Genomic DNA, 71,919 nt, shown 5'->3' with positions numbered 1-71,919 from the left:
CCCAAATAATGCCATCTTCCGAAAATCATTCACGAAAATAAATTATAGTGTAGGGTATTATATAGTCGAGCTTGGCCGAACTTACTTCCTTACTTGTTTTTATCTGCTGATAACTTTTTTAATAAGTATAGCTGATTCAAAAAACAAAAAATTTGCATTTTCATACTAAATGCTATACAAAAATTAAAAGTTCAACTTTAACCTTAAATTGCGCAAAACTGCTGAACCGATTTTAATGAAATTAAAACTGGAGAAAAATTCAAGAAATTATCTGTCCACCAAAAAATTTCTAAAATATCTCTATCGGTTCAAAAGTTACAGAGTTTTGGCCGATGAAAAACGAAAATGAGCCACTGTGCATCGCGACGCTTCCTTCTGCGTCAAACAGTGGCGCCATTTGAGTTTTTTCGTTGCAAAAATCATAACTTTTGAACCAAATGAGATAACCAAAAAATGTAAAAGTCATATGATAGATAATGGATCAGCCTACGAAATGACTGTTTGAAAATAGTTCTACGCCTTTCAGGTGCCTACTTATGGGTTAGCAAAGTTGAAATTTGTGGAAAAATCAATTTTATGGGATATAAAATAAAATATTTTTTATGTTTCTTTTTAAGGCTTTTATGATTTAAAATTATTCCAGAAAATTGAAAAAAAAAAATTATTTTTGCTTTTTCACGGATATACAGTCAGTGTATGTCAGTTTTGGAACTATGTTTTTTCAAAATTTTACCAATAGCAAAAATGGTATGTTTTTTTGAAAACTGAAAATCAGTCCACTTTGAAGTGCTATATCTTCTGTTGGACAATTTACTGTAAAACAGGTTTATTCATTATTATTTAGGGGCACATGAAATTTTTGATTTTTGCAAACTCACTTGTTCTACGGGCGCCACTGTGCGTCGTTAGTCCTTCGATTTGCTTCGGTTTGGTTTCAGTTTGCGTCGTTAATATGAAAATGTTTGTATCGAAAATCTATTTTTTCAGCTAAAATTATGAATCTCGGAACCAATCAAATGAAAACCCATACAAATGTATGAAATATCTTGCTTCGATCTGTGTCTTTTCGATTTGCGTGGTGTTTCTCCAGTCCCAATTAGCGACGCAAACCGAGGTGTTACTTAAACGATCATTTGCTGCCGCTGGTGGCTGTAAATGCCGATCACTGCTTAAGATGAAAAGGTTCTTTGATTGTTACAAAACCCAGCAAAAACCTAAAAATACCGTTTATCCCTACACAGGCGTTTAAATAACAAGCATATATTTAAGGCCAACTTAAAATGGTAGCAAAACAGTGTTGAAAGCTACATGATATTTTGTGTTGTATTCTCTCTCTTTTTAGTTTTTTTTTTTTTGGTGCAGTTTTTGCCATTTTGTTGTATAAATAATAAAAACATATCTGTTTTACTTTTGCTTTTTTATAGCTGGCCATTTAACAAAGATCTTATGCATGATTTTGTGTAAAAAAAGAAAAAAATAAACACACAACAGATCTATAAAGAATGACTAACAAAAAAGTTTTCATTTGTTAACGACAGACACTTGACGGATTTGAGCACAATTCGAACGTGATTATTTGTGGCAGCCATCACCATCGTCTTCATCAACAGGCTCCTCATCATTGTCGTCATCGTTCATTTGTTCGTTTCTGTTTTTTTTGTTTTAACTCTACTACCACAGTTAAGACACAACTAATTTTACAATCATCACGCATAATTTTGAGCGAAAAAATATGAAAAAAGTTGTATTCAGAATTAAAACCAGCAACTGAAAATCATGTTCGAAACACAGACACATAAAAATATCGGTAGATCGGTGATAAGAAAAAAGCTAAAAATGCAACACAATGATTTCATTTCAAAATTTATAGTAAAGAATGCAAACAAAAAAATTGTTGCAAAAATTTGTCTTCTGTCATAATTCAATAAAGTTTTTAACCAACATTGACATTTGTTAAAAATGCCAGAAACAATGTTTTTTTGTTCATTGGTATTTTGCAACAAAAAAAACTGCTTCAATTATGATCATTTAATTTTCCATGGCACCATCAACCAACCAACCAACTAACAAGCCAAATCAACTATCAGAGTTTGAATTGTAATACAAAAAAATTATTATGCCAAACACATGCCTGCCTGGGTTATTGTACCATAACGCCATTTAGGAGCCCTCCTTGAAATTTTCAAAAACTCTTGTTTTTTTCTCGTTTGCTTATTTTATTGTTTATTTATTGTATCCTTGTTATTACGAGTATTATTAATTTTTTATGTTTGTTTTTCGGTTTTTTGATGAAATGCCTTCTGCCTCATGCTCTGAAATTTAAATGATGGCTGTTTTATATTTTTTTTAAAGTTTGCGTGTGGTTTCTTGATTTCTGTTTTTTTAGTTTTTACTCCAACTTAATTTGCTGCTGTGTATTTTGCCCTGTAATTTGTTTCATATTATTTCTGGTTTTGTTTCATAATTGTTCGTTTTTAAAATGTTCAATATAAAAAAGGGTTATTTTTTTGAAGGCAATTTACTTTAATTATGCCTGTAATAATCATCGCATTAGTATTAAGTGTCAACATTTTTATAATGTTCGAATAATTGCTGGGTATTTATGACAAGTGTTATGAAAAAGGGTTGTCTGTGATAAAAAAAATGTCTGCAAAATATGTAATTATGAAATTATATGTCGTGTCCACAATTGCTTAATCACCTAAATGTGAAAAATATTCGTATTCACACTTTATCAAATCTCTCTTTTATTATATTTTTGGAGATTCTTTCAGTTTTAAAAGAAGTTTGATGGCTTTAGTTTATAAGAGAGGCTTTAGTTGTGTTCGCGTTCTTGATTATTTGTAATAATTTGTACAAATTATCACTGGAAGTTACGGAATTCCGTTTGTTTACTTTTAAAAACTTGTAACTAGATAGCAAGAGAGTGTTAAAAGTGACAGTTCGTAGATATGATATTTTTTACTAGACATTTTTTGTCCAGTAAAAAATATCAACATAAAAAATATGTTTAAAACCTATTGTTGAAAAAAAAGTGGAAAATTAACACAATTCACTAGTCTTGCAAAGAAAAGAAGTAAAATAACACAAAACAAACGTTTTAAATTGATTTATAATAAACAGGGAAACCGGAAATATGCTCTAAAAAAGCGTTTTAAGCGCTTTAAATATGCAGTAAAAACTTTGAAATATGCTCTAGAAATTTAAAAAATATGCTTTTAAAAAAACATACTTTTACATAATTTTTAACCAAAAAATATACTTTTATTTAAAACAAATTTAAAAAAAGGCACAGTTGGTAAAAAGTAGTAAACAAAACGGCGGATATTTTTTTCGTACTAGCCTTGACAGTAAATAGTCAACATTTCACATATAAAAGCAAGAAGCTATTGTTTTATTGACTACAGCTTATTAAATTTATCAAATTACATTGAACACAATATTCGCAATGGAAGTTATAATTTTAATGTGAATATTGCTGTCTTTGTTTCTCATATTATATTTAATATATTGTGCTATTGTACATTCTCTTAATATTAACCCTCCGTTAGTCGCAATCATTTTAAATCGAGACTAGTCGCAATGTATCAAATTGATATCAATAAGAGAAAGGCCCGTTTGAAAATAATCTCTTCACTTTTTATTTTGAAAACATAAAAACAATATTAAAAATATTAAAATTAAATAAAAAAAATGTTGCCTGTTGCGAGTAACGAAGGGTTAAAGAACGGTTAAGTTTGAATTAGAACTAAAATTTAATATTTAGATGGCGCCATTATATAAAAAAAGCCATATATTTTTGAATTTTGAAAGGCAGTAATAACCTGTAACACAACAGCGAAAAAAAGTAAGACAAAATTTGTTTTTGATAAAGTCAAAATATGCTATTAAACAGTAAAATATGCTCTAAAAACGCAAAAATATTACATAAATATGCTCTTAAATCAAATATATGCAAAAATATGCATTTAAGGGCAAAATATGCAAAAATATGCACTAACAAATTGATGCCAAAATTCTTAAATAGTTCTGAAACGTGTAAATATCTTATCCATGTGCCCATTAGACTCACCAGAAAAAACATGTATTTGCATATTTTGGTTTCCCTGATAATAAAATACAACTTATTTTTACAAATTGTTGTTCGCGTACTTTTCTGGATATTCTTTTAGATTGAGAGTAAATTTATTTTTACGCTCTAAATTAAAGTTACTGGATAATTTTTACTGGGAAGTACGCGAACACATTTATATTTAGATCAGTGATCGACATTAAGTAAATGGATCTTGGATTATAATAATATAGTATAATGCACTTTCTTTCTCTGTTGTAATCTGATCAGCAATTGATTGTTATTTTTAACATATATCTTTTGATAATGGTTATGAACTTCCTTGACATTTGTTTTGTTTATGGAAAAATAACGGAGCAAACAATTTGAAATTCGCTTTGGTTTGTCTTTTATCAATGGTGTAAAATCGTTCAGTTTCAATTGTAGATAACTTGTTAACCACCCATCCAATATTTTTATTGGGTGTATGACTCAAAATCTGGGTTTTTCTAAAATGTTTAGCTTTTATTTTAAATTAAAGAAGTAAAGCGAAACTTCCCGAATGACGCTTACAAAATTCGACATTTTCGAAGCAACGTTTTTCCAATTATTTTTATCCCTTCCAAAATATAAGATTTGTCGAGGTCAACAAATTAGGTATTTTTTTGTGAGATGATTTCATCGTTGGAGTTAAATCTCTTTCCATCGAGCCATTTCTTCAGGTATGGAAACATATATCCCTAAATTTCAATGGTCCGATTCTGAATTTTATAAGTGTTTTTAATCGAGCAATGGCTCGTGTTTAATAAAAAAATTTTTGATGAAAAGCGAATTTTTTTTTAAAAAAAAAGTTCAAATCTTCGATTTAATACCTTTAACATGAACGCTTCTATTATCATTGTTTATAAGTACTTAAGACAACATTATCTGAGAGCAGCTTTAAAAGCTCTAGGTGATCACTGTAGAAATAGGTAATGCCAGAATTTTCGAGAAGATGATGCTGTGTGCTCTGTTATAGTTAACATCAACCGTTTTACCAGCGTGTTTTTAAATTGTGTGTATAAAAGAGAGTGACTATTTTTTGTGTAGAATTTAATAAATAATGAGTTGTTACAAATGTTTCAAATACTGGTCGCTTTAAGTTATTTGCAATAAAAAAATTCGGTTTATTTAATGGAAATAAATCACCGTTTTTAAAAGGTAACAATATGTATGATATCTTTCATACGTTTCAAGACAGTTTGTTTTATGAAATCCTTAACATGTAAAAGTAAAATTAATTTTTGACGTATATGTACCTTCAAACTGACGCACAGAGGGTTGAAATGTACCAAAATTGGCAATTAATTCAAAAGCATAACTTTATCTGTTTCAGTCATGTTTGGTATTGGGTTAAAGTGCATTAAATAATACATTACAAACTGCTAAAATTACAGTTGTGAGTAACTTACTTTATTGGCAGTGAGCGGTCAAAGTCAAATAATTTTTACAAATTTTGCGTGCTGTGGTTAAAATTGAAAATTGTGATATTTCGAGAGCTTATATTTTTTGTTAAATCTGTTAAAAGTAGAAATATTAAAATGGAACCATCAACTTCAGGTATTTGAGAACATAAATAAATAATTTTTGTTTAGATAAATGTTTTGAAAATATTTTTTAAGATTTTTTTTTAAGTTCTCCATTATTGGGGTTTTTTCAATATATAGATTGAGTTTAAAAAAAATCAGGGCAAGATCGGGTATATTCCATTAAATGCTATTAAAATATGAACTTTCAGCTTCTATATACAGAAAAAAAAATCGTGCGGGTTTATTGAGGTTTTTTACTTATTTAAGTTATAGTGAAAGAACTCCTCTTGCTAAAAAACATATTCTGATACAAAATAGGTTAAAACATTTTTTTCTTACATTTTTTTTAAAGTTGTGTTTTTATGTATTTATGATTGTTCATTATAAAAATGCATAATATTGTCTTTTGTGTTTTTTTTTTTAAAAAATTTGTACATTTATAAAATTTTGTGTAAAACAAAAATTGGATTTTAAATTAAATTTATACTAATATAAATACATATAATAAATTTATAATTTTATTTTTTTAGTAGCACATGAAGTATGCTTTAATTTCCAATTTTATTCATTAATTTATCGCTTTCCATTCCAAAGTTATAGTATAAATTGTGAGCTAAGGTCTTTTTTTCCAAAAAACAATAATGCATTTAACGGGTTAAAAAAAAAATTTTTTTAAACTTTTTTTTTTTATAAAGTGCTGTGTTTTTATGGATTTATGATTATTCAGTACTAAGAAATTATAATATTCTCTTTTATGACTTTTTTGAAAAAATTTTTAAATTTATACAATTTTGTGTAAAACAAAAATTGGATTTTAAATTAAATTTATACTAATATAAATACATACAATAAATTTATATTTTGAATTTATTAATAGCACATTAAGTATGCTTTAATTTCCAATTTTATTCAATAATTTATCGCTTTCCATTCCAAAGTTACAGCATAAATTGTGAAAAAAAATGTATTTTTTTCCAAAAAACAATAATGCGCTTAAAGGGTTAAACAAATTTTTTTTTTAACCTTTTGTTTTTTCTAAAATGCTGTGTTTTTATGTGCTTATAATAACTCATCAATAAAAAAATATAATATTTTAAAGCTACGGCTTCTATGAATTAATCGCCACTTTGGGTACCATTCAACCCATTGTGTGACGTTACAAGTCATCTATAAATCCCTTTTAAATACTGAAGGTTAAGGGGCAAACATTCGACTTTTTGTTGTACAAAATTTGTAATTACTTTTAAATGCTTGAATCGCATAATAAGCTAGATAAATAAATGTAGCCTTTGACCTTAAATATATCAAGTTCGTACTTTTTTGCAGTAATTTTATTAAATTTAATTTCGAAATTTTTTACAAAAAAAAAAATTTAAATCAAAGCTCATCAATACTGCTTTTCCCAAATTTCCCAAAACAAGTCTTTTTACATTATTAAACTGGGAACTTATTTAGTATAACCTCAAATTACCAAAAAAATTATGTAAATTTCAAACATTTATTTTCCAATTAAAAACAATTTGTTAGACTTCAAATCATGCGCAATACTTACTTTTTTTCTATCTTATCAAAATCTTGATCTAACTCTCACATAACTCGAACCTACAAATTCCCAGTGAATTTAAAATTCCTCTAATAAGAAAATATGCATATTTCTTAGGAATTTCATATATGAAAACCAGGCCTTACATGCATATTTCTAATAAATATTTAAATTTTTGAACTTACATCACGTTTTTTAGTTTTAAATTCTGGATAAAACCCACCAAAATTTTGGTTCGTAGTCTAAAATAATCAAAGAAAACTAAAAATAACTGTCAAACTACATAATTTAACTAAATACCTTTTTGTGTGTTTCTTAAAAATTAAAAACAAAATAGTAGAACACCGATTTCTATTCCAAGAATTGTGCACCTTCAATGAAATGCGTTGCACTGAGTAAGTGTAAGCGTTCATGAACGATTTGGGTTTTTTTAAAAAAATTTTTTTTTTTTGAAAAATAAAAGGGTCTGGTTTTAAACGTATAAATCACCATAAATGGACACACGTTTAGGTTTTATGGAAATCTTTGTCTTGTTGAAAATGTAATAAAATTAAATTTTATCATTATAATTTTAATATAACGATCATTTTACACGCATGCTTCAATTTACAAATGATATTTATTGAATGTAATTGAATGAAATGTGAAACCAAGTGACAGCAATTTAATGATGGGTATGAAACGATGGTCAGATGAGCTACAAATATAAGTATTTACAAACAAAACTGCTCAAGTTATATTTTTATCATCGTAGTTGAAATAAAAATTGGAGGGGATCAGAATAGTGGGCGTGGCACGTACCATACAAAATAAATATTATCTAGAGAATATCTAGAGAACTATTAAAGTGACTGTATCAACACATTTCAGGATTTAATTTATTATCGTACGTAATTGAGTTAAAAAAGGTGGGAAGAGATTAGTAGGCGTGGCATCTTGCAGAAAATAAATCGGGATAAGTCAAAAGTTAAGAAATAATTTATTTTCTTAAATACTTTGATTTGTCTAAACACTTTAAAATTGATTTGTTTTAATTGCCACAGGTAGGGTATCTGACACAAAGTGCAGGAATGCAACGATCTTGCACACGCACTCAATTACTAATTAAACATTTTCAACACGTTTGAACAACGAAACTGAAACGAAAAGAAAAATAAGACTTATATCGATCATTGAAGATCTATACAAAAACTACAATAACAACTAAAACAACAACGACAAGAAAAAGACAGGCAGGCAGGCAGGCAAGTCAGGCCATCAGAAAGACAGACAGATGGATGGTTCGTTTCAGGGACAGACGACAGCTGAGGCAGTGTCTCAATAGCAAACAAGTGTTAGTTACAATGTGACTCTTTGACTACTGCAATGCAGAGAAAACGGAATAAAAAGAAAAAGCCAGAATGGAGAAAAACCCACAAAGTTTTTACAACGAGAGTGGACACTTAAAATAAGTGATCAATGATCATGTCTAATTGATTTTGAAAAAAGCGATTTTTTAAAAAGGGATATTCCTCTGTTTTAAAAGTTTTTGTTAAAAAATGTTTGTTGTTTTTAAAAGAAAAAAAAGTTTATTATCTTGATTAATTTTTTATATTTTTTGATGGCATTTTTCTAAAACTTGTTTGAAGACTTTTTTTGGAACAAAAAAAAAAATAATATTGTTGGACTTAATGTCTGTCGCTGGATGTGGAGGAAACTTTAGTCGGCTGTTTAGGTTTTTTCCTTTATCATGCCTTTTTCGTTGACATTTTTCTTTATGTCTGCCATATAAATTGAGTTTTTTTTTTCGTCTTGTGTTTCATGTGTTTTAATGTTTGGTTTGTTTTTAGCATTATTTTGTTGGAGTAAGTATTTATGGTTTTGGACTCCTTTGGAGTTCTTGGTTGCTTGGTTTGGACGTCAGTGCACACATCACAACAAGCTGGCTTGGCAGACTTTTCTGCTTGCAGTCAGCCAGCCAGCTAGCCCTGTTGACAGGAGGTTTCTTGTTTGTATGTGATTGATTTAATTTTTGGCTGTTGCTTTCGTTCGTTCGTCTTTCCATTCATCCATCCATTGTTTTTTAAGTAGTTTCAACTTGTGCCTCTCTTGAATGTTGCATGAATGGCCTTTTATAACGTGCCGCTTATAAGGTTGTTTTTTTTTCTGTTTTTGTTTTTATTATTGAAGTTTCATGTTAATTGAAATTGATGATTTTAGTTTGAAAAGCACAAGATACCTTTGTGTTCTTGTTTTTTTTAACTATATTTTTGGTTGTTATTCCAACCAAAAAATTGTTGGAGGAAAAAAAAAGAACGAAATCATTTTTATAGTCATTATAATTTACAGATGACATTGTTTATAGGTGTGGTGGCCTTTAAAGTGTGTTTTGAATTTAAAAATAATTTTTTATCAGAAATTCATCGAAGAGTTAAGGATAATGAGGTTTCATTTCGAGAAACAGATAATGACAGCCAATGATCAGCAGGTTAATGAAGAATATAGAGAGTCAGTCAGTGGTTGCAAACATAAAAACGATTTTATTAATATCAATTTCCAAATTTCAGTTCTGATGATCCTGATGTTATATATAAACGATTATTCTAATTGTTAACAGTACACATTTTTAGAGGAAAAGCGACAATTGTAGAAATAGTACATACAAAATTCGGAATATGTATTACTTATGTTTGGATCACTTTAATATTTGTACTATTTAAATTTTTCGTATCAATTTTTAAATTTAATAATTGAATATGAATCTATTTATACATTAAAAAACATTTATAAAATAAAAAAAAAATTTCCCATACCGGGAATCGAACCCGGGCCTTCTGGGTGAAAGCCAGATATCCTAGCCACTAGACCATATGGGATATGTAATTTGCTACCATTAAAACTCAAACATAAATTCATTTTATTTATAAAGAGATGAACATAAATAAATTTTGTCTTATTTTGAGTGTGCACAAATATATTTTTGATTATATTTTTCTTAATGAATGCTTTTTAATGAATATTTGATATTCTTTCATGTCTAAAATTATAAAAATAAAAACAAGTTTATCTGATATGAAATTATAATTGTTCAACATAAACTTATTATTTTTTGAGATCTCTTTAGTACGATTTGTCAAACTCTTCAAAATATACTTCCTTTTTATACCCACCATCAAAAAAGATTGACCCACATTTTTGTGCTGTTATTGTAAATACTAGACTTCATGTTAAATTTTTCTTAAGTTTCATCAAATCCGCCCAAAAATATATAACATTTCGCTATCTTTCCATTAGAAATTCCAAATATTGAAAAATTTTATCTTTGACCTTCACGATTTAAGGGTTAACGTTTTTCGATTTTAGGAAAACTTTCAGACTATATTTAAAATTACCTGAACTATAATATTCTGAACAGATTTCACTTAAAATTAATAACAGTAAGGCTCATTAGCCAAAATATGGCCAAAAAAATATTTTTTCCCGAAAATCGCAAAATTTATATGGCAGGTACGGAAAAACTATAGGAGGTATTGACATACTTTTTTCACATTTGTATTCCCTATTATGTTGTAAATAAATACTTTTTTCATGATCAAAAAATTCTGAAATTTGTTTAACAACATTTTTAAAAATTTGAAACTGCCGTTAAAAAAAAATATTTTATTTTGGTTATATGTACCTGCAAATAGCTTAGTTGTATCCTATGAAGATAAAAACTCATAAACAAGTAAATATGGATATTTTTTAAGTAAGAATAAACTTTTGTTTTAATATTTCTCAAAATATGTTAATTTTGTTATTACATTTCTTGTTCTATTGGCATGAGATACGTTAATGGCCTGGCAATTTTTTAATAACTTTAACATTTTTTAACCAATTTTTATCTTTTATGTCTTATTAGAATGACAATACACATTTCGATTCTTTTAAATTAAATTGAAAAAGTAATCATTTAATGGGAAAAATTTAAAAAAAAACTAAAAAAATGCATTTTTCGCCCTTGTAAATGCACCTCAAAAATAAATCGAAAGTCGGCACGGGTTACCCTTCTTAGAACAAGCTAAACATTTTTTTGGTGGTATTTTAGTTCATTACGAAAGTAAGCAGCGGGTACCGTTTCAACATTTCAAAAAATTTTATTCTAAGGGACACTCTAGTATACAAGATTCGGTATATCCTATTATAACACTCTTACTTGTTTGATATTCTTGGATCTAAAGATCTGGATGGCAAACCATGCTTGCTCATCCAATAGATAGCCTTTGAATTTCTTGTATTGAAAAAATATATCAGTCTGTGATCACCCAAAAGACTGGTTAATATCCTAACTCCAGGCAAACATCTTAAAACAAGGTCATGGTAACCGCCTTAAATGACGTTGTCAGTACTGTCAAGGAAACACTTGACAGGATTGAGGTCCTATTTTCTGGGTATAGATAGTCCCTTTAACTTTGCAAATATATTCTTAATAGTCAAGCCCTTATTTGATTTAAGGGTACAGAAAAGCAAGGTCATTAATTCTAGTTTGGGCATGTTTAAAGCAATCAAGGTTATGACAAGTTTCAACAGCAAGAACGGGTTATATCATTTTTTGTGGAGCCTTGTAATGAATAAAACACTTTTCAGACTCAGGAGAACTGTATCATTCTGGTATTTTCAGGGGAAGTCAAATTTTTTGGTGTAATCAAGACTCTAATAGAGTTAGGCATGATCGTTCATTTTAATGATTTGTAATTTTTGTTCACAAAAAATAATTTAAAAAGTTTGTTTTCCTGTTGTTCAATTTTATTAGGAAGTTTTGTCTTAACTATTGGGATTTTTAAAATTTTTAGCTTTTGAAACATTTGTACAATATAAATTTATCTTTCTGACAACAAATGGTTTCCGAGCCAAAAGAACTGCTCATCTTTTGATCGAAACAACTAATAGTAGGATCGGGCCAGGTCTGGACTATAAAGCGGGTGAGGCAAAACTTCCCAACCACTTCAGTCTAAATAGTTTTTAACAGGTATTGATTGCAACATGTGGCCGAGCGTTTTCATGATGGAATATTACCGACCGTATATTTTGGCGATTTTTCGGCCAATGCTCGCTTCAAACGAATCAGATGCGTTCGGTACAGGTTCCCGGTGATGTTCTGGTCAGATTTCAGCAGCTCATAATAGATAGGATACTTTTGGTCTCACCAAATAAGGAGCATTACCTTAGCGCCATGGATAATTCGGTGCAAAAATTAATTTGTTTTATAGCGTTCAAGTATTATTTCGTACATGCAAAATCGTCTTTCAAGGTTTCAATTCGTATGGTATCCAATTTCCCTGCTTTTGGATAAATACTGATGCTCGCAAACGTTTTGAAATTGCTGCTTGAGTAACTCCCAATGATATTCAAACTTGGTATTCAAACTTTTTTGGCTGGGCTGGGCGATCTTTATCTTCCGTGTCAAAATCTCCACAAACTTAATTGAACAAACCATCTCTCGCAATCTGACAAAAATTATAAATTTCTCAAAATTGCATATTTAATAACAAATCTTCAAGAATTTGTAATAAAAGAACGAAAATTGTAGAAGTTGTTAAGATCAATCACAATTGAAATTGTTAGTTTAAATCTTTATATCTTTATATATATAATTCTTCTGTACGTGTGTTAGTAACTGAACTCCTCCTTAACGGCTGGGCCGATTTCGATGAAATTTGTTGTGTGTGTTTGAGTGGGTCCCTGGATGGTTTAGACTAACAATTGACCTATATAAGTACAATGGGCATGGCACCTCTCATACAAAGTTAAAATTTATTATTGCATATCTGGAGTACTATTATAGTGGGAGTCTTCAAACATTGTGTGAGCTATGGCAGAACAACGTTTGCCGGGAGAGCTAGTATAAATGTAAATATTATATTATTAACTATTTATTACTTTAATCACTCTTATACATTTTCTATCAATAAAAAACTACATCGTTTACCTTCAAATATTTTTCCAAAATTCCCTTAAACAAAAAAACCCTTTTACAAACTCCAACTACATACATTGTTGGAATGAATTCGTGAACCCCGTAATTATGTCTACAGTTCAGAAAATAATTTCTTTTCAAAATTTAGCTCTTTTTCTGCTATACAATTATGTTTGTGGTGAAAATAATAAACAAAGACCTTCTTCTTCCATCATCTACTTGTTCTTTAGCCTGGAGAGCTTTGAAAAAACAAAGTAAAGGAGTGTGTACAAAAACACACAGAATAAATAGCCTTCGGGGCATATTTAGTATCAAACGTGTAGTTTAAGATGCAGAAAACGCAATATAACACAAAATAGTTGTTGGTGTAGCCAGAATTGGTGGTACTCAAAAGAACCTGTTAACTTGGCCCGGCTCCTTTCTTTGGTTAATATGGGTGTGTGATAGTAGTTGTGGAAGATTACATCAAGAAATTAAATTAATATTTACTTTATTCTTGACAACAACAACAACAACAACCACAACCAGCTACATCAATAAGTACCCTATAATCAAGTACGCTGGTGATGACAGCATAAAAAGCACCTAATTACACCCTGTTCATTTAAACTCATCATGTGCCACGGCCACACAGGATGAGGTTCACTTTTATTTGTTTTCTTTTTCTTCTTTTTTTTTGTGCACATTTGAACGTTTTTATGGGCCACTAAAAGTTTCATGTTGGAAATTACAGTCAGAATTTATAGAAGAAGATCTCTTTTTCTGCGTCCGTTTGAAGTTGTGGAAAAGTAAACAGAACGTATTATGCCATGATTTAAGCGCCATTTACAAATTGATATTTAACTACAAGAAAATTACGTATAAATAGTTATAAATTGTTTAAACGAATATTTATTATTTAAGTTTTGAACTGGCAAAATTAACAGAGATAAATTGTAATAAAATGGAGACTTTTAAATTAGTTTAATTTACAAATTAAACTGAAAATTGCGCTTAATAACTTTAATGATAAAATTTTCAAAATAAAAATAAACAAGTTAGAAAACTAAGTGTACTTTCAAATAAAGATTGAACAAAATTTTGGTGAAAGAAATTAATTATTACAATACACAGTGGGGTAGAATCAAAATTTTTTGGAAATAAATCTGGTATTCGGGATAAAATTTGACGTGGGCGTAGCCAAGGAGAATTCGAGTTTAAGATATTAAAATGGGTCATACAAATGATCCAGGGGCGGCGCTATGGGGCTCTAAGTTGGGTACCTTCGAGATGTAAAATTTTTAAACATGTACAATTTTTTTGTTTCCTATCCGATTTCAAATTAGATTCAAAAATATGCCACTTTAAAACTCCGTCCCTCAAAAATATTGCACTTTTTCACACTAAAAAATTTGTGTAAAGTTTCTTAATGTGACTGAGTCAGAACCAATGACTTGTGTTGAATTAAATATTAAGAAAGTTTATACATATTTTTTAGTATGAAAAAGTGTAATATTTTTGAAGGACGCAGTTTTAAAGTGGCATATTTTTGAATCTAATTGAGATATTGACTTGAATTTTTCTTGGTAATACCAAAAATTAACTTATCTAAACAAACCAATATAGCTCGGAATAAATGTGGATCAAATAGTTCCTAACAGGACAACACATGATTTTAGGACTCAATTCTGACAATTGCACGTGAAAGTAGCCCCAAAAATAAGAACTTCTGCATCATTAGTTTTGTCAAGTTGGCTGCCGTAATAATTTAATGACCATATGGTTAGGTATGTTCCGTACTTTTTTTCTATTATTCAATATCTACAACTTTGCTTCAGCCACAAAAGAGATATTCCGTACGGTATACGAGATATAACCGTGCTAAAATATAGAAAAAGTGATAAAAATAGACCTTGAGGAAAAAAATCGTATGGCCATTAAATTATTACGGCAGCCAACTTGACAAAAATAATGATGCAGAAGTTCCTTTTTTTGGGGCTACTTTCACGTGCAATTGTCAAAATTGAGTCCCAAAGCAATGAACTGAAAAATGTTGTACTGTGTAATATTTGCAATCCTATTAAAATTTTGATATAAATTTTAGTTTTAGAAACTCAATGAATATGAAATATGTAATAAAATCTTTATTTATTAACGAAACTCAATGATATTTTTAACGTTTTTTACGTTTGTCATTCTAAATAACTAGGTGTAAAAAAACTTGTCAAAACGTCAATGGCAATCCCTCAATTCCTAAAAATTGGAGCGAAAATTCCAAAAATGGTATTTTTTACAATTTTGCCTATAGGGTCCACATTTCCTTGGGGGCAGGGAAAATACATTGGAGATAAATAGGGAACATATCAAGGTTTCCAAGGCTGCTTTTTGTTTTCTGATCCCAGCTTTGGGATTTTAGAACATGTGGCCCAAAGTTGAATTTTTGATAAAAAATAGGTCAAATTCCAAAGGACGTAGGGGCGACATATTCGAAGAATATGTCATGTTTTTTATATCTCCGTAAAGATATATTTCAGATAAATATAAAATTGTTATATGTTCTTAAAAAAAGTTTTTTTTTTAATTTTTGGAGCAGTTAAAAATACGCTCTAAAATCAAATTTTACATAATTATTTAAGCCAAAACGTTATTTTAATAAAAAAAATCGATACAATTCCAAAATAACAAAATTTTCGTCTCGAAAAACTAAGAAAAACTTTGAAAATTGTTCAAGAATTGAAATGATTTTTTTTTTTATTTTCCACTTATTGAAATATGTTTTTGCATTTTCGTTAAATTACTGAAAAAGTACATTATCCAAAGAACTGTTGAATTTTTAAAAAAAAACCAATAAAACTTCTCTCAAAACGTTTCGTGCCTAATTCATGTATGCAGATGAGGATACCTTCATTCAAAACTGTTTATTAAATATTTATTCATATTTTTGTTAACAAATTAAAACAAAAGCCAATGAAAATAACAGTGTGTTTATTTAAATTATTATTCTAGAGTTTAATTAGGACTTCATTAAATTGACGTAGACACAAGCATGTCGTAGATTATTGGCAAAATAGAAATATTTATGTAAATTTTCAATTTTACCAGGAGGTCTGGTCTCTGGGTTGGTTAAGAGTTGTCTAAAATCACTTGATTAGACAAACCGACTCCATAATTTATATTTGTTTTTATTTTATCTTTAAAATCTGTTAGTCTTTATGGCAGCAACAAAAACGGGTACATGTAGGTATAACCAAAAATATAAAACAAGATTTTAATAAACATATTTTAAAAAAATTAAAAAATATATATTAAAAATTAGGAAAAATTATAACAACAAATCAAAGCGACATGTTAACAGTTTGTGTTTTTTTAGAAATTTTTAATTTTTTCCTCCATAAAAAAATGTCAAAACAAAAATCATTAAATGTTAAACCGAAAAAAAATTAAACAAATATTTAAACAGTGCTCATAAAAATACAGAAATTAATGACTGAACAATGAAATGCAAATTAAGGAAAATAAATTTTAATTTTTTCTTCTTTTTATTATTAAATATTTTTGGAAGATTTCACATGTGATTTGAGTGACTGACCTCGGTTAATAAAATGTAATAAATTTTAAGACAAAAAGAAATCGTTTTCTGTTTTTAATATATATTTTAGTTAATTATGTATGAAATTAACACATTTTTATGGATTTTAAAAAATCAATAACAATAATTAACAATTTAAACAGGGACAAAAGCAAATGTTTAAAAAATTAACAAAATAAAAACTAGGTAGGAAATGCAACAGAACGTTGATCGTGCTAATGATTGAACAAAGTGATCATATTTTTATAAGCTTCGCAATGAGTAAGGTAAGGGATATGCATATGTATATAAGTTTGTCATTCCGTGTACCATCTAGATCATTAAGATATCATAATTACTTTTTTATTGGTTTACATAAAACTAACTATTCATTGAATGAACCATTCATTTGTTTAATAATTTAAATGAAAATTCCGTTTTAGATTTTAGTTTTTCTAAAGAAAAATTTAAACATTATTTAAAAAATTTATTGTAATTATATTTTGTAAATCCAAAGACTTTTTATAAATAAAATGAAGAAAAAAAAATATGAAATTTCAAAATTTTTTATTTGCGAACACATAAAGTATATATATTCTGGATCGTTATAGATAGCGGTATCGATAAAGCCATTTACGTCTTTATGTTGCAATCAACTTTCCGCAGCCTCCGAATAATGTAATTTATTTGGATACATCAATATATTCGCTATAGTCCCGGGATATAAGAAAAAAACCACGACTTTTTTTACCTATTTTTAATTACTAAGTAAATAATATATAGATACTAGGGTATTCAATCGATTAACCGTTAATAGGTTAACCGATTAATTTTGGACGGTTAACTGTTCGAATAATTTGAAATTGCCGACTTTCAAATAACAAATAAACCGACTAATTTGTGTCGATTAACCGATTAACCGAAATTCTTTTTTTTGCACTTTAAATTTTTTTTTGTATGTATTTTTCTATTTCAATTCAAATACAAATTTCAAATTAAAATTAGATATTTTTTGAACATCCAATAAACATGTTTAGTGTGTATGTATAACAACTGACATATTTAATTTACATGTATTTGAAACTTTGTTTGTATTTACATGTATAGACGAAACTTTTTTTTTGAAATGAGTCTTTTATCATAACTGAACGAAACTATTAAATTAATCAATATCTAAAACAATCCAAAAAGGAATATTCTTGATTTCTCCAAAATGTACAATCAGTGAGAAAGTTTTTTCCAAAGTTTTATTAAATCTAAAGAAAAAAATCGTTTAAATTATATTCTTTTTATAAAAGATTATTTCAGAAGATCTCACTAAAACTATAAAAAACTCACACATCGCTCCTTTGCTGCAACAACGTCATAATTCAAAAAAAGTCGTTTCGAGAAAAACATCTTTGAATATTTTATGACATTTTACTATTTCTTAAATAAATTTTCAACAAGTCATGCGATTTCAGAAATTTAAATAGGAGATTTTAATATCTTTCTAACCTGTATTTAACCCAAATTTTTACTTATCAAATATACGAGAAAACATGAATTTTTACAATGTTTACTACAAAAAAACACCCTCACACAAAAAATAATTTGTTTTTTTGAAAACTGATAAAACTATATGAAAGATTATAGAACAGCGCATATTTTGTATTACTCAGTTCAATAAACACGGATTTTGAGTAATGATGTTGTTGCAGCAAATAGGCGATATGTTTAAAAAAATTATCTCAAATACCTTATTTGCAATTTTTTATGTTTTTGTATACAAAATTCGTTGTTGTATTTTCAATTTGAAGTGAAAAATATAAATTATTCGGTTTATCGAATAATTTTAAATTATCCGATTATTAACCGATTAAATCTAAACCTCGATTAATTATTTGAAACCCGATTAATTGAATACCCTAATAGATACCTAATGATAGACCTATCCAATGGCATATATAACGCCATAGTAACTCAACCGACAATGTTGCACAAATTATTTCTAAGTACTCTGAAATAATACTGTAAAGTATGGCGAAAAAGTAAGACATTCAAGACATAGTCTCTAAGACATAGTCTCCATTCAAGGTTGCCCACAGAAAGTTACCTGAAACTTCATAATTGTCTTATAATAATTAAAATTTATGAAATTGGACATAAACTAGTTTTATATGAACCTAAATATTTGTACCTACTTTTGTAAGGATCGGTACATAATTGACCCTACCCCCATATAACCCCTATATCAGAAAAATATTTTATTGTCACATATTGATAATGGGTATTATTTTTCGATTTTTCTCTTGTTCGAATAAAACGAATAATTCGAATAAGAGCTTTTAACTTGTTCGAATAATTCGATCACACCTTTAAAATTAATCGAATTATTCGAATAATTAAAATTTGTTTAAAAATGTAAATAATGAAGTTTTGATGTTGGTTTTTTAATATTTTATTGTTAAAACAAAAATTAATTTTAAAGTTAACAATTCAAGTATTAATAATGTTAAAAAACATTCGAAAACAAAGTCCATCATTAAATTTTCAACAGAAATATTCTGATCAGATTAACTCCCGAACTATCTACAAAACAATTGACTAGCAAACCCTTTAGTTTCCGTTTTGGAGCTATGCTTTAAAAACTTTGAGCTAGTTGGACATGATCCTGAATTCAAATACAATATAAACGTATTAAGAACCTTTTTATGTCGATCATTAATTCGGGTTTTAAATTGAGTAACTAATTCTTTAGTAAATTAATTATTCACTATTTCTAAACTATTTATAACAAATTGTATTATACATCAAGCTCTATCAACGTTGCCGAATCTTTGCTTAATAAAGTGGTCTTGGGGAATTACACAGTAAAGGGAATCCGTCCGAATTTTGATATCATTGTCAGTGAACGTGGCTAATTTGAAGTCAGGCAGTGCATAATTGACACATTTACAAATACGCAAAAAGTTTATTACCATGTTAACAAATATGTTCAACCATGTTCAAAATCATGTATAAGACGAACTCCATACTTTTCTTGCAACAAAACGTTAGTTTGCAATATTTGTGTTTATCATTCGATTTATTAAATATTTTGTAACACTTACGTACGCGGTTAATAACATCACTTATATACATATATTTTAAGATCATGGCCTTCATCTACTTCAATGTAATCATTATAAATGTCATCCTCAATATCACTTTCGACAACCCTTTCAAAATCACATTATCCAGCACATTCAACTCCACTTTAATCTAAGTTAATATTTTGATTATTAATTGCGATTCTTCTAATATTTCGCCAGCTAAATAACAAATATTTTATTCCTTTTTATTTATTTTTATTGGTACAAGTCCTAAGTTAAAAATTTTGGAAGATTTGTTTTTAGAATTGTAACTTTATGTAGTAATATTTATAGAAGGAGCTATCGGAAAACTCATCTACAGTGCTCGAAAGTCCTTTTGTCTTTAGTTATTTGCCGAATTTCAGAAACAATAAAATTTTTGTGAGTCATTGTTACTTACTTATTTAAATTTGAAATTATGAAAAATGTTAAGCAATTTAATAAATTTAAATATATGTATATGAACATTTATTCGTTTTATTCGATTATTCTACATAAAATTGTTCGAATTATTCGTTATTCGAAAATGGCCATTTTTAAATTGTTCGAATAATTATTCGTAAGAAATAATTCGATTAATCGAGCAATCATTAGTCGAATGAATACCCTAGTGGGAATTGAGCTTTTTGCTTTGTGTTTGTCCGGGTAAATCAATAATTACCAACAATGTATTTTTTCAATATTTCACAACTTTGATGGAAAATAAAAAAAACTATCAATTTTCACTTATTTAGATTATTCCCTTACCTAATGCAAAAATGTTCAACTGCCCGTCCTTGTCTCCATTTTAGCTAGAGGTAAAATTTTTAAAAAAGACATGGTTCCAAAAATGTGTTGCATGCATTTTTGGGCAATTACATGCATTTTTGGGCAATTACATAAAACCGTGGAAACCCATTAGATAAACCTTATTTTACAGATTGTGAGCAATATTTTACAATATATTTAAAAACATATTAAACAAAAACATTTTTTTTAATTTTTTTTCTGAACAATTTTACAAAAAATTCAAAAAAAAAAAGTTTTTAAATATTTTCTTAAATTATTTTAAATCATAAAAGCCCTTAAAAAACATAAAAAATCAAAAATTTAAAAAAAAATATTTTATTTTACTTTTCTAAATTTGAATATTCCACAAATTTAAACTTTGCTAACCCTAAAAGGCACTAAAAAGCGTGGAACCCTATTCCAACACTCATTTCATAGGCTGATCAATTATCTGTCATATGCCTTTTAAATTTTTTGATTATCTCATTTAGTTTAAAAGTTATGATTTTTGCAACGACAAAACTCAAATGGTTCCACTGTGCGACGCTACGTATTGTTAATAAAATTATAATTTTTTTCGGTTTAAATTTTATTACAATAAACCTAAATATTGAATTTCTGGAATATTTTTATTTTAATAATTTTTATGTATTTCTACTACGGCGCCATACGTAACTCAAAAGTGACCCATTTACAAAACCTGAAGATTTTCTTAAAATCATTTGAAGTTAAAATTTATTACAACTGAAGACACATAAATTTCATAAAATAATTGTATTAAAAACAATACACAACAATTGAGTCATTTTCCCCATAAATAAACATACATATAAGTAAAAAAAAATAAATTTAAATTAATAATAAATAATAATGGCCTAAAAATACATTATTAAGGCAGCTAAGAATTAAAAATTAATTTTCAACAAATGTTTCAATTGTTGTTAAAATTGTTTAAACTACTTTATGACCATTGTTAAGTGTCTTTCAAATGGCTTGTTATTGACTCATTTAAATGCCAAACATGACAGACAACTGAATACGAAAATGAAATTATTGTGTTGGAAGACCCAACCAACTCCACAAACAACTGTGAATAAAATTATGCACAATGGCTGTAAATACATACAAAAGCGAGTACATATGCATGTAGGAGTTACAAGTGAAATGAGACAGTAGCAGTTAAGGGTTAAGGTGATGATTTTTTCACTGTTTACTGTTGTGTATAACATATCCTTTGGGTTTAAATAAAAAATTAATGCTATATGCAGAGTTAGGTTTTCTAAATATGAGTTTGGAAAAAATATATTTCATTACGCGGCTGAGCTATAGAGTGATTTTGTACTTTATTGCTGAATGTAGGGCCTACTCCACCTTAAATTATAAATTAAAATCAATCACGTACTGTGTATAAACAGAAATACTGAAAAAAACACGCATTATTTTTAATTTCTTTTTCTATATTGTATTTGTTTGTCACAATACCATTAATAATAAATTGTGTAGAGTAGTGTTTTGTTGTTTAATATTTCTTTTATTATTTATTTAACGTTAATTAATTTAGTTTTTAATAAAAAATTAAATTCAAAATTAATTTCAATTACTTTTCAGTATTTATTTGCTTAACATTTGTTGTTTTTTCTTTGTTTTATAATGTACATTTAAATAATAAATACAACTAATTAAGTAAATATATGTATATTATTAGGAATATTATTATTAAATTAAATAGATGTTTATATGTTTAAGCATTTATTTCTTTATAATTAATATATTAAATAATAATTTTGATTTGAATTTTTTTTAGTTTTTTTCCAAAAAAAAAATAGTCGTATACTTGTTTATAATTTTTATATTTTCTTTTAGCAAAAAAATAATTTCTCTTTGTTTTAAAAGCACCTTAAACTTAGTTATATTTTTTTAGATTTAAGTAATTCTAATATTTTATTTTACAAAATTAATAGTTTATCAAAATTTTCTAAATATAATTTTTGGATTTTTGTGTTTAAAATTTACATGTTTTTTTTTTTAATTATTTTAAATGTATGAAAAAGGAATCATGATTTTGGCATAAAACTTAAACAAAAATGCTGGCTAAAATAATTCTTTTAAACTCACTGGTTGTCTTGTCTTTAATATTATTGTTTTTTTAGTGTGTTCGTGTGGCAATTTGGCAGAAAATTTTGCTTGAAATTCTAAACTGTTTTACTGAAATAAATGTTAGAGCTTGAAAAATCATTGGGAGCTACTCAAGGAGCAATTTCAAAACGTTTGCGAGTAGCTGGATTAATCCAAAAGTAGGAAAATTGGGTACCATACGAATGAAGTCGAGAGACCTTGAAAGACGATTTTGCTTGTCGTAAATGATGCTTGAACGCTATAAAACAAAATAATTTTTGCACATTACTTGCGTAAGCGTAATAGATCGTATGTTAAGCCCGGCCAACCAGCCGAATCGACACCAAAGCAAAATATCCATAGCGCTAAGGTAATTTTAGGTATTTGGTGGAACCTAAAGGATCCTATCTATTATGCGGCCAGACATGAAACTGTAATATTCCATCATTACAACGCTCAGCCAGATGTTACAATACCTGTTAAAATGTATTTAAAATGAATAAGTTCGAATGTTTTGCTTCACCCTCTGTATAATCCAGACCGTGCCCCGTCTGACTTCTATTTGTTTCGATCGATGCAGAAGACTTTCTCTGGGAAACGCTTCACTTCAAAACAGAATATCCGAAATTGGCTGGATTCGTTTTTGGCCTCAAAACATGAGCAGTTATTTTATAACGGAATCCATTGATATGTTGCCAGTAAGATATGAAAAGGTCATAGCTAATGGCCATTACTTTGAATAAACCATCTCGACTTTTGCGATCGATTATTATTTGTATAGTATTTTCTATAGAAAACTTTTTTATGGCAAAGAAAAATGTGTGTATAACAGTTCTATACATAAACAAATTGTGTATACCAGTTTTTTCTATAGAAAAATTTGAGTATAACAGTTTTTTCTATAAAAAAATGTCTGTATAACAGTTTCTTTTACAAAAAATTAATTTTACTGAACAATTTCAGTATAACAGTTTTTACTATAGCAAATTTTGTGTAAAAAAATTTTGTGGAAAAAATAGTTTTTCCATACAAAAATTTCTGTATAACAGGTTTTCTATAGAACAAAATTGCGTATAACATTTTATTCTATATAAAAATGTGTGTACAACAGCTTTTTCTGTTTTTTGTTATTAAAAAAAATCTTGATTACAATTTATTCTATAGAAAAATATTTATATAATGGTTTTTTCTATAGTAAATTTAGTGTATGAAAATTTTTTCTATACAAAATTTCAGTATAACAGTTTTTTCTATAGAATATATTGTTTATAATATTTTTTTCTATAAAAAATTTCAATATAAAAGTTTTCTCTACAGAAAAATTTCAGTATAACAGTTTTTGCTATAGACAGTTTAGTGTATAACAATTTTTTTTTCATATAAAAATTTCAGTATTACAGCTTTCCTATAGAACAAAATTCAGTATAATATTTTATTCTATAGAATCATTTGTGTATAACAGTTTTTTTTTAGAAAAATTTCAGTAAAAAAAGGTTTTTATTAATCGAATTCTGTATAACAATTTTGTCTATAGAAATATTTCAGTATAACAGTTTTTTATAGAAACATTTCCGTATAACAATTTTGTGTAAAACAGTTTAATCTATAAAACTATTGTGTATAAATACACATTTTTTCTATACAAAAATTTCAGTATAACAGTTTTAACTATAGAAATATTTCACTGTAATAGTTTCATCTAATAGTTTTTTCTATAGAAAAATTTCAGTATAACAGGTTTTTATAGACAATTTTCTGTATAACAGTTTATCTATAGAAACATTTGTGTAAAACTGTTTTATCAATAAAAAGTATTGTATATAAAAATTTGTTATACAAAAAATTTCAGTATAACATTTTTTTGTATTGAAATATTTCAGTGTAATAGTTTTATCTAAAGACAAATTTCAGTATAACAGTTTTTTCTAAAAATAATGTTTTCTATAGAAAATGTAGTGTATACTTTTTGCTTCTATAGAAAAATTATTTTAAATCTCTCAGAAAATCACAAATTTTCTATTCAACAACCAAACACCCTTCGCTCGAACACACTCAATAATTTACCTACAAACTAAAACTAAAAGTTACAAACTAAAAAAATCTAATAAATTAAATAAGCAAAAATTTGTTGTTTAACTATTATACAATTAAGTTTTTTCTTTTCTTTTGTTAACAATATCTTTGAGTTTGTTGTTTGTTTAGAGTGCCCCAAAAGGGGCTTTTGAGTACTCTAATTATGTATGAATCTAGTAAATACAATTTGTGCACAACTGTTTTTCTTCTATTGAGCTTACAATTCCTCTAGACATCGTGCATTTGTTAACATTATGCGTGTTAGGCGCCAAACTTGTTTGGCGGCATTTTCTAAAGCACCCGGCGATTTGCCTTTAAATAAATCCATATTGGGCAAAAAATAATGTGGACAACGGCGGCACTGTAAGCATGAGATTAATTGCAAAAATATGCCATTGATACGGTCGGCAATACAATTCTCCTCCCACTCCATTTCCCGGGGATGTTTTTCGCATTCGTACAGCAGCAATGTTTTCAAATGGTACGAAGTCACTGGATTGCCGGGCAGGTCTAAATGACGATCACGCAGGGTTTTTAAAATACTTAAACATCTACGGCGGCTGGCACCTGAAATGAGCAGAGAAAATAATAAAAATAAATAAATTGGTTTATTAACAAAAGTATAGCAACAAAAAACAAACAAAAACAATGTGTTTATTAATAAAAAACAAAACAAAAACAAACAATAAAAATCAAAATTGTTTTGTTTGTGTTTACTACTCTTTTGTTATTACAGTTAGTCAAAAGAGTGAGAGAGATATTTTTGGGTTATTTTAAGAATAATTCTTTTGTCTCTTTCATTTTCTGTGTTTCTTTTAGCAGTTGTTTTTATTAACATTTTGTTGTGGATTAAAAATAAGACTCCGTGGCGCAACGGTAGCGCGTCTGACTCCAGATCAGAAGGTTGCGTGTTCAAATCACGTCGGGGTCAATTTTGAAATTTATTTTTTTTATATATTTTTCTTGGTAATTATTTTTTTGTTGTTTTTAATTGGATTTATTTATGTATTTATTAATTTGTTTTGGTTATTTCTGTCATTACCGCTTTAATAATTAATAATCAACAACCACTTGTTTGATGTTTTTTTTTATTTTAATCGAAATTTGCTTGTACTAGTTGAAGTCGTTTAAAAGTCAAGAGTTGGTGTTGTTTTATATTTTTAAAATAAATCATAATCCGTTTAATAAAAATAGATTTTGTAAACTACCGCGTGGAATTTTAACACACAGTTTGGCCAATCGTAAAATAATACAAATGGAGCGATTGAAAATTATTACTAGAAAATTATTGCCTGGTTAAGAATTCATTGTCCATATTTTTGGGCGGATGAAAACACTTAGATGGAAAATTGTTTAAAACTATCAAGGGCTTATAATCAATAAGGGCTATCTGTAGTATAGATAGACCTACAGATAAATCTTTTTGAATATAAGCCCTCAAATGCGACAAAGTTGACTTTCTATTTCCTAAATTGAAAATTTTGGATTATTCAATTCTTTATTTCGCCTACATTATCTTTAGTTTTTATATTGAATACTAATTCTACACCACTGTGTCATGGTTTCTTGGGATTGTCCCATATAGTTAATACGTTTAGTCACACGATTTGTGTTCTAATCTCTTCAATATGAATTAAAAAGTTCAAATTTTATTTTTGTTATTTTCACTTTTAAAAATAAAAACAAACATTTATTTCACCAACTAATTTCAAATAACGCACAAAACTTTCAAGTATGTGCTTAATTAATTATCACGAAATTTTGTTAAAATCTTTTATTTTCTTGGTCGCTAAATAAACCAAAATTTCATTTCAGCTAATCTAATCATTTCTCACTTAATATAAATTAAATAAAAACAAGAGGGAAATAATTAAATGATTTAAAAATAATTTTTAAACATGAAACTACAAAACAAAAAATGAATTATAATGATCACAAATTAATGACAAAAATAAATACAGGTAAATGAAATTAAATGCGATAAAACACAATAAATTATAAATTTACTAGTTGTTATAACCAGCAGAACTTAAATACAAAACTTTGATAATTTCTTTAACTGTTTTGGACATTAGTTCCATAAATTATTTTTTTTTTAAATTTTTATTTGTTTTGACAATAAAAGTTTTGTACAGTTTTTTGTTTATTAAAGGGAAATATTTTATTTTAATCGTCATCATTGCCAGCATGTGACAAATGCAGGGGAATTTTTTTTGTTTAAAAGGAAAAAGGAAATACATAATAAAATTCTATCAAAACATTTTCATAGGTAGAAAATTTTATCGGAGCAAAATTTACTGTTGACAAATAGATTCCGAAGCAATGGATAATAGTCTAGTTATTATTTGATGAGTATTTATTAGGGTATTCAATTAATCGCGTTTCTGATTTAATCAGTTAACCGAGCAAATAATTAATCGGGGTTTAGATTTATTCGGTTAGTAATCGGTTAATTTAAAATTATTCGATTAACCGAATAATATCTATTTTAATTTTAAATTGAAAATACAACCACGAATTTTGTGTACAAAAACATAAAAAAACAAACAAAACATAACAATTCAACCAAAAAATAATAGCAAATATGGTACCTATTTGAGATCCTTTTTGTATACACATTTGAGTTTTTTTACGATTTTAGTGAGATCTTCTGAAATAATCTTTTATAAAAAGAATATAATTTATTTTTTTTCTTTAGATTTAATAAAACTTGACTTGGAAAAAACTCTCTCGCTGATTGTAGATGTTGGAGAAATCGAAAGCAATATGAAGAATATTCAATATCTCAGTTCCTTTTTGGATTGTTTTAGATATTAAATACTTTAGTAGTTAAGTCGTTTAGTTTCGTTAAGTTCTGTACATGTAAATGCAAACAAAGTTTTAAATACATGCAAATTAAATATGTCGGTTGTTATTCCCACTAAACATTTTTTTTGGATGTTCGAAAAAATATATAATTTTAATTTGAAATTTGTAATTGAATTGGAAAAATAAATACAAAAAATATGTTAAAGTGCAAAAAAAACGGAATTTCGGTTAATCGGTTAATCGAAACAAATTAATCGGTTTATTTGTTATTTGAAAATCAGCAATTTTTAATTATTTGAACAGTTAACAGTCCAAAATTAATCGGTTAACCGATTAACGATTGAATACCCTAGTATTTATTGATTGATTGGTAATTATTTTTAAATAAAATTCTAGTTTATCATTAAATAAAAAAATGTAGCATCGAGTTTTTCAGATTTCTTCACAAATTTTAATAAATAAATTTATTGGGATACATCTGTCATTTAACTGTTACCCGTCCATATGCAAATTTTGTTATATTTTCCTTCAAAATGCATACTTATGTGTATTATCTAAATTTTTAATAAAAATGCTATTTTTGTGGTCAATGGGCAATAATTATCTCGGCAAAAAGTATTTTTTTATAGAATTTGTCATAGAAATAACATCACATGTTGTTGACATAGATAAACTGCCAGTAAGTCTCTTCATTTATCTATCAGCAATGGAAAATAATTTTTTTAAACTATCAAAAAAACTTTTTTCATTTTATTTTGGATTTATAAGAGATTGAGATATCGAAAGATTTTGTAACTTCCACATACACATTTACCGCTCTTCACAGTAATTTATTGCGAAATGACGATCAATATTTTAATAATTGTAAAAGGTAATTATGGAGACTCTAAAGATTATGACATTAAACAAGTAATAATCCAAAGATATTGTAATTAATATATTCAGAAAAACAATTATAATTCTAAAACTTTAACTATTTAATTGTTAGTAGTTAGTATAATTTGAAGAACAAAAGTGAAAATTGTTATATTTTGATTTTTTCGAAGCATATCGAAGCAAAAATCCGAACTCTACTGATGATATATAGGAATTTATTTTCGTAAATGATTGAAGTTGACCTTATATGGGAGCTATGACTAATTATGGACTGATCACCATGAAATTTCTGTCTATATGTAACATATTTCTGTTGAATTTTCGGAAGTGGCATGAATTCCGTATACATAAAACTTATTTGGAGCGAAATATGTGTAGATTCCTGTATAAATTTAAGATACATTGATTTTTTCATTCGGTTTGTAACACATCTGGGTCCTTTAAAATTCTAAGACGATCGAGCTATGTCCGTCCGTCTGACTGTTGAAAGCACGATCGGGCGCAAATTAAAGGAGCTAGTTGGCTGAAATTTTCCACAAATTGAACATTTTCTTTATAGGTCCATGATTTCACCCAATACAAAAGTCCCCCTGGAATACTTTTTGAGCAGTCATAAATACACATAAGCTATTTAACTGGTAGAAGAAGGAGACTTTTTAAGTACTCCATAACCCATTGAAGTTGGAGTCCCCCAAGGCAGTATCCTGGGCCCCTTTTTTTATTTGATATATTCGTCTGATATTCCAACTAACAATCGCGCTCATACATCAACATTTGCTGATGATACTGCTTTTCTAAGCATTCATGAAAAGCCTCAAGAAGCGTCTCGTTACTTACAAAATCACATATTTGAATTAGAACAAGTAAGAAAGTATGGTCGGTCAAGCCTGACTCAGAAAGTAATTCTAAGTCGATCAGTATACTTTAAGGTTGGTGTTAGACTAATATTTTTGGGCGTTACAAACATCTGCACAAACGCATTATACCCTTCCAACTATGGTGGTGTAGGGTATACAAATGGTTAGAACAATGGAAAATTAAAGTCAACTAGGAAAAATGTACACATATAACATTTACATTGCGTAGAGAATCATACCCCCTATTCATATCAATAATTCAACAATCGGAAGTGAAATACCTCGGAATACATCTCGATCGTCGCCTTACATGGAAAAGTCATATAGATGCAAAGTTGACTCAAATGAAATTGAAATAAATTCAACTCTACGCTAAGTTTATATTGTAAACTTCTACTTTAAACATGATCATATAAAACCGATATGGTATTATGGCATACAGCTATGGGACACGGCCTAAGCGTCAAATGTAGAAAAGATCCAAAGAAGCCAAAACAAGTTTTTAAGAATGATCACAGTTGCCCCCTGGTATATGAAAAATGCGAATATACACAAATATCAAAATGTGCCCCTTGTAAAAACTGAGATCACGAAAAATGTAGAAAAATATTTTAAAAAACTTGAAATTCATTCAAATCCACTGGTACGCAATATATTAGATAACTGATAACTCGATTAAGAAGGAAGGACACAGCAGACCTAATTCAAAGACTAGAAGGAAGAATGCCAATTTAATCAAAACAACCATGAATAAAGAATTTTTCGTCCGGCACTGGCTGGACTAGTCTCCATACAATGTTATATTCGGGTACTTTGAGGTACTAAATGCGAAATTAACCCTAAGTTCTCTTTTCTTTTATTTCTGACATTCTGGTTGAATTTTCTGTTTAGGTGTATTCAGGGACTTATAGTAAAATTTCACGGATAATATTTTTACGGAACATTTTAACCCCTTAAATCCCTGTTTTAATGGTGTTTGTTGCTCTTTTTTAAAAGAAAGACAAAAAGAACCATACCTTGAGGATTTAGATGGTTAACATATTCTACAAAAATGTTCTCCGTAACATTTTACATAAATTTGCTGAACACATTTTATAGCTAAAATGAAGGATTACATGGTTTCTTTTGACGATTAACAACCCCCCTTAAATGAAATTCAGATGTAAACTTTCAAAACGCCGATACAAGTGTCTTTTTATTTTGTCTCCTCTATCAAAATTTATTTGTCGGACCTTGTAATTTTGGAAAAAAATTGATTTTGTTGTATCGTGTAATTAAACAAAGTAATTTGCAAAAAGTATGCAATTTTTGGAAAATATGGTAAAATTGTTGATAATAATGATAAATGTCCAATTGCAGTCTTTGCTAAACACTGCAGTTTTTCTTGATTGTTTTTTACATATACTGTTTGCCAAAATTTATAAAAATTTAAAGCTGTGACGCAACATGAAAACAATTTTAGTACAAAGTGTACAATCAAAATGTAATCAGCTGTTTTCTTGATTGAAAATTGAAACACCAACTTGAATGAGAAATTGAATTGAAATCGTTTCAATTCTTAAAAGTGTGAGTGTATTAAAACTTGAAAGACAAAACTTGATCGTGTAACCCCCATGTAAATCAGTAATTATTGAGCATTGATTTATATAGGTTAAAAGCGTATTTGTTGCTGGATTATTGACTGATCACAAGCATTCATCAAATAAAACCAGATGGCATTATTACATAAGTTCACGAAAAAATGGAAATAGAAGACTTTGCTTCTATACAAATCAATAATAAAAATGAATAATCCTTACTAAATTATATATATTGATAATTTATTGGTCGTGTTGATTTTGTCAAATATTTAAACAGTGTAAATATATAGTTCAACAAAATTTAGCATTGAGATTAGTAATACAAAATAAGAATTTTAAATTTAGTTTTTTGAAAAATCTTAAATTTTAAGTACATATACTATAAATGCAAGTAAATGTAATATGTTCCCATTGTGCATATATTTACACAAAATTTTATATATTTCAATATTAATTACATTCTTTACAAAAAAAACTTTTTGAAATTTTTACTTGAATTTAAGACTCCAAAACAAGTTTTTTTTTTATTTTTTAACAAAACAAATGTACTTTTCAAACAAAAACCTTTTTCTTCTTCGATTTTCTGAAAATTTTAAAACAAAAGAAATCTGTGCTGTCGTTTGACGACAACAAAATAAACATTTAATAAAAAACAAATAAATTTTGAAATAAAATCAATAGCAAGAACAACAACAACAAAAACATCAATAAAAAACTAAATAAAACAAGAAACAAAATTGTCGTCGTTGTCGTTTAGATTAAATTTCAATGTTTCACACAGATTTATGATCAGTTTTCATGTTAAAAAACCTGGAATTTCTTTTGTATACAAAGTAGGTATTTTAGGGTTTTAGTTTGCTTGGCTTTTCGAACGTAACGCTTATCGTAAGATTATAATCTTTTTATTTTATTTGAAAAAAAAAACAAAAGTGTATTTGTGTATTTGTTTATTTATGAATTCGAGAATGATTTTTGGGGAGAATCGACAGCTAAAATTATATGTGGACTAGGAAAAATGGGTGTTATTTGGGAAGGAAATAAATATAATGTTTTTAATCTTAATCATTTTTGCACCGAATTATTACTTGCGATGAAAATGGATCAATTACAATAAAACGAAGAGTAAGAGATCATATGTGAAGCTCGGCAAAACCAGCCGAATCGACACCAAAGCCAAATATCTATGGCGCTATGCTAATGATCTGTATTTAGTGGGAGCAAGAGATTAAGGGCTACTGAAATCTGACCAGACCATCACAGGAAACCTGTAATGAACGCAACTGATTCGTTTGAAGCGAACATTGGACGAAAAATGCCAGATATTAAACCGTAATATTCCATCATAAAAAGCTAGGTCACATGTTGCAATAGCTGTTAAAAAGTATTTAGAATGAAGTGATTGGGAAGTTTTGCCTCAGCCTCAGATTTGTTTTAATCGATGCAGAACGCTCTCTCTGGTTTTGGTTCATATGGATTCTGAGCAGTTCTTTTGGCTCAGAATCCATATGTTGTCATAAAGATGGGAAAAAGTTCATAGCTAAAAGATCTATAAATATTTTCTTCTAGCTTAAAACACCTTCCAGTGAGACACCCTTTTTGATTGAATAAATTTAAAAAATGTATGAGTTTAAATTGACTTTAAATAGTAATCTATGTAACATTTAATTATTTGTTGGAAGTCTAATAAAGTGGTTTAGACTTTGTTCAAGTGAAAAAAAAGAAAACAATCAACCGACATTTTAATAATAATAATTAAATGGTAAAGAAAATTAAACAAATTAATATTACACCATGAGTTGGCCAAATCATGTTTGTCACTCATAGTTATTATTGCATTAAGTTTTAGTAATTAATAAATACGAATATTTTAAATGAAATATCTAAGTTGAGTTGTTATAATAGGATTGTGAATAAAAATTGCTTATCGTTTGTTTTATTTGAATTTTAATTTACAAGTCATTATATCAATCGGCATTTAAAGCTCTCAAATAAATCAATTATAGTTTAAGTGTGTCACTGATTACTGACCATAAATATTGGTTGGTATACACTGACTGACGTCTGTTTCTTGTTTCCAGCTCCAAAATGCCTCTAAGTGGGTTTTTTCTCTCTCTTAATTCTATATATTTTATTTAATTTTCGTAACATTTTTTTAATGTTCTATACCCCCGCTGACATGACATTTTCAGGTGTATTATATGAGTATTCATGTGGTCGGCCAGCCGGCCGGTTAGTGTTTTTACTTTTATTAAGTTGGTAAATTTTATTGTGTATCTTTCTACTGTCGTTTTTCAGTTTATGATTTCATATTTTAGACGCCAGTAATTTAGTCAGTGTCACCTTTTTGTTGTTGTTTACCACGATCGTTAATGCTTTTTTTGTTGTGTTTTTAGACACATTTATTTATAATCGAGTAGTTAGCAGCACGTTTGTGGGGGATTTATAGCTAAAGTCTATTTTGACATCTTAATTTGTGATCGTATTGTTTTGTTATAAAATTAAATTGTAAATATTGGTTTTATTTCATGCTATTGTGGTGTTAAATTTAGGAATGATGTGTTTAGATTTGATAAAAGCAGCTTCAAAGATTTTCCAACTTAATTTAATAATAAAAAATGTTTTTGGCTGCTAAAACACTAAATCAATTAGATAACATTTTTTGCTATAAATCGAGACGATTTTGTATGATTTAAAATTGAATGTAAGTCACAATATCATCATTTGAAATAAGTTTCTTAGAAAAACACTTCATAAGTGCTTGTGTTTCAAGGTAAACTCGGAAAATATAGTTAAAAATGCATCCACTTAAAATATGGATTTAATTGCATATGATTTCAAATGTCTCAAAGTCACTGTTGCAAGAAAATCTTGTAAAGAATTTGTACATGAAAAACTTGAACATAACCCAGCAGTTCTAGGAGACTGTCCCGACCTATTGATTTTATCTATCATTTAGGGTGACAACTAGTTACATAACTAGCTAGGTGACTAGTTATTTTAACACGGGTTGGATTCAAATACTGGTTACATTGCGTCAGTTACCTTACTAGCTAGTAGCTACCTAACTAGTTACTCGATCAGCTACATAACTAGATTTGTTTACATGTACGGGTGCTAATTATGGTACCTACGCGGGAAAAATTTACCGGGAATTCCCGGGAATATTTTTTTGTTAATTTTCGGGAATTTTTAGGGAATTTTTTCATAAGTTTTCTTCTAAAAGTTAAAATTTTCAGATTCATTTCGATGGCAAAATTTGTTGCTAATTGAATTATTCTATTATATCCATAGATTTTTTCGGTTCTAGCAACAGATAGTCAGTTGGCAAAGAAGTATTACGGTTGAAATAAGCGAATTTTTTTTCGCTCAACTCAAACCACATCAGTAAAATTTGGTTTTTAAGAATGAATCTAATTTAAAGTTTATGTTCTTAAAGGAATTATTAAGATGCCTAACATTACAACTTTTAGGGATATTCAATGAATATTATTCATATTTAGAGAAAGTAATAACAATAATAGTGGTTCAAATTTGTTTACAATCAATTCATAAGTTTTTTAATTAAACAAAGAATTTATTGATTTTATACTACGACTCTGACAATACCGATAAAATGCCAATATTAAATTAGAAACCCTTATAAAGGCTGGACCAACACTGTATACTTCTTTCAAAACCCTGGTACAATTCAATTTATTCGAAACAAATTTTCTGGTTTTTGGTTTAATTTAGTATTAAAAAATTCCGGGGATTGAAACGATTTTTTAATTTCCTCCCGGGAAAGAAAAAAGTCCGGGAAATTAGGAACCCTAGTGCTAATTGACTTCAAATAGTCAGTTAAAAAGACAATATAACTACTTTCTAAAGTGTAGTATAAAATAAACACTTGAAGTGACTACACTTTAGATTACTTAGATACACTTAAGTGACAATTGTCTTCAGACTGCACCACAAAGAACACAGAGTTCTAAAATATATAAATTGGAGTAGATCAGACATTAGTGATAATTACTGTCAGTAAGGGACACAGTGACTACTTGCGTAACTGCTGGGAAGTTTTCGGTATTTAACTATTTATTCTTGAACGATTCTTAAACGATAGATACTTATGAAACCAATCTGTTAATAAATGACTTTAAATAACACTCAAATTTTATTTTACTGATATCATTAAGCGTTTAAAATGGTAAATTTTCAACTGATCTTCATATAATTTGGTCAAGTGATATCATAATACGTCATGTTCAAGTTTACATCGATAATTTTTTTTTTCACATTAAAATCAGAGCTTGTTCACTTATCGACTAATTTCTCAGAATTCTGTGCAAAGGTTTCGATTAAAGTCTTATGGTGCGTAAAAGTATGTTTTGGAATGTTACAGAATTTAGTAAAGAAACTATTTTGTGTATTATCTTAACATCAACATTTATATAAGCGAAATTTTATTACGATACTAACATGAATAAGTAATTCATGTGCATTAAAGTGAGTTTCTGAAAAAGAGACTGTATATTGTGTCTTAATAGTGGACCGATCTTCATGGAAATTCTGCTTTATTGATGTAGAACCTTATTATGACACTAAAAATCTTTATTATGAACTGTATGGGTGAATTCCAAAATGTATGTATGCAATGCAGTCACATCTTTATCAAGACAACGCAATGAAACGCGTAGTTAAAATTTAAAAAAAAAACTTATCATACTGCCTGTTTTTACTTTTTCTTACATTTTGCGATATGAAACATTATCAAAGTTTACACGGTTGTGTTAAGAATCGCTCGAATTTTTAAGGTTGCATTGTATACATACATTTTGGAATTCACCCTATTGTATTAGGGTCAATTGTGAACCAATTTTCTCCAAATTCTGTCATATAATTTTAGAATTGACTTGTCCTGAATTTAATCACGGTAGCAGCATATTTTTACATACGAGGGTGAGTCAATAAGTCCGCGACTTTTTGAATTTCCCTGCTCTTAACTGAAAGGCAACACTGCTTTAGTACAAGCACAGAAAATGCTGAACGTTCAGGACTCCCTGTTGGGGTCTCTATACTCGAACCAATTGAAAAAAAATCACGATATGGTGTTGGCCGATCGAAGATTAAAAGTAGAGAGATTGTAGAAGCCATAGGAATCTCACATGGCTCAGAGGTTTCAACTTTGAATGATCATGAGAAAGCATTCTGCAAGATGGCTGCTGCGTTTGCTCACAATCGGGGTACAAACATGTGCAGTTTCCCTGGCAAAAATCCATGAATTAGGCTAAGAATTGTTACCTCTTCCTCATTATGCTCCGGATATAGACTTGAGTTCCGGCTTTTGTGATGACCTCGACAAATCTTATTTTTTGGAAGGGATACAAATGCTGGAGTAACGTTTGACAAAGTGTGTAGAGTTCAAAGGAGACTATGTTGAAAAATAAAATAATTTTTGATCCAAAAATCGGTGGTATATTAAAAAATGCACGGACTTTTTAACACCTCGTATTTAAGACCGGTCAAGATCTATTCCAGAAAGATATTTTAATGAGGGCTATGTGGGTTTTTGGATGTTAGAAACATCAGAACAAACTTAAATTACCATAACCACACCATGAGTGTATGTTGTAAAAAGGTCACTAAAGAAATAGCAAATCCATATCAAAAAGTCTTTAATAATGTTTATCATTTTGAAAAGACGTCATTTTCAGTCAAAGTGTTTCGCATAATTAACAACTTCTTTCTTTGGCTGGTTGATTTCTCTAAAAGAAAAATGCTTGAAGGATCATGAAGCTTCATCTGCTTCACTGGGTTATGTTCAGAAGCTCTTGATGATTGGATATAAGATAGTATATAAGACTTCAGTGTGATGACCAGCGGACTAATCAAATTATTTATCCCACCGAAAATGGAATACACAAGAAAGTGATGAGAACCGATCGATTTGGCAAGATGAATTTTGATCGATTTCAGGAATAATTTTTCAATAAACGGATCATATATGACAAATAGCAAATAAATGAAAAGAATTTACGCAAGAAATGTGATGCAAATTAATAAAAAGTAATAAAATTTAAGTTATCCACTACGTGGAATTGTTTTCAACTTTGTGAAATCATAATCACATATGGTAAATATTTAGATATTAATTGAAAAACGAACTTGAGTGCATAATAGGCAATTGGTAGCTTTAATAGATCACATATTTTCTAATTCTAAAGGATTATTTTTATCTCCAAAAATCTTCGTTTTGATAACTTCGTTTAAATTATTTTTATTGGCATTTCAATTTATAATTGCAGCAATTGAAAATCGATTAAGAAATCAAAAATAACGTAACACCAAAATTAGTTTGTTTGCGGAAAATGAAAGACTATAACGCAATCTTTCGCATTCAGAATAATTTCATTACCAATAAATTCCGTTATCAAACAGGATTGCGTACCAGAAGTATTCTATGCTAAATTGGACAAGGGGAAACCCATATATTCAAGATCGATTTATTGGTTAACAAATCTATCCAGATATCGCCCAAAAGAATATTTTGCACATAATTCCAAACTTAACGATTTGCCGACGGAACTTTATAGATCAAGTTAAGAATTTGGGAAAAATATTTTGGATTGTGTGATTTACATAGTTTTAGACAGAATTTATTTAATCGAATTTAGCGCTTAATGCTTGTTTCTATTGTCGAGCGTGCTGTGTAATCAACTGATTACAGGGAAAATCAGGAAATTCTGAGACTTTATTCATTAGATAGATGTTGACCGAAATTGTCAACTATGATTTTTAGAGAACTTGTGTAAAACTCGATAGTTTCGGAAAATGAAGGTGCATGTATCTGGCATTGTACTAATAGGAAATATCCAAATAGTATTAATGTAAACTTTACAACGCAAATTTTTAAGTTTACTTTCCGGAAATAAAACATTTTAAAATCAATGTTTCATTTCCTATATTCAGAAGTAAAGGTGAAATACTGTTGCAGAGTTGATCGGCAAATCTGATCTGGGTTACAGTATACAGTCTCTTTAGGGAGCAACCCCTCTTTGTTCAATCTTACCCATTAAACTAAAGTTTCATGTTTCCTAAAGATAGATTTGGGGAACTCGATATATTTGCATGCTATTTTCTGGATATATTTGGGAGACGAAGAAAATAAATCCATTTATTTCCTCTCGTATGTTTTAACTACATAAGTTAGCTACACAATCGCGGTCACTAAAAATTCCTAGATGTAAAGTAAATACGAATCTAGCAAACTTATTAGATTCTTCAAGAATAACATAGGTAATCTTATAAAACATCTTTATAAAAGCCTCGTCACAACTGCCGACGGTATTTTTCCCTTTCGAAATCAAATTCTCCTAAACCTCAACTTACCTTGTAATAAACGATTTTCGGCATCTGTAAAGCTCAGCACCCAGGCATCACCCTCCATGGCGGAGTTTTTACCCTGCAACGCAATACATTCCTTCGACAACATATCGAAACCTTCAGTCTTAACCTCTGCAACAATGTTGGGATGTGGCCATGGTATGCCCGGTATGGGCCAGTGTGAGGCAGAACGTGGCCAAAGACCGGCACACTTGAAGGCGGGCGTTATTTGTACAATAATCCTTTCGCGTATGCGCAACTTGACCTCGGTCGTGTCGGCAATCATTTTCACAATATCTCGATAAGCACATTTATCACAAGCTTGGGCAACTAACGTCTGGAAACGTGAACGTATCTTACGGGCTGACAAGTAGCCGGAAGCTGTTATAAATTCTACCCATAGAGACATGGAACGTTTACGGCCATCACTGAGCTTCAGCACCGCACAGCCAGGCAGTGTGCCATCATCGACAAAATTCAAGACACCCATTTGATTTAGATATATGATGATTTCGAATTCTGTGGGTGATATGACCTCCAAACCCTCAAAGCGACCATTGTAATCGTTGAGGGAGGATATGAAACGGGGTTCTTGGACCTCGACTTCTTTGAGGACGTCTTGTACAATGCGACAAACCTCCAGGATTTGTTTGTGTATCTGGGCTTTGCGTGTTTGCACACGATCTGCACAGTATTTGTTCATTTGATAGACCATTTTGGATTGTGCCGCTATCATATCCGACGGCACTAACATTTTGTATGATGATAGATGAACTTTGTGTAGAAATAGCTTTTATAAAGCTTTGATTTTAAGTTAATTAGTAAATTGACAATTATTAAAAATTTATCTTTAAGAAATTTTTATTTTTTAAGATAATATTTTAGGAACTTTTTATTTATTTCTTATTTTTTAATTTAACTTTTGTATTAATTTTCTTATTAAACTTTGGTTGTTTTTTCTTTCTTTATTAAGACTTTTAACTTAATTTTCACTTTTTTGGATTGAATTTTTCTTTATATATATTTTTTTTGTTTTGTGTAACAGAAATTTTCGTAAATTTTTTCGTTTTGTTTAAGAAAAATACCACAAACTTCTTTTTCAAGCTTTCTTAACAAACACGCGACGTCATACACAATTACTCTCCACCACGTTCACGCGTCGTCAAGTTCTAAATGTTGACTGAGTTTCGTTTGGTTAACTCACCGCAAGAAGACGACTGCGACAACGCCAACAACGACGACGGCAACGACTTCTCATTTGCTTTGTTTTGTTCTGTTTTCTTTTCTTCTTTGTAGTGGTTCCAACCAAACCACTCACTCCACTCTAAACAACTCTGTGTAATTTCTTATTAGCTTCACTGTTATAACAACAAAACTGTTTCTATTCTTCTCACTCTTTTGTTTGCTGTGGTAGCCATATTGTTTTTATGTACCGGGTAGGGCTGTGCAGTAGAAAGAGATGGCTGTCTTTATTGTATAGAGATTTGTTAAGAGTTATTGTGTTTTGGTTTTATCTGCTTTTGTATTTACTTTAATGGCTGGTTTTATCTTTTTGTTTGCTCTCTTTTGTTGGTTGTTTGGGTTGGTGCTTGTATGGGTATGTAGGGGTTTCACTAATGTTTGTTCAGTTGTTTTATGTGTGGTTTTATGGTTTTATAGTAGCGCCGTCAGATAGCGATGGCGCTTATGCCTTTTTATGTTTTTTTTGCAAATGAATGCAAAATAGAGAATTTGCTCAACTGAAGTTGCCAGATAAAATTGCAATACTACATGGTTTTTTATTCTGATTATACTGTTATGTGAAATTCTTACATAATTCCGAGAGTCCAAGTTCTAACTTGATATCCGGCAGGCTTTAATGCAGCTCCGTCACTAAATGTTCGGTAATTCCTTCTCCTTCATCAGAAATAAATAGGCTTTTTAGAAACTACAGATGTTTCTTTTGGCTATTTCTTATATCGACTCATCCTGGATTTTATGTAAACGTCAATAATGATTATTATTCCTTAAGGCTGTCAAATTTAACTTCTTCTTCAGTTTACAGAAGCACCACTTTGCTAATTTCTCTATCCGAAATGATGTCATAGAATTTTCGTCTATGTAAATATCTGCTGGAAATTCGATGCTTCTGAGCTGCAATTTGGCCCATTTAGACTTTTTCTTGTAGGGTGCCGTTAAATAACGATGCTATGCGAATAATCAAAAAACGCGCCACACCTGTAAGGCTAATTGGTGAGAATGGCTCGAAACCGTCAACGCGGTCTTGGAAAATTGGACTGACAGGATAAGCTACTGCGAAGCCAGGCTCTGCAGCCATATGAATGAAATCGTGTTCCTTCAATGATGGGAATATTTGTAATGACCAAAATAAATTAAATTTAGTTCATCTTATTCAATTTTTAAACTGATACTTGTATTTGGACCACCTTGGTACTTGGTGCATATTCAGCTCCATTTTGAGTAATGTTAACTCTGATTGCATTGTCATTCAGTTAATTAGAGTGTGAAATACAACCGGTAGGCAATGAATCTTTATTATACCAAAGATGATGTTCTGTATTCTCCTACTATAAGTGTGAATTAGAGATCAATGGACCTTTACCATCGCAACTAAATTGCAAAGATAAGTTCTGGACAATTGATTGCAATCAACATTATCTGTCTATCTTCCTACCAGCTCTTTATCATTCCGTAGTTCCTTATGGAGTACATATATTTGGTAATTTTTACCCGTAGATATTGATTTGAAATTAATGACATAAATTTATCTGCTGGGTATTTTACACGGTAGATATCTATCTGTTGGTGTTGCGAACATAAGAGAACTATCGATCTCATCTTAATATCATCCACCAAATAGTAACCTTCCATGATCCTATATCCAGGGATATATTTTTATGAAAATTTCAATTCAATATCTTTAATGAGCATACTCTCCAAAGATCTAATGATCGTTTTGTTCTCAGAAAAAATATGGATATACCCGCCTGAAGTCTTGGAATGCTTGTTTTTGCTTTGATTCTTATGGCTGACTGTCCAGTCAGACCAATTCATAGAATTGATTTACTATTGGGTAAATGTAGTCTTCTTAGATCGTTCATACTTCCTAGGCGCTGCAATGTATTCCAGTCCCTTTTTTACAATGAAATGAAAGTAAAGTTCGACATTTTATTTCTCTATTTTACTTCTTATAATATTGTGCAAATATGTAACTAATTCTACTTTCATATAGCAATCCAAAACTAGACAGTTCTCTAACCTTCGTGAACATTTTGTTCTGCCAGTTCCTGTTTACTACCTATTAACTTTAAGTCCCTTTAATAAAGTTTAACTAATGTCTGGCATCTCTGCTCTCACCCATTAACAACTAACCTCTAATAAATGTGTTTACAATAAATTACCGCAAAGTCTCCGCCTCTTTTTTTATGCCTGACGTTTAAAAAGGCGCACACTTCTACTAATTGTGAAAATAAACAAACAAAAACTCACATAGATAATCACTAATACAAACAAAATAAAACTCTTCTTGGCCCTCTCTTGAAAACCAGAAGGAACGAAAGCGAAAACAAACAAAAACAAGTAAGAGTGCTATATTCGGCTGTGCCGAATCTTATATACCCTTCACCAAATTATACTTCAAAATTTTAAATATTTTTAGGTAAACAAAATTTAATTTTTTTTCCAGTTGTTTTTTTAATTTTTTGGAAAAAAAAAATTTTCGATTGTTATTTTAAATTTTTTAATTTTTAAAAAAATTTTTTTTTTTAATTTAAAATTTTTTTTTTTTAAATTTAAAAATATTTTTTTTTAAATTTTAAAAATTTTTTTTTTGTTTTTTCAATTTTTTTTTTGAAAAAAAAATTCGGGTTAAAAATTTTTTTCCCGATTTTGACCCATTGTAGGTCCAACTTACTATGGTCTTATATAGGTCGTTGGAAATGTCTTTGAAATATCTATCATTAGATATCCATATTGTCTATATTAATGTCTTAGTAATCCAGATATAGGTAAAAAATAGGTAAAAAATCGAGGTTGTCTTGGTTTTTTGCTCATATCTCAGCCATTTGTGGACCGATTTTGCTGATTTTAAATAGCAAAATTCTCGAAAGCATGTCTGACAGAATTATTGAAGATTTGGATCCCGAAGGTATCTGGGGTCTTCAGAAAACTGATTTCAACAGACAGACAGACAGACGGACAGACAGACAGACAGACAGACAGACAGACAGACAGACAGACAGACAGACGGACATGGCTTAATCGACTCCGCTATCTATAAGGATCCAGAATATATATACTTTATAGGGTCGGAAATGAAAAATGTAGAAATTACAAACGGAATGACAAACTTATATATACCCTTCTCACGAAGGTGAAGGGTATAAAAACCACCACCAAGTCAAAAAATTAAACAAATACAGTAGCAGATTATATAAACAAACACACCACGTACGAAGATACGAGGGTGGAGCCAGAACTAATAGAAAAAAAAACTTCATTGTTTAAGAGGGGCAACCTGATGTTTCTAGGATCAAGGAACAAAATTATCCACTTCATAGGGGATCGGAATCTGCTGATTGATACCTTAATTTTATCTTTGAGTCAAAAAGTAGATCTTGGTGGATTAACCACTCGCCCGTCATTAATGTGCTGTTTTTCTATAGCGAACGAGTACTTTGAGTAGAAATTTAACATATGTTTTGTTGTTGTAACAAAAACAAAATACATGTAAAACGTCCACTCAAATCACTCGTTCGCTATAGAAAAACAGCACATAATATTATTTCTTAAGAGCAATCAGGCTCGTCTTCGTTTTTTCCCTTCGACAATTTTGCTTCTCTTTCTGGCACGAGCGTGATGTAAGACTTCGTATTACGGTTCCTGTTCTACGTCGTTTGTATACCAACCGGTATCGTTTAATTTGGATTTACCCTGAGGGAGACAATTAAAAAGTTATCGATACTGATTTATAACTCAAATCGAAAATTACTGGAGTACGAATTATAATTCAACATAAGAACTGATAGAGTACTATTATAACTCTTAATATTAATGAGAAGCTTTAAGCGTTCCAGCTTCTTATATGAAGATATAGGTTTACTGGGGACATACTTGAATCGACGTGGGATAAGCTGGTCATTTGTGAAAAAGAATTGCATCTTAGAATTATATGAACCTGAAAGCTTGACTGAAATTTTGGAAATTGGAATGATCTGAACAGATATAAGATACTCCGAAGGAGACTGTGTTGATTGCAATAGTGTGATATTGGTAAGCTGAAACTTCAAAAGTAAAACTGAATTGGTTTATCTATTGAAGTGGCCACAGCTAATGAGGCACGAATTGATATTGCATGATCATGAGCGTTAGAGAGTATTGAATATGAGAAAGTTGTGTTCCTCGTTTGCGAAAATTGATTCAGTTCGAATAAACGAAGAACTGAATGATCCATATTGTTCTGGGACCACCCTCGTATGTAGTATGTAAATATATAAAAAAAACGGAAAAACACAGCAGACATGTACTTGCAGATACATATATACTACAAATACAGCAACAACTACAACAAAATTAAATGTACACATAATGTGGCATCATAAATTCAAAACCAACAACCATTCATACTCAAAGTCGCTTAGAAGAGAGGTGACTAGAGGGGAGAAAGAAGTGAAATGGCATAATACCATTTAGTAAATGGAGTAGAAGACATTATCGTAAAAATAAAATGTATAAACAGGGTTTATATTTTCTTTCACATCTTAATGGTGTGAAAGAAGGAAGTTGTTTGTTTTGTTGCCTTAACAAGGGAAGGAATTATTAAAACCTTCTTCTTCTTGGTTCTTTTCTTTCTTACTCTTCTTTTATCGATCCAAATTCCGGAGAGTTTAAAGAAAATACAACTCATGCGGTGTTTGTTTACAAAATGAGCTTCCGTTAAGAGTTACTCGAACTTAAAGTAGTATTCCTTAAGTTCGAGGGGTTTTAAGAAGTTTCTTCTCTTTACTATTTTTGTTGAATGTGTTTTTAAAGACGGTGGGGATGTTTAATTTTATTATTGTCGTTACTTTTGTTGTGTGTGGCTGATGTTGGCTGTTGTCTGGCTTACAACAAGGACATTATTTATGTTTCCTTTGGTGACTTGGAGACATAATTAATGTTATTTAAACATGAAATTATCGTTAATACAATGAAGGGCTTTGAAACATTGTTTGAATAAAAATTTATAAGTTTTCTATACTTCTTAAAGAACAATTGCAACTAGTTTAAATGGATATTGAATATTTTAAAAGAAATTATACAATAATTTATATAATTGGAAGTGTTTTAATATTGTAAAAAGCAGCTTTCTACGCTTGTAACAAATGTCCGAACATATGGATTTTTTAAATACTTCTAGAAGTTAAAGACTCTAGAACCGAAAATATATAAAATTAGCAAAGAGTAAATTTTAAGTTTTCAGTTAAGCTAGTAGGTAGTGTCCTCGACTGTCACTCTGTGAGTTGCAGATTCAATTACCGGCAGAGACTCTGCTCTATACAGGCCTATGATATTTGTTGTTGTAACAGCGAGAACAAGTCCAAGGAATTATACTGCTTCTAGTGGATTAGTCTCTCAATTAGTATATCAATTTGGAATGTCAAGGTTTATAGGACCTTAGTTGAACCATTACTGCTCTTGCTTACCGCTACCAGTTGTCTCAGTGTCTGCTATGGATACCTTCTACTTTATTATTTAATTAAATTAAGTAACAAACCGCGGAATTGATTCCATCTCTGGAAATTTCGTATGCGAACTCCTATCCAATGAATATATTAAAGAAAAGCTACCGATTCTACGTGCAGCAAAAACCATAGAAGGTTTAGTTGCGGCGATGTATTTGGTATTTCACCTTATTTACAATTAAAATTAGATCTTCTTACAAACAATATTCGCCACTATATTCGATGAAGCAAACATCCTTGAGGCCGACATCACGACTATTTCTGAAACCATAGCCCAGATCTCATTGTCATTCTGTTAATAAATAAGTGTAACTTATATCCGAAAGCCAAAGAGTCTCAATATTAAGCCATTGATGGAAAAGCAGATATTCAGTTGTGTCGTAATCCTATTTAATATTGCAGCTTCTGCAAGAATCATAGCCAATGAGTTTGCGCATCTAAAGATCAATGACCCTTTAAACTAAATTGCGAATATGAATTATAAACAATTGATTGCAATCTACATTCTCTGCTTATCAATAATAGACCTGATATTTAGGTTTTCAGTACATGTGGGCTCTTAATGAAACTGAGATGAATTGTATGTCCTATTGCTATCTTATTAAGAGGATTATCTATGTCTTCTCAACTTTATCAGTCAAAAAAATAACCTTCCAAGATCCTATATCCAGGGATCTAGATAAACATCATCATCCTTTACTAATGAACAACGTTAGAATAATAAAAAGATTTAATGGCTGTCTTGTTGTCTGTAAAAACGCAAATATCAGATGTCTGGGACTGTTTGTTTCTGTTAAAATCTAATATTTATTAATTTCTCCTCATCGAAGGTTGACACTGGAGATGATCCTTAACCACTGACCAATGAATGGTCTTGTAGGTAACCAACAGGGATTTCTTATCCATGACCAGCTAGCACTATGAGAACCTTAACTTAGATTATTTTAAAGTATATCGGGCAAATGGCTTTCACATCTTTGCTATCACTTACTCAATCTTCTGTTTGAAAACTTCCATAACCATTTTTCATAATTGGGGCCAAATTTCGTTGCATCGTTGAATTCCTTCCTTGCACGGTTGGTTGTAGGCTTGCTGGCATTGACCCTTGACTTCAAATAACCCCCTAAAAAGAAATCGAAAGGTATTTAATTACACGATATAGGAGGCCAATTCGGTTCACCGAAACGAGAAATCATAGAATGTCTCATATAGTAATTGAATTGTTTCACGCGCTGTATGACATGAGGCACCGACCTGTTGAAACCACATGTCAATATCATGTAATTTAGGCAGAAAAATCCTGCGATATCAACCTCAAGAAACATTTACTGTTTGACCAGTTCCCTTTTTTGGACCGGTTCAATGATGCCTCAAGCACAAATACCGAACGTTATGACACGTTATGGATGCATTTGTTCTTCGACAATCAGATGTGAGTTCTCTAAACCATAATTGTTGGAATTTTGACGATTAACAAAGCCATCAAGTTGAAAATGAACTTAAGATGTTTTTGGCCGAAAAATCGGCGCTTATTTGCTGATGTTCAATAATTCATTCAACGAACTCTCTTTGCTGGCTTCAGTTCTTGTGGAAATTGAACTTTGTAATCGTGGATAAGCAGATCTTTGATGAGCATAACCTGTGAAGAGCTTCTTGAAATTTGCAATTCTCTGACCCATTATTAGCGGAATTTTGACTAACAAAGTCATCAAGAAGAAAATGAACTTGAGATGTTTTTGCCAGCGTTTACTTGCTGATGTTCAATAATCCATTCAACGAACACTCTTAGCTGGTTTCATTTCATGTGTGAATTGAATGTAAGCGTGGAGACGCTTACATGAATTGAAGTTTCACCGACAGTTTTACTGCTTCGTTATTGAGATTTCAATGGTTTCGATTTGGATGACCAGTTGATCCAAATTCCCTGTATGACATTCAGACCATATTTTGTTCAACATTTTCGAACTATGGCCGCCAAACTTTCATTTATTTTGAATTATTGTTTAACAATGACTCGCTATTAATGCTTAATTTTTAATAGCTCTGAACTGTCAGCTGCCAAACTGTTTCTTTTTTTAGATGGCAATATTTTATTGGTCTGTACGGGCCATGTTGAGATTTCAATGGTTTCGATTTGGATGACCAGTTGATCCAAATTCCCTATATGACATTCAGACCATATTTTGTTCCAAATGTCCGAACTATGGCCGCCAAACTTTCATTTATTTTGAATTATTGTTTAACAATGACTACGCGTTGCTCTCGCTATTAATGCTTAATTTTTAATAGCTCTGAACTGTCAGCTGCCAAACTGTTTCTTTTTTTTAGATGGCAATATTTTATTGGTCTGTACGGGCCATGTTGTGTAGCTGTATACAATTTGCTAATTCGGTGGTTCTGGATCGAGATCAAGCTCAAACAATTTTACTATTTCTACAGGGTTAGTCCATAAATCCATTGGGCGAAATGAAGTAGGGTCGTACACTACTGTGGGGAGTGTACGTAGATCACAAGTGGGTCTAAATTAGAGACGGCAAGATTTAGATTGCCTTAATAAACATTAAATATTGAGAAAGATATCTGAGAAACATGTTATTTTTGTTTGAAATGTTTTATCATTTTGTCCAACAATACGGGTACAATTAATACACATTTAAAAAACACAAAAAACAACTCAATCATGAAACGAAATCATCCAAGCATTCACTACTTTATTCCACTTCAAATCTCAAACTTCATAAATCTACTATCTAAAAACCATTTCCTATTTTTGTTTGAAAATTCACGAACAACTTTATTTGGAAAAAACATAGAAATATTTAGTTTGCCGCCACAGAGAAAAAAAGAGAATTTCATGTATGATAAATTGTTACACTAAGTGAAAAACATTTATTAAAGACAAATTTTCTAAAGCCATTACCAACACCTATTCTACAATTCTACTTCTGCATTTCAACATTTCTTGTGAGGTTCTGCTGCATTGTCTACTCAGAAAGCATAGGAACCAGAGTTTAGCTATAAATTAGAAAATTATACAAAAACTAAAATACTTACATTTATACTTTAACATACGAGCAGATAAAGCAACCGTGTTTTTTTTTAAATTCTTCTTTTGCTGCATTGCGTTTCTTTTCGGTCGAGCAGAGAGACAAATGGACAACATCGCATCAGCCAGACAACCAGGCACAGAAACTTCCAAAAACATTAAGATAATTTTAATTAGCACCTTTTTTTCTGAAAATTTATAATTGTTTTGTTTTTGTTTTTTTTAGCTGAAGTTAGTTTCAGCTTTTTCATTTGTTTTAAGTTAATTATGCAGAAGACAGAATAAAATTTTTCCATGTAACTGGAAAGTTTCCGTACGATAAAAGTGTTACAGCAAAAGAGTAGTTTAACAGCAATAGGGAGACAGATTAAATAAACTTATTTTTATAAAACATTAAATTTCAATGGAGTAGGATGGACCACAAAGAGAGCCATGGTAGCCTCAATTGTTTAGAGATCATTGTAAATTTAAAATAACTTTTATTTTTGAAACACCCTTTTCCCAAAAATAAAAGAAGACACTCAACTCATATGTAAAAATATTTTTGTGTAACCAACGATGCATCCAACTAATGTAATCATTTTTATGTGTCACTAAATGTCAGAATTTATCGGGAAATTATCATTTAAAACATATTGTTAATGGCAACTGATATCTATTTAATTGATTTTTCATGCCATATACTCATACATACATACATACATATTCCTTTTTATACATATGTATGTAAGTATTCGTCTATATGTATCTAGTATCTATCTATCTGTAGGTTTATGAAATGAAATGAACACTCTTCCAAACAACAATGTAAAGTCTTGTCCAGGTTTTGTGTTGTGTGCAAGTTGCGCTTGGTCTTTTATGTCTTTATTATTCGAATAATTATTTATTGTAGGGATTATTAGCATAAAATGTGACATGTAAAATGATCCACGTAAATCATTAAGAAGTATGGTAAGAAAAGGTGTTAGCATAAGATAATTGTTACTTAGTTTTATGAAGTATTTATAAAGGGCTTCAAAAATGGAAGAGAAACGACAAATGTAAGCAATTTAATTGAATTTATTGTTACTCAGCAATGAACAATGCGTTTTCATTGTTTAACAATATTTCAAAAATAATGAAAGTTCGAAAAATGATTGGAATATTGATTTAACTGCGTCAACTTTGAAGAGAGAATCTATAAATTCAGGGATATTGGATCAATTTCTGATGCTAAACACACTGGTCGTCCAAAAACTATCCAGCAGTTAAGCAAGTAGTCAATGTATCCCTTATAGACAATAATTGTCAATAATGTCTTATCACTTGGCTGACTCCAATATTTTGGGTCATTTGACACTTTGTAGTGCAGAGAGAAGATAATTGGTTACTTTATACATCCCAAGTAATCTAGCGTGAAGACAATTGACACTTAAGTGTCTCTAAGTAATCTGGAGTGTTGATATAATTCTCATACAGTTTATTTTTTTTTTTGCTTAAGTATCAGGTATCCCATGTAACATAGCATGAAGTCAATAGTCACTTTAGTGTCTCTTAGTAACCTATGGAGAAGTCACTTCAAACTATTTTTGTACTGCACTTTATTTTACCCACCAGAAGTGTTGACTTCATTCGATCAGCTATCAGATAGTCACATTGTAATCAAAAGGTTCAATTGACCACCTGCTTAGGACATGCACGTGTTAAAATAACTAGTCAAGTAGCTGATCAAGTAACCAGTTACAAAGCTAGTAAGGTAACTGACGCTAGGTAACCAGTATGTGACTCCAATGCATTGCCTACTTTGGACCAGCTATTAGACAGTCCCATTTTAATCAAAAATAGACAATGACTATGTTAAAATGACTAGTCACGTGGCTATTGAAGTAACTAGCTCCCACCCTAAATGATGTGTAAAATCACTAGTTCGGTACTGTCTCCTAGAACTGCTGGGTAACTCATAGAACGACAATATTAAAGCTGTACGTGAGAGTGTTAGTGAAAAACCATGAACAAGAATTGCAAATTTCAAGAAGCTCTCTACAGCGTACAAAGTTCAATTGACTGAAGCCATGCACAGCTCAGAGAATTAGTTCAACAAATTATTTATCATCAACAAGTGGTTGCTGATTTTCATCTTAATGGATTTGTTAATCATCAAAATTGCCGCATTTGAGGATCATGAACCAAAATTTGGTTGTCGAAAATCATATAGATCCACAATATGTCTCTGTTTGGCTGAAATGAGGTCAAGCCGTAACTGTTACTAGTGTTCGGTATAGCGACCGGATAAATGGGTTCTCTATGCCTAAATGAATTGATATTGAAACAATTCAATCACTGAATGAGACATTTTCTAGATGTGGGCTCTCTCGTTTCGGTGATCATCCTAATCGTATGATTTAACACCATTGGATTTATATTTATGGGGATATATGAAGCCAAAGTTTTATGCCAACAAGTTCAAAACCACTCATGTATTAAAGAAACATTTTTGCAACATTTTCTTGGACAATTTCGACAGAAGTGTTCGTATGTCAAGCCAAATGAATTGATGCTTTTGCCCGTACTTTATGATTCCGTGAAAAATAACAATCTAAAGAAAAACCGTGTTTTTTATTTAATACAAATCTTTAGTAATTTTTGGGACACCCATTATTAGTCAATTGGCTGACAAAATTTTAAAATAGCCAAATTTAATGAACATTTCTTGTATCCTTTCAAAAAAGAAAACTTACAAAGAAAGACCCATGAGAGTTAGGATTAGTTCCCAGCTAGAAATTTTAACTTATTAACAATGTCACATGTAAAACTCATCAGGTGATGACATTTTATGTTGGACAACTCCATGACATTTCAGCAATTTTTCTGCAGCTAGCTACTAGCTATGATATCTTAATTACTTTGACAGCATTTCATTATGATAGACTTGTTGTTAAGATTATGCTGACATACAGATATAACAAAAGTTAATGTTTCAATTCATTGACATAATAATAAATTATTCGTTTTGCTTCAACTTTCATTAGGTGTAACTTAATTTGAATTTCAATACGAGGTTGATTGTAGGCTTATTGGCGTACCACTTTGACTTCAAATAACCCCATTAAAAGAAGTCTAATGATGTCAAATCATACGATTTTTGAGGCCATTTCTGACCAAGAAATGTTCCATGCAGTAATTGAATTGATCCAAGCGCTTTGGAATGTGGCACATTGTCTTTTTGCAAGCACTTCTCGTCCACATTAATATCATCCAATTTATGCAAAAAGAACTGATTTATCAGGTCGCAATATCGAGTTTATGTGAAGTTTGCACGAAATCGCCATAGTGGTTGCGGATATATGGCTGAACCGATTTTTATCAAATTTTCAGTGAATCTTCAAATTTCAAATTTTTACACTATACCGCTAATGGCACTATACCTAATGATTTCAAGGTCAGTAATTGTGGCCAAACTTTTGCAAATAAAAAAAAAAGTTAAAAAAAATCAAAAAAAAAATTGTCAAAAAATTATATTTTTTTTTCATTCGAGAAATAACAACTTTGTCAAATGACCACCTCAGTGTTTCGGGTGCGATGTCAGGTCGGGGGAGTCCGTGCTTTTTTTGTCCGACACTATATATTCAAATCGAGATGCAATATAAAACAGAATTATTGTAAGGGCCAGCAACGCGGACCGGGTTCAGCTAGTAGTATATATATTCTGGATCCTTATAGATAGCGGAGTCGATTAAGCCATGTCCGTCTGTCTGTCCATCTGTTGAAATCAATTTTCTGAAGACCCCAGATATCTTCGGGATCAAAATCTTCAATAATTCTAATTCTGTCAGACATGCTTTCGAGAAGTTTCATATTTAAAATCAGCAAAATCGGTCCACAAATGGCTGAGATATGAGGGAAAAAATCAGGACAACCTCGATTTTTGACCTATATCTGGATTACTAAGACATTAATATAGACAATATGGATATCTAATGATAGATATTTCAAAGATCTTTGCAACGACGTATATAAGACCATAGTAAGTTGGACCTAAAATAACAATTCGATAAGAAAATTTTTCCAAAAAATTAAAAAAACAACTTTGGAAAAAAAATTTTGGTTTTCGGAAAAATATAATTTGGTAAAGGGTTTATAAGATTCGGCACAGCCGAATATAGCTCTCTTACTTGTTTTTTAAGCAGCATGGTCCAATGATGCCTCCAGCCCAAAAGTGACAAGTTCTGCGTGCATTTGTTTTTCGACAATCAAAAGTTGGTTTACCCAAAATTTGTTAATTTTGACGATTTAGAAAGCCATATTCTTCATGTCTTAGGATGGTTTTGTTCAAAAAATTAGCATCCTATTGTTTCTATTCAAAATCCATTCAACAAACTCTCTTCGCTTTGCATGATTATTATGCTTCAATTTCTGTATCAATTGAACTTTGTTAACAAGTTTACACAGATCTTCAGTGAGTGTTCGCTGTAGAGAGCTTCATGAAATTTCCAATTTTTGTCTACGATGCCAAATTTATATTGATGTTCTACGTCAAATTTCCAACTATATCTACTCTTTTGCATATGACAGCAACATTTGTCATTTAATTATAGAACAAGCCTGTGGGACAATCTCTGAATGGGGTTGCGCGAATAGAGTCGATTTTAATGCACGCAAGACTCAATGTTTTATGTTAACACACAAAAGCGCCACAGATCATGTTGCTCCATCTGTTTTTATGGGCGGTGTAAATCTTAAGGAATCACAAGCTCTTGATCGATTTCCGCTGGACAAAATACATTTTTCAAGTGTCAAAAGAAACATTCAAGTGCCTTGATTTTCTAAAACGGTGTTAGAAATACTTCACTCCATCTGATCTCCTTACTATTTACACCACTTATAACCGTCCCAAAATGGAATACAACTCTCATGTGTGGGCCGGTGCTTCGAAGTCTATATTGGAATTAGGAGGCGTTTGAGGATCACTGTGATGTCGATAGCAAAATGGTCTTATCTCTTCCGATATACATAAATTCTCAAGTGTCGTCATTTACTGTGTCACAACTCTAAAGGAACTCCTTAAACTTATAACGGTTATCTGGGTATAAGTCCCATGCGATAGGCCACGAACGGGACAATTTATTTTGGCAGATAGAGTGCCCAGCGAACTGTCATTGGACCATAAACTTTTATTGGTGCCGCGAGTAATCCTAATTAATGCATGCATCTGAATTCGTTTACTAAATCTTCAGGGACAAATCAGATGTTACTATCTTTCGAAAAGAAAGTCATAGATATTTTGAGGATATCTAACAAGATACATGTTGAGATCTCTGATATTTGGATCGCTGTTTATTAGGATCATGAAGAGGGAAGTAGTTGGGAAGGGCTTTAATGTCAACAGTGCATGTTTTTGATCTCTTACTAAACAGGAGAATTGTCTTCATAAGAAGTTTGGGCCAATTCTGGTGAAGTTAAGGACTGCACAAAATATTCATAGCGAATTTGCCGTTTCCTTAACAATAATATACAATGTATATGAATGTAAAAGTATTTAAAAATGTAAATAGTGCCAGGATTATAATTTTTTCCAGAGTTGGGGTGAAACTAACCTAAAATACTTAACTCTCTAACTATTTTTTCCTGATTGGCAACGCTTTACTGCACAAATGGCGACAAATTCAAATCTTGCATGAATTTCTGGAGACCTTTCTTTAATATAAACATGAATATATATTAAACAAGTAAGGGAGCTATATTCGTCTGTGCCGAATCTTACATACCCTTCACCAAATTATACTTAAAAATAATTTTTTTAAAATATTTTTTGGTAAACAAAATTAAAATTTTTTTGTTGAAATTGTTTTTTAATTTTTTTTTTAAAAAGTTTTTTAAATTTTTTTTAATTATAAATAATTTTTTTCCAAAAATAATTTAAGAAAAAAAAAATTTTTTGTTAGAAAAAAAAATTCGGTTTAAAAAATATTTTTCCCGATATTGACCCATTGTATTTCCAACTTACTATAGCCTTATATAAATCGTTGGAATGGACTTTAAAATATCTATCATTAGATATCCATATTGTTTATATTAATGACTTAGTAATCCAGATATAGATAAAAAATGGAGGTTTTCCCGGTTTTTTCCTTATATCTCAGCCATTTGTGGGTCATTTTTGTTGATTTTAGCCGGAAGAATTCCCGACATATTGATGTATGAATCATGTATGTAAGTCATTTAGGGGCTACTGAAAGTTGATTTCAACATACAGACGGACATGGCTATATCGACTTCGCTATCTATAACGATCCAGAATATAATGAAAAATGTACAAATTACAAACGGAATGACAAACTTATATATACCCTTGCCACTCATGGCGAAGGGTATAATAGAGAATGATGTAAAATTTTCTCCTGCCAACAATTTGAATTATCCATCTCAATTAATTTCAATTGATAATAGCAAATATTTGCACAAAAAATATTTCTATTAGAGAGAAGTATTTCATTTATCTTTAGAAATTCTCATAGATATTTAAATTCTTTATATTCTGACCTTAAAACAAATTGGAACAAATTTGCAACAAAGTTCTAAAGTATTCTTAAACATGTTTAATATACCTACATTGAAAGTGAAATTAACTTCTGTAATATTGCAAACATTTCTTAACATATACCGACATTCCATCGAATCTAATCTTATCAATTTAAAGGAAACAATCTGTCCGTTACAGACACATGCTTACATGTGCAACAAAAAATGCACAAACAAGACCGAATCTAAGCAGAGAATGTCAACCATTTCCTCCAGTTCCCACCAAACGAGTCTGTTCGATATATATTTTGTTCTTAAATAAATTAATTGCAACTGCTGTGGCAACAATGCATCCATTCCATTGCATACCATCCCTATTTGTAGCCAACTACCAACTAAAAATAGTTTTAAATTATCAGTAAATATGATCAGTGAATTATGTTACATGCAATGTGACGCCGAGCCGCCAACTGTGTTTGGGTGTGTGAATGAATTGAATGGAAGAGAGTGTGACAAAGTCTCAAAACAACAATTGCAACAAGAGGCAAACAAGAAGATGACAAAGAATCCAAAAGATAATAAGAACAACAAGTTTGTTTTACCATTATTGAGTATGTAACGAATTGTTTAACAAATCAACAGTTGTGAAATGACATGTAGAGACAATACTCATTTGCAATTGCCACCAAAATGCAGGACGCAAAGGGAGTCTGCAACAGGTGAACAGGTATCCTAGAGAGAGAAAGACAGATAAAAATGATTAATGTTGAATGTTGTTGATACAGTTAGGTCAGTTTTTTTTTTTTGGTTGGTGTCAATTTTGGGCGAGTTTTTGTAAATGTTATTCCTTAAGTTAGTAAACATTTTTGAATTGTAAGGACTAAGAAAATAGGTTTTAGATACTTTAATTTTTAGTTATAATACCACAGCTGCTGCTATATAAAATGTGAGTAGACTTTGCTCAACCAGTGCTAGGATTCGTTGATCATTTAACGCTTCATAGGAAATTATTGCTTTCCTTTTATAGCAATTTAAATTTAAATAATTTCTTACTAATTTTATTATCTTTCTTATACACTTCCATCCATATTAACTTTATCCACTTTAAATATCTATAAAACCACTTAAAAGCCAAATATTAGATACTTATACCATATTTGTAACCGCTTAACGTGTCTGTGCAAATAAGCAGTTATGTCAACATTTTTTTCAGCACCGCTCCTTACCAAAACTACGCAACATTATTTATCTAATTTGCAATTTTATAATTATTCAATTTAGCATTTCTCTCTAAAAAAAGAAATCATTTGCCTGCTCAACTGTGATGCAGTGATGAACAGGTTTTAATACTTAGTAAGTTTATTTTGGTTTTCCAAAGACGTATTTTACCAAAAACAAATATTCTAATGATAATAAATGAATGCATTAAGCATTTATCAACAACTGATGATGGTTCTTAAGTCTATACAAATAAATTACACCGCATGAAGTTACCAGTCAACCAACCAACTTATTACCATCGGGCCAGCCAGTCAGCCAACTAACCACCAACACCACCACTTCTATCTATCTGCCACCAACTTATAGCAAGAAGTTTATATTTGGTTTTTTAAGACATGAAGAATATGGTTAAAACAATTTGATATAAACTGAGATGAAAATACATACCAACTTACATACCTTATGGGAATTTGATCGTTCTCATGTGGTTGCAAATATTTCGAGTTTTTCAACAAAGAATGTTATTTTAGTTTATACCTTTGAAATATAAAGATCCAAATAAATAAATCCGCTTATCCATATTTCGAAATACATCCACTCTTCCAGAAACTTCAAACGATTCAAAATGTTGCACATTAGAAACAAAGATCAACAATTATCGACGCCTAAAGATCTGTTGATCCGTTTGAAACACATATTTAAGAGTTACTTCGGAGTTATACAGCTTAAACATAACCGGATACTTATTTCAGAGCAAATATTCCAATAAATGTGACATGATTGACTTTGTGTCGTTCACATGTTTAATATCTGGCATGATCCTTCCACATAGTTGACAGTGTGAGTTCATAAGCTGATCCATAGTTATACCTTAGACAGTGCCTTTATCCCTATACATAGTCATCTTATAGTTTTCATAAAGACTTGTCATATATATTTCACTATTTCCAATGGAGCAATACCCTCCAGTTTCTCTAGATTCTGAATGCAATAAGAGTTAACACAAGTAAAAAATTAGTTTTTAATTTATTAGCGAAAAGATTTTTTTTTTTTGCAACATTTTTTTAAAAAATATATTCGGAGTAAAAAATAATTTTCCCATTTGACCCATTGTATTTCCTACTTACTTTGGCCTTACATACGCCATTGCAAAGGTATTTGAAATATCTATTATTGTATATCCATATTGTCTATTATTAATCCAGATATAGATAAAAAAATATGTCAAAAATCGAGGTTGTCTTGGTTTTTTCCTTATGTCTCTGCCATTTGTGAGTCGATTGTCTCGATTATAAATAGCAAACGAGCCGGAAGAATTGCCGATATATTGCTGTATGAATTATGTATGTAAGATATTTGGGGGCTACGGAAAGTTGATTTCAACATACAGGCTTTGCATGTCGGCTCCGATATCTATAACGATCCAAAATATATATACTTTGTGGGGCTGAAAATGAAAAATGTTGCCGCTCGTAACAATTAAAGAAGGTACAAGATATTCCATGGTATAGGCAGATAAAGTTAAAGATATCGCCCACATTCTGCTCTAACCATCATCTCCAGATACCATATGTTCGAAGTCCTAATTTCTTTAGGAAATATCTTAGATTATTATGTCCAGATATCCAGTTTATATTTTTTATATCCAACAGTTTTCTTACTGTCACTTGGTTCTTGGGAACCCATAAGGATATTATTTGACCAGATCTAGAGATCAAGTCCATATTTTCCCAAGGAATCCACTAAGTTTATCCTGTTTATAAAGCGTAGAATTTTGAAAGAGTTAGAAAATAACCATCCAGTTCAGACAAATTTTAAATTTGAACATCTCAGGACAAATTGTAATATTTACACAACTAATTCTAGAGCTAGTTCCATCGCGTTGCGACTAATGATTTTTGTTTGAAATTAACATTTGCGGAACAAGTTCTATGGAATTGTTACGAATTCAGTACCCATTGCATGGATCAGTTCTGGAACCACTTCTCTAATCAATGATGTTTTCTTCAAATTGTCACCATCGGAACTAATTCTACGTAAGTGATATACATATAACTAAAACACATTCTTAAGGACGGCTATAGAACTAGTTATTTCACCATTGTTTTTTATTCGAAATTGTCTTACTTGGAACTAGTTCTAGGAACCAGTTAAGGAAATGTTTGTTTCTCTTATTATATTACAAAAAAATATTTTAAAATGCTGTTTTAATGAACAGAATATTTCAGTTGTTTTAAATGCACCTAATTAAATTATTGGGACTATTAATTAAAAATGCGGAGTTTTTTGAAATGTTTAGCTTTTATTTTGAAACATTTGTACAATATAAAATTATTAAAAGTATTTCCCATTGTTTGCTATGACCTTTTCTCATCTTACTGGCAACATACGGATTCCGAGACAAAAGAACTGCTCATCTTTTGAATTCAAGAACGAATCAAGCCAATATCGGATACTATGTGAAGCCAAAGCGAAACGTATCCCAGAAAGAGCGTTCTGCATCGATCGACGGGCACGGTCTGGACTATAATGCGGGTGAGGTAAAACTTCCCAACCACTTCATTCTAAATACTTTTTAACAGGTATTGAAACATGTGGCCGAGCGTTGTCATGATGGAATTACTGTGTCATGTCTGGCAGCTCATAATAGTTGGACCCTCTTGCTTCCACCAAAGACAGAGCATTATCTTAGCGGCATGGATATTTGTATTTGATGTCGATTCGGCTGGTTGGTCCGGCTTCACATATGATCTCTTACGCTTCGGGTTATTATAATGAATCCGTTTTTGATCGCAAGTAATGATTTTCTTTAACAGCGTTAAAGCAGCATTTCAGACATAAGGACAAAATCGTCTTTCATGGTCTCTCTGCTTCAACTCGTATAATACCCAGTTTCCCTGCATTTGGATGAATCCTGCAGCTGGCAATGGTTTGGAAATGCTGCCTGAGTGGCTCCCAATGATTTTGCAAGCTCTTGTTGAGTTTGACAACAATCTTCAGGGAACTTCAATTATTGGCCTTCCAATAACCGCACAATCCATCTATCGCACGTTAAAACTGATGGAACATATTCACCATAACTAAGTTAGAACAAATGACAGATATGTACCCTTAAAAATATCATAAAAGTTTTTAAAAACAAAAAACTTTTATGATATGCCATCTATTGTAAAGTCGTATACCCAAGAGATTAATAGATCCGTCAAAATTCATCAGTCTAATCCAGTTTAAAGAGCAACATTTTATATTATATAATTTGTTTTAACAAATAAAATTAAATTTTTTACTCAACAAAATTCAAAGTTTTTTTAATAGTTTCATTAAGAATGCACAGTGGGGCAGAATCAAAATTTTTTGGAAATAAATCTGGCATTTCTAAACGGCTGGTCCGATCGATATAAAATTTTACGTGGGAGTAGCCAAGGAGTATTCGAGTTTAAGTTATAATAATGGGCCCTACAAATGCTGCAGGGTCGGCGCTATGGAAGCAGAAAGTAAGGTACCTTCGACATGTAACTTTTTTAAATACGTGCCATTTTTTGTTTCTCATCCTATTTCAAAGATTTTTTGAAAGCGCTCTGCTATGTTTTGCGTATGATATTTATCTCTTTTAATTTCCGAGTTATAGGCATTTGAAATTTAAAAATTTTGCCATATCTTGGTCCGCTTTTTTTTTAAATATAGTGCGTATTTTTGGAACGAATGGACTCGAAATTAGTAAGATAACTAAATTACCATTAATATACAATAGATTTCAGAGCTATGGATCGAAAAATAAACGATTTTCAATATAAAAGTTCAAAAAAAAGTTCATTTTTGATTTGACCTTGGAAACCTTGATTTTTGGGATTTCCGCTCGAATTTTTAGGAATTACAGCATTCCCTTTGACTTTTTGATAAATGTTTTTACACTTTACATATGAAAAAGTGCAATATTTTTGAAGGACTGAGTTTTAAAAGTGGTATATTTTTTAATATAATTGAGAGATTGACTGGAGAGTTAAAATTATGTTTTCTATTTATAGCTTTATAAAGTGCTAAATCTTTTTACTAAAAAAATTTTCACCAATGAAGACTTCCATTTGTGGAATATATTAAAAACAAATACCAAATGAAAATTTAAAAAAAATTATTTCGATTTGAATCCATTAAAATAACATCTCCCACTAAGAACTCCTTTACTTTCCGTATAAACTAACTAACAAGATTGTGTAAAAATAATGTTGCAAAAATCTTTTCTAAAAACAAGAAAAAATTTTAGTGTTTCTTGTAGTTCTCCCTCATTTAAGGATGATGTGGCTTAAAAAAAAGTAAGGGGGGCAAAAAGAGGGAGGCTAATATTAAATCGAGAAGAATAAATGGGAGGCTAAAGAAGAGAATCAAAGAATAGTATAAGAAGAAGTTTATGTGTAGCTCCAATTTAGCGCTTAATTTGAATGTTATTCATACATGCATATTCTGCATTATCAGACGAAAACGCGACGGGATATAGGCGCCAGTTTCTTTAGAACTTGAGAATCAGCCACAACAACAAAAACAACAGCAACAAACAACATTCAACAAAATAAACATATTTAAAAGATGTGATACATACGAAAGCGTATGTGTTGCTGTGGCTGCAGTGCATCTGCATCTTTTTTTTGTTTGTGGTTCTTTGGAGTCTCTTTTTTTATTCATTTTCAAAACATTTAGCAGGTAAATAACCTGTGCACGCATCCATGAATTTAAGATGTCAGTTGTGTGACTGGATTTAAATTTTTTGTTTCTTCTTTTATATACTTTGTTTTATTTTAAGTGTTTTTTTATATTGTTGGCCACTTGTCGCCTTTTTTTTCTTATGTTTTGTTTGGGAATTTCTCATACAAGACCTTTTTTATGTGTGACATTGATCCTTAAGCAGCGAAAGGTTAAAATGTCAAAAAATTCATCCTGCCTGTTGTTTGGGCTTGATGACACAAGTAAACGCCACCGTTTTTTGGTGGTATTAAGGCAACAAAAAATATAAAAAAAGAAACGAATATTTAAATCATCGATCATCATCACTAAAATGAGGATTATGGTGATATTGATGACGTTTGGAAATACAGATTAAGATGCCCAATGATTGAAATATTATATTGAATGGTTAAGATTTTATTTGAAATTTCAAATGATATTGTATCGATAAAGAGGATTATATTATGAATGCTAGATATCACTGATATATTTTGATTACCTTATTTTTGAGTCCAATGTAATTTAATGTTCTTGTCTAATTGCCTAACAGATGTTGGGGTTTTATGTTGTAGATAAAGACAGACTTATCATTCATTCAATGAATTGTCAATTTAATTGAAACAAAAAGATTTTGCACCAAAGTATTATAACGATTTTTTTTGCATAATGTTGCATTTTTCTTGCCCGTTGTCCTTTTTTTTAAATTCGGCTGTACCGTATCCGTATACTCTTTGCCAAAATATACTTTAAAATAAAGATTCAAAATATTTCGGACAATTGTATACGCCGTTGGAAAGGTCTTTGAAATGTCTATCATTAGATATCCATATTGTCTACATTAATGACTTAATAATCCAGTTATAGATACAAAATCAAGGTAGTCGTGGTTTGTTCCTCATAACTTTGCCATTTGAGGATAGTAAAACCATCCAAAATATTTTACTGAAATAAGTAGTGCAGTGAGCAAAACATTTAAAGTGAAAACTATTTCTAAATCAAAAGTGTTTATTCTGATATTTCAATAATTAAGTAAGGAAAGTGCAAACAAAAATTTCAATTTCTTTTAAATAAACAATTTGTATTTCTTAAAATTCAAATGTACTCCTCTTCTTCATTGCTTTAATAAAATAGATGGTATTTTAATTGCATGTTTAATACAAAAACATGATGTACTAAATTTAAACCAACATTTAACTTAACAAATACAACATGAAATACATACAAAAAAACACTATTTTTCTTTAGGCTACAAGCAACATAAGAATTCACTACATTAGGAGTGTCCCAAAAAGAGTTATCATCCCTAACTAAAATTCTAGTGTAATTTATTGGTGAGCACGATCAAACGACAACAGTGAAATGGTTTCAGAATGAACGACATAAAATAAATTTCAGAGCAAATCTATACAAAACAGCATTTCCGTAAATATCGGATTTAGTTAAAAAAAATATTGAAAGTAACTCAAACTAATACTAAATTCGAAAAAAAAGTCTATAAATACTACTATATAGATAATGGTTTTTCTGTTTTCGATGTGCATTTGAAATACCTTTCATATGATACCAAAATTGTATATTTTTGCTTTGGATAAAATATGTGAAAAAGTAATAAATGACCCAGCTGACTTACAATAATAATGAAATTGTTTCCACTAAAATTGAATCTAAGCTCCAGTCCAAAATTTTTAATGGACAATTTTTTTCCCTAGGGACTAACGTTGACAACAGAGGAACTGTTTTTTTAGCAATATCATTTTAAAATATTCAATTGGGGCATCCTACTCAACATATTGGTTCTGATGCTGCCCTGTTGACTGCATCATGTATGATCTGTCTGTCTGTCTGGACGAGTGTACAAGCATTAAATATGAGAGCAGAACATATGAGATTTGACTTAAAACAACGATTAAAATCATAAAATCAATTTAACATTGCAAATTTGCTGGCAGGCGTGAAATTTTTACTTTAGACACACGTTCTTGCCAAAATACTCTTTACAAAATGATGTGATTAACAAAACACAACAACCACAACGTGAACGGCAACGACGACAACAGCCATGACAATGACGTTTGTGTGAGGTCCAGTGCGGTACACTCATGAAATGAAATTAATAAAATAAATCGGATCGGAAGGGAGAATCTTAGAGACTTCGACGAAGGCTGTTTTTGCCAAGATGAACTTTAATCTTATGACCAAGTAATTTCTCTCAATTCTGTTATTATTTTTTTCAACAAACACAAAACTGCGAAGCAGATACACACATAGTCACTGGTGGGAATCGAACTCTCAATCCTCTGATTGATAGTTCAGATCACTATCGTCTAGTCTATCGGGGCATTCAGAGTCTCGGCACAGTTTACCATTGGAACAGAAGAGTGTTTGACATGTGACCATAATAAAATGTCTTGGTCTCTGTGTCGACAGTGACTGAACAAAATGGGACGAAACTATATCTCCTGGAGAGTAAATAAGAGAATGGCGTTGAGGGATGCTTTTATGGTGTATGAAATGCTACGGTCAGAGTTCCTCACTGGTGCAGTTTTGCGCAGGGTGCAATCTTAGCCATACAGAGGACCGCATATTGAAAAAATGGGGAGAATATTTGTATAGTCAATACCAATATTCAGACAACCTTGAAATCAATCCTGTGTATTTATACAACATCCAAGTAAGCTGGATCATCGATGTGCACCAAGACGCTGCGTCGCCGTAACACTAATCAGAAAGAGAACTTCGGTCTTAGAAACAGATATTAATCGATTGGTCGTTATACCGCTTCTAACATCTAAACATATGATTCACTGTTTCTTCGCTTTGCTCTCTAGGACTTATGACTTTGCATAAATATTCACAATGAGAAGGAGGAGACATCTTCTGCAGGGAGATTACGATTGTTTGCAGACAAGATTTTAACTGCTTCAGGTCGTTGCTTCTTTGGAGTGACATTGAATCTTTCATATAATGATTATATAGAAATATTCAAAATGTAGTGAAAGAGACACCTTCTCTGCCAATATTGAAACGTTCAGTATCTCGTAATTAGATATTACGGAGATGGACATCAGAAAGATGTCGAATATTGATCAAGTATAACTACTCCTTAACGATTAACAATGTTCCAATAACTTTTTTTTAAAAAATAAAAACTTTTTGCTTTTTTGCGGATACATCCATGGTCTCTGGCTGGAATCGAACTCGCAACCCTCAAAATTATAGTCCAGAAGTGATGCAGTATAACAAGGATGGTATTCCTCAGATAGATGGAGATATATTAAGTCTTCTAGCCTACGTAAATAGCGGATGATTTTAGAAAAGTTCATAATATTTCTGATTAACCGATGTAAGATATATGTACATCCAGTCGCATTCATAAGTCACGGAGTGCTTTTGCCCAGTTAAATCAGATTTCATCGGTTATATCGAAACGAACCAAAAACCAATTATTTAACTCCAACATAAAATCTACTCTGTTGTATGGATGTGGGGAACATGGAATCACGTGATACACAATGGATTCTCAACAAATGTCTTCGCAACGGATTTTCTGGCCTATTAAAACGGAAATAAGAAAGCGGAAATGAAGTTGCACAGGTCACACCCTCCAAAAAACAGACGATGACATTTCCAAGAAAAGATTAGACTGGAACCCACTGGAAAGCAGACGAGCTAGGAAACCAGCTCCTACCTGGAAGCGACAACTAATAACAGAGCTTACGAGATTGTGGATGAAGTGAAACGAAATCAAGCATCGAGCTCGACCTTGTTATGTCCCTATACTCCCTCGAGAAGTGAAAGGAATATATGTATATATATGTAAGATAATATATCATCGTTAAAGGATTTTCATTGAATTCAATTAGACTTTTTCAGTAGCATTTCGTTCAACTAATTTGTGGGCATTTTTCAAACTAGAGCTGATCTCAAGTAAACTCTCATTAGAGACTTAAGGGATTTTTTTTTCTAACTGAAGAGTTAATTCAATTAGAGACTTGGGGAAAATTGTGGCATTTAACTTCAAACGAAAGGTTTTGGGAGGTGGTTTTCATTAGACATACATTGGATTATAGTAGAGAATAAAGTAAAACCTGAATAAATCAAACTACGACAACTATTTATAAGCTTATTATACCCTTCACCTTCGTGAGAAGGGTATATATAAGTTTGTCATTCCGTTTGTAATTTCTACATTTTTCATTTCCGACCCTATAAAGTATATATATTCTGGATCCTTATAGATAGCGGAGTCGATTAAGCCATGTCCGTCCGTCTGTCTGTCTGTCTGTCTGTCTGTCTGTCTGTCTGTCTGTCTGTCTGTCTGTCTGTCTGTCTGTCTGTCTGTCTGTCTGTCTGTCTGTCTGTCTGTCTGTCTGTCTGTCTGTCTGTCTGTCTGTCTGTCTGTCTGTCTGTCTGTCTGTCTGTCTGTCTGTCTGTCTGTCTGTCTGTCTGTCTGTCTGTCTGTCTGTCTGTCTGTCTGTCTGTCTGTCTGTCTGTCTGTCTGTCTGTCTGTCTGTCTGTCTGTCTGTCTGTCTGTCTGTCTGTCTGTCTGTCTGTCTGTCTGTCTGTCTGTCTGTCTGTCTGTCTGTCTGTCTGTCTGTCTGTCTGTCTGTCTGTCTGTCTGTCTGTCTGTCTGTCTGTCTGTCTGTCTGTCTGTCTGTCTGTCTGTCTGTCTGTCTGTCTGTCTGTCTGTCTGTCTGTCTGTCTGTCTGTCTGTCTGTCTGTCTGTCTGTCTGTCTGTCTGTCTGTCTGTCTGTCTGTCTGTCTGTCTGTCTGTCTGTCTGTCTGTCTGTCTGTCTGTCTGTCTGTCTGTCTGTCTGTCTGTCTGTCTGTCTGTCTGTCTGTCTGTCTGTCTGTCTGTCTGTCTGTCTGTCTGTCTGTCTGTCTGTCTGTCTGTCTGTCTGTCTGTCTGTCTGTCTGTCTGTCTGTCTGTCTGTCTGTCTGTCTGTCTGTCTGTCTGTCTGTCTGTCTGTCTGTCTGTCTGTCTGTCTGTCTGTCTGTCTGTCTGTCTGTCTGTCTGTTGAAATCAGTTTTCTGAAGACCCCAGATATCTTCGGGATCCAAATCTTCAATAATTCTGTCAGACATGCTTTCGAGAATTTTGCTATTTAAAATCAGCAAAATCGGTCCACAAATGGCTGAGATATGAGGAAAAAACCAAGACAACCTCGATTTTTGACCTATTTTTTACATATATCTGGATTACTAAGACATTAATATAGACAATATGGATATCTAATGATAGATATTTCAAAGACATTTGCAACGACGTATATAAGACCATAGTAAGTTGGACCTACAATGGGTCAAAATCGGGAAAAAAATTTTGAACCCGAATTTTTTTTTAAAAAAAAAAAAAATTTAAAAAACAAAAAAAAAATTTTAAAATTTAAAAAAAAATAAAAATTTAAAAAAAAAATTTTTTTTTAAATTTAAAAAAAAAAATTTTAAATTTAAAAAAACAAATTTTTAAATTTAAAATAACAATCGAAAAATTTTTTTTTTCAAAAAATTCAAAAAACAACTGGAAAAAAAATTAAATTTTGTTTACCTAAAAATATTTAAAATTTTGAAGTATAATTTGGTGAAGGGTATATAAGATTCGGCACAGCCGAATATAGCACTCTTACTTGTTTTTTTCTAAACTTATCTTTAGAGAGAATATCACCAAGATCTTTTCCTGAGTGTATTACCTACCACAAACTAAACATTACACAAAACCAAACAAAAAAAAAACCTAAAGAGGAGGCAGGTGAATAAACTTCAGCTAAACTGTCCGCCTATCATCTTTATTTCGTACGTATTCTTGTTAATAATTATGAAATGTTAGCTATTTGTTTAAAGAAAATTCGCATCATTATTTTATCAGATGGAAATTTAACAGATCATTTTAAGCACCACAACAAACGTTCCAATGGCCACTAAAGCCTCCAACCACAACACAACAGCACAGACTCATTTTTCATAAAACGTTTTATTTGGTTTGCAATCTTCCTCAGGTATTCAAAGATGCTGTATTCCCAAGCAGACCTGTTATTTATGAGGCGTGTATAGGGGCGTGTTTGTGATGCATGTTTTTGTTTGTGGCAGTTTTGTGGCTGATCGATCTGCAGCAACTACAACTGCTAAACTGAACTGCATTGCACTGAATTGTTTACGGTTTATTATGACAATGTTTTGTAAAAATTTTTTGAAAACCAACGAAGACATGTGAGGACCACCCTTTTAATGAACATCTAATTACAACGTTTATAACAAGCTGTGATTATCGCTCAATGCAACTTGTTGCCTTGGCATACGATTTCCTTTATAATGCATTTGTTTGTTTTTTTCCTCTTTTGCTTTTTCAAGCCTAAACAGAACGTGACGCTTGTTGGTTAAAATGTTGCAGTCCTTAAAGCTTTCATCACTGCTTAAAAGCCTTTAGCGTTTTCTGTGTTATAGTGGTAAGCTGGATTTCTCCTTTTTTGAAACTGGGTTATGATGATGACAATGATGGTTATGAGAGGATGGTTTGGTGCTGGGCTGTAGTGTGAAGCTTAAGGGCTTTTTGGTTTAAGTTAAATTTATGTTTGTTTCACGTATAAATTTGTAATTTTTGGCGCATATTTATGTTTTTTTTTTGTTGTCTCTTGGTTATTTTGTGGCATCATCATGCATGTGAATTATATAATATTGATTTTAATCGAAATTGCCTTAAAATTCATGTTGATTTTAATTACATGTGCGGTTGGGAAACGAACGGCGAGAGAGGTTGTTAATGAAACTCCTTGTTAAATGGAATTTATGACACATTTATTTTATGGATTTTTTTTTTGTAGCTCTTGGAATGTTTGTGAGGTCGAAATGAATTATGAAAATATCCTCTCTTTTGTTTAATTTTTCGTTGATTACCAAAGCATTACATCGATTTTAATTCAAATTGATTTTCATTATTAGAGAAGTATTCAACTGCGGTGATTCAAGATTTGCTTAGGTTATTTTGTTTTGGAGATATTAGTTATATAAATTGAAATTTAACGGTCATCTTCCAATGAATTCACTTTAACAAATGTTGGTTCGTGTTAGATCAGGATTAGATATTAAATAAGAAAACATATCTCGTGTCGCCATGTCTTGTAACGTAATAACTCAGACATTCACTAAAAAAATAAACCTGTCTCTTTATCTCATCCTTGAAATAGTCTTTCCGCGTGACATCAGCTTTGAAATATTTTTATTCGAGCTTCGTTTTTGAGGTAAGATATACTGAATTGTTATCTTCTTTGAGTACTAATGAGTACTCAATCAAACCTTTAGTTCCAAGAACGAAAAATGTATCCTTTTGAAAAAAGAAAACACCAGCGTCACGAATCTCTGATCCACAATGGCCGGACAGTGTCAAAATGGAGCAAAATCGTATCTTCTTCTTGCTCATTCTAGCAACTTATACAGAAGTCATGATAGTTATCTTCTATTGACATCCCATAAGTAGTCTCTGTCGAATATCTTGAACCCGTAACTTTTTCTCCATCCTTGAAAGAGCATGTGAGTCTTTCCGCATGACATCAGCCTCGAAACATTTTTATTCGAGCTTCGTTATTCTCGTGACCTTGGGTTATGTTACACTGGTTATTTAGTTAAATAGCATCGGTCCCGTTGTAATACTTAGAAAGAAGGGTTTAAGGTAAGGTATACTGAATTGTTATCTTCTTCCAGCCTAATGAGTCCTCAATCAAACCTTTAGTTCCAAGAACGAAAGACGTATCCTTTTGAATTTTTAATCCACAAGGGCTGGACAGTGTCAGAATGGAGCACTATCGTCTCTTCTTCTTTTTCATTCTAACAACTTATAAAGAAGTCATGATAAGTTAGATTAAATTCATCACCGCTACTAGATATCGCAATAGAGTCGAGCCCTGCCATCCTAAAAGTAGTCTCTTTAGACCATCTTGTTTGAACGTGGTCATAGAATCTCGGAGAATCATGCGCATTAAAGCGTCTCGAATCTCCGATCCGCTCGGCCGGAGCACAATCGTCTCCTCTTCTTTCTAATTCTAACAACTAATAAAGAAGTCATGATACGTTAGATTCAATTCACCACCGCTACTAGATTTCGCAATAGAGTCGAGTAGTACGGAGACTACTTATAGGATGACCATCGTGTTTGAATGTGGTCATAGATTCTCGGAGAATCATGCGCTTACCAGATTCTCGAATCTCCAAAAGCACAATCGTCCCCTCTTCATTCTCATCTTATAGAGAAGTCGTAACATTCCAGATTCAATCTTCTAGTGATCACCACTACTAGATTTTGCATTTGAGTCCTATCTTGATATCCTGTAGTAGTCTATGTGGAACATCTTGTTTGTGCGTGGTCATAGAGACTCGATAGAATCATACGCTTACTCCATGAAAGCGAGTCTAAGTAGAGTCTAAGTATTGAATGTCTCGCCATCTTGCTCTGCTTCGGTACTCTAGGACCAAATTGGATATCTGATAGACTTCTCAGCTACTTGGCTATCGGAACATAACCGAATATCAACGCTGTATATCCAATAAAATTTTAACGCATTCACGGTTTGTAAAACACAGCATTAGTCAGAAAGTCTGAAAGACAATTCGTCCTACTCCAGTTTGTCCGCTAGTGATCCATATGTAAAAGACTCTGTCGAAGAAAGCTCTGGAAGTGCAGTAATCATATTGTCCGGGATTTCATCCAAACTATCAAAAACATTCGGATATCCATCTTAGAGATGATAATTTCCCGATAGTAGAGCTCAGAATCCTTTTGTTCAGAAGTCTCTCTTAACTCCTTTAGGGATTGCACATTGCTCCTTTCCCAGATTCCGGAACATAAGACTGCTTGAGCCAAGATCACATTGTTGGTATTTAAACGCATCAAAATTGTCGAGATCCCTCCTGTACTCACAAAGGGGAAAAGTAACTACAGTAAAGCCATCAACTGCTTGAAATACCCTTCTATCAGGAGTCAGGCAGAAATGTGGGTTTCCATAAGAAACTACACTGGAAGGTCGATGGCAAGATCCTACATAAGCGGAGATTTATAAAGAGAGTCTGCAAGATCTGTTTAAACGTTTTGGATGCGAAATATTTGAAAAAAAAAACTTCTTAACACACAATTCCTTTGAACGAAAAAACTTATTATTCTCGCCAGTAGCATTGTCGCTTGTTAACCAAACTAATTAAATCATTATTTCAAGTCGTCTTTTTTTTAGTGAACAAACACTTTTTTATTTCAGTTAAAATCTTTAAACTAAAATCTCATTTAACGACAAAACTTTACGACTTTATTTGACTTGCAACATGACTGCTGCATGCAGGCCAAACCGACCAAACAAAATCCTTATCTATGTTAACAGATCTACTGTTAAGGACGACGATTTTTGCTTTTTATTTTTTGGAAGCTTCCTTTAATTGGCAAAATATAAACAAACCTTCTAAGATAGAAAGAGTGAGTGAGCGAGAGAGAGAGTAAAACAAACAATTAAATTTAGCTTAATAAAGTAAAGTAAAAACCAAAAACTGCAACCGCGTTTAAGATTGCGATCAATACAGCAGCTGTGACATAAAAATTACTTGGAGTTCATGTCCAACAAAGACGACAAACTCGTACACCATAAAAGGAGAGTGAGCAGCAGCAGCGGCGGCATAAAAACGAGGTGGGGCAAACAAATTCATTACGGGCAACTAAACCAAATAAAGGCATGAACTTCAAGTGTTTAAGGTAAAGGCAAGAAGAGTATAAAAAAATTAATTAAGTTTTTTCGAGGGCCAGAAAAAGAATAAAGATGGATTTTTTGGGCAGATAAGTTAAAGAAAAATAGCACAATAATAATTGAATTTAAGATTTCAGAAAAACTGTATTTTACCGATTAACTTGAAAACAGAGCAACTGCGGTTAGTTCTATATTTTCACTACCAGAAGCTTCTTTCAATGGTTGAGAGTGTTCTTTGTGTATTAAGGGCCATGCTGACTTGAATTATTGCAATAAAGGAATGCCAGGAGAATAGGATTTTCCGAAACAGAGAGTAAATGCATAGCTTTTCTTCCTTCTTTCCGTTTTCATTAAATAGCGCTCCGTGATAAAGGTAACGCTGTTGGGTCATGTCCCAATGCTGCTGCAATAGGGACCATGAATTTTAAGGCTTCCCAATCAGAAACCTTATTGCGATCAATCTGCTTGGGATTGCCTTCTCTTTAGAGATGTTGATGGCTTAAAAACGTTCTGGAGATTCATCTTCTGAATCTGAAATACTTAGTTACAATTGGAGCCATCACGGAAGGGGACCCTGGATTTTTCTCTTTTTTCAAGTCTCTATGATCTAACCATACTCTATTAACCCTTTACTAGCCTTTACCTAAATGAATTTAATCATTAACAATATTATTAATTATTTATTTATCTCTATCTTTATTTATATAAATTAAACACAACATTTTGAAACCCCATAAATTTGTACATTTACTTCATTCAAGCAGCCTGTTTTCATTCTAATCAATAAACCATCTTGGCACAACACCTGTCATATGTTGCCATACATACTTCATGCTCTGCAGGATCATAAATCATTTTCATTAAGCAATTCCTATACTCTACACTACAGACCATCCTGTATACTCCTTTTTAACTCACATTGACAACCATTAATTGATAAAAATCTTCTACGGAAAACCATTCTACGAGTGGAAACAAATTCAAATAAGCTAAACATAAAGTAGAAATAAATGAAAATCTAAAGCAGGTGATTATAATGGTGTGTTAACAAACTCAATATCAGTTTAATATTAATGTTGGTACTCTATTCTAGGCAGTGTTCCTTCGACTCGATGCCACTCCAAACATCCCCATTGATGTCATTTATTAAAACCTCAACAGCAATGCACAGAACTGAGCCAACAACCAACTACCAGCAATATGTTTATTCCAAATACATTTTTCTTGTTGGTTTTTCTGTTGTGATAAGCATTTTAAGTGAAGTTGGTTGGTAGTGAAATGAAATGTAAACTGGTACCCAACAACCTACAACAGTGAAACCGTCTAATTAACAACCATTAAATTGATAAGACCTCACAGACCCAAAGAAATTCGTTTTTTTTCTGTTGTTTTTGTTGTTCGTCTTACAATTTAACCACTAACTAATGGTTACTAACAGAGGAGAGTCCTTATGGAAATTTGTTGTAGTGCTGTTGGCTGATTGGATGTTGGGTACTTACCTTTACGTTGATTACATGGGGAGTAGATTTTGTCCTGTCCATTGGATTTATTTTTTCTACAGCGGAACATGCTGTTCCTTGTGTTTTTTTGTGGCTTTTTTTTGTATGTGCTGCTGATTTAAAAGCCATGCTGGCTTTTGCATGTCATTGGCATGTTATTAAATAAAAGTTTGCTACACCATTTCCAAATAAGTTCATTACAATTCTAAACTAGTTTCTGGGAATTAGAATATAAGAAGTCAAGATGAGTTGTTTAGGGCAGGCTAGAATTGAAAATTTAATAACTAAAAAGTCAATGGGCTACA

The 71,919-nt window shown here is 30.9% G+C and overlaps 1 protein-coding gene and 1 non-coding gene across 2 annotated transcripts; one reads left to right on the top strand and one right to left on the bottom strand.

Moving 5' to 3' along the window:
- Positions 1-24,698: 24,698 nt before the first annotated feature.
- On the bottom strand, positions 24,699-39,033 carry mab-21. The gene is made up of 2 exons (XM_065507220.1): positions 38,203-39,033; positions 24,699-25,280 (listed from the first exon to the last, which is right to left on the bottom strand). Exons 1-2 carry the CDS (start codon positions 38,948-38,950, stop codon positions 24,931-24,933), a joined length of 1,098 nt encoding a protein of 365 aa, XP_065363292.1. The 5' UTR covers positions 38,951-39,033; the 3' UTR covers positions 24,699-24,930.
- TRNAW-CCA (transfer RNA tryptophan (anticodon CCA)) lies at positions 25,573-25,644 on the top strand. The gene has a single exon. It is a non-coding gene; the product is annotated as a tRNA-Trp (tRNA).
- Positions 39,034-71,919: the final 32,886 nt, after the last annotated feature.

The sequence above is a fragment of the Calliphora vicina genome, chromosome 4, assembly GCF_958450345.1.
Source record: "Calliphora vicina chromosome 4, idCalVici1.1, whole genome shotgun sequence".
NCBI lineage: Eukaryota > Metazoa > Arthropoda > Insecta > Diptera > Calliphoridae > Calliphora > Calliphora vicina.
Note: the sequence above shows the minus strand (reverse complement) of the source record. Positions and strands in the feature narration are given on the sequence as shown.

Excerpts from the sequence above, each read along its gene's own strand:
- mab-21 (XM_065507220.1), bottom strand. The coding sequence starts at position 38,950 with ATGTTAGTGCCGTCGGATATGATAGCGGCACAATCCAAAATGGTCTAT. Across the intron at positions 25,281-38,202 it reads CGAAAATCGTTTATTACAAG|GTGCCAGCCGCCGTAGATGT; the intron begins GTAAGTTGAGGT and ends TGCTCATTTCAG.